Genomic DNA, 72,089 nt, shown 5'->3' on the forward strand with positions numbered 1-72,089 from the left:
TGGTATGAGGCCCTCTATCCATCGGTCTCCATATAGTAAAATATGCTTTTGTTGTTGAGTTCTGTTGTTGTCGACTGACATTTGCTTGGCCTTGTAAACCACCAACTCTAAACAATGCTAGCAATAAATATTTGTGACCTGAAAAGGCAGAGTCTCTTGTTCACAATCCTTTGAGCATTCATGACTTGTCTATGTACTGTTTTAGATTACCTTGAGATCAGCTCTGGCATTAATGCATGATGATAAGTGTATTGCTGCTCTTTGAAAAAAGGGTTATCTCCTATTTTACAAAGTTAAAATCAAGCTTGAAAGTTAGAGGACTTAAGTGACCTTTGAATCATTTTTTTTTTTTTTTAAATAGCAGGGTTTGCCCAGCCAGTGTGGCTCAGTGGTTGAGCAGTGACCTATGAACCAGGAGGTCAGGGTTCCTTTCCCCTTCAGAGCACATGCCTGAGTTTCCAATCTTGATTTAGCCCATCTGTCTCATCAGTGTTTCTATCTTTCCCTCTTTCTCCTTTCCTCTCTTTCTAAAAATCAATAAAAACATATTTAAAAAATAAAATAGTGGAGTTGTTTAAAAGAAATTGTTTTAAACACTTTGACCCATGCCACCTAAAGCTGCTGGGACCCTCTGCCTCACTGCCTGCTCACACAGCCTCGCTTGCCATGCCGTGGGAGGCCTTCATCCCCGCACCTTCCAACAAAGAGTAAAATATGTCTGGCTTATCCTAGAGCAGCATCCAACCAAACTCCCAGGGATAACAGAATGATACAAGAGTGGGAAGCAGCCCTACCCAGCTTGGCTCAGTGAATAGAGCATCAGTCGGCCTGCAGACTCAAGGGTCCTGGGTTCGATTCTGGTCAAGGGTATATGCCGGGGTTGCAGGCTTGGTCCTCTGTGCAGAAGGCAGCCAGTCAATGACTCCCTCTCATCATTGATGTGTCTATCTCTCTCTTCCTTTCCCTTTCTCTCTAAAATCAATAAAAATAATTTAAAAAAAGAAAAAAAGACTGGGAAGCAGCTTCCTGTCCTGGATGAAGCCAAGTGTCTTGTGCCGATCATGTCAACATGAGTGACCTCATTAAGATAATTAGAAGTTACTCACAACTCAATGCTAATCAAGCCTTCTTCCTGTTAGTGAATGGGCACAGCATGGTGAGTGTGTCCACAGCAATTTCGGAAATGTATGAAAGTGAGAAGGATAAAGATGGATTCCTGTATATGGTATAGGCCTCTCAGGAGACATCTGGCCTGATCGCCCCTAACTGCCTTTGCCTGCCGGCCTGATTGCCCCTTAATTGCCTTCCCCTGCAGGCCTGATCACCCCTAATTGCCTCCCCTGCCAACCTTATTGCCCCTAACTGCCCCCCCACTGGTCTGATCACCCCCGAACTGCCCCCCTCCCTGCCAGCCTGACCATCCCCCAACTGCCCCCCCCCCCCCCCCCCCCCCGCCTGCCTGATCACCCCTAACTGCCTCTGCCTTGGCTTTGTTGGGAAGGATGTCTGGAAGATGTCTGGTCTAATTAGCATATTACCAGATATCTAGTCTAATTAGCATATTACCCTTTTATTGGTATAGATTATTGTATTATTTTCCATACAAACTATTATAAACCTGCTTTTGCCTCACCTTATATTTGCCTCATCTCAAATGCCTTTAGCTCAAAATTATCCTTATATCAAAGTGGCATATTTTGGTGTAGCATATTCTGCTACTCTTCAGAGGCCACGTTGAAAGAGGGAGAAGAGGATGGATGGAGGGAGGGATGGGAGAGAGAAAGAGAGAGAGAGAGAGAGAGAGAGAGAGAGAGAGAGAGAGAGAGAGAGAGAAACCTATTTCTTGCAGGCATTCCAAATGAGCCATCAACTATGTGAGTAAAAAAACACTATTGGGCATCCAGTTGAGATTAGTTGCTGTCTGGTTGCAACCTCATGAGAGACCCAAGCAGGAACCACCTAGCTGAGCCCATTCAACCACAGAACCACACAAATATATTGTTGTTTTAAGCCACTAACTTTTGCAGTAGTCTGTTATGCAGCAATTGGTAAGTAAAATACAGAGTAATTTTGTTTTTTCATTTTTATGGAAGGCTTATCAAATCAATTAGTGTAAGATTTTATAAGACATTTAGGACAAAGTCACTGATATATATCAGGATGTATTTTATTTAATTTGCTGCCTCTTGACAAAGACATTGCCCTAGAAAGTACATTTCATGGGCACTGGGAAGAAAATGTCTAGTGAATTAATGCTAGAAAAAAAGAAAGAGGGGGAAAATTTTACTTTCAGGCTACATTTTTGTTGCTCTCATAAATGATTGCTTTGGACAATTGCATAAGTTATGGTTTTTCTAAAAACAGACTTATTATTTTTATTTATTTATTTATTTTTCAATATTTTTATTGATTTCAGAGAGAGAGGGAGAGAGAACGAATAACATCAAGGGTTAGAATCATTGATCAGCTGCTTCCTGCATGTTGCCTACTGGGGATCATGCCCACAGCCTGGGCATGTGCCCTGAAATCAAACTGTGACCTTCTGGTTCATAGGTTGATGCTCAACCACTGAGACACAGCGGGGCCAGATTTATTATTTTTTAAATATATTGTTCTTTTATGGTTTGATTTATGACCGATCAAAATTACTCTAATGATTATATTTTTACTTAAAGTCAGGTTTGTTGAGATATCATTTATATACAGTAAAATTTATACTTTTCAGGTGTACAAGTCTGAGAGTTTTGATAATCATGAAAGATCATACCCCCTCCAGAATTAAGATATAGAGTATTTCAATAAGCCCCAAAAGTTTCCTTGTACTCCTTCAAACTCAGTCACCTCCTTTCATCCCCAACCGATGGGAACCACTGATCTATAGCTTTGTCTTCTTTACATTGTCATATAAGTGGCATCACATAGTCTCTTGTATCTGGCTCCTTTCACTTAACATAATGCCTTTGAGATTCATCCAAAATAATATTCTGTTCCTGCACCAATTATTTCACTTTTCCTTTATGTTATTCTAAGAGTATGCAAAGCTATGAATAGCTATATAAGTCATAGAGTCATTGCAATCTTTCAGAAAGTTTTGTCTGTGGATCACCTACATTGGAATCACGTTGGGTACTTGTTAGACTCTCAGTGTCTGAGCAACGTGTGAACAACCATCCTCATGTGACTTTTATACATGACCAAAGGCAGAAACCCTCAGTATTCCAGTGGACAAGAATGTCAGAGTTAGATGGTTCTGAGTTTTAATCTAGTATTGCCATTTACTATGGACAATTGCATAAGTTATGATTTTTCTAAGAACATACTTATTATTTATTTATAAATATTCTTATTGATTTCAGAGAGGAAGAACTCCACTTCTGTATGAACTTGGGCAAATTATTTAAACTGCACCTATTTTTTATTTTGTGCTTGGAAATAATTTATTTATCAAATATTTTTGAGCATCTATTTTAAGATAGGAACCAGGGTCACAGCAGTGAATAAGATAAAATCCAATCCTTTGTGGAACAGCACAGGATAAGTGTTTAAGCACATAAATATATGAGAAAATTTCAGATAGTGATACTCTGTAGAAAAATGAAATAGTTTTGACAGAGAAGATACCCTAGTTAAGATACTGTAAGTTAGGGAAGACATCCCTCAGTACACTGTGTTTAGCATTGTCACAAAGGTTCTGTCTGGACTTATACGTCCCGTTGCGTTTTAAAAAAAATTCCCGATTTTCCTTTCCGCGGGATGGGACAAATTGTTAAAAATCGGGACTGTCCCGCCAAAAGCGGGACGTCTGGTCACCTTAATCTAAAGCCAGTTCTGGAACATAAAAATATATCTCATCTTTTCACTCTAGCTCAAGAATAGAGATTGAAAGGAAATACTAATTTATGGGGCAGCATGCCCTATTGGTAATTTTATTTTTAACCTCCTTGGTGGCCATGGATCATTTTGAGACTTTTAATGAACACTGTGGATCTTCTCCCCTAAACCCTGCACAGCAGGGCCAGCTCTCCGCCTCATCTTGCTCGCCAGCAGCGTTTGCACAGTAGATGGCTCCCTCCACTCTCCGGGCTCTCCGGTCGGGGTCCCGCCTCGGTCCTCGGGAACCTCCGGGAACTCCAATGTCCACTCGCCGCTGCGACTAGAATCGTGGGGAGGCGGGAGCCAAGGGCGGGCCCGGAACGCAGTTACCCGACCCCGTGCTCCGCCGGAACGCTGAGGGCGGGGAACGCGCCCGGCTGAAGAACGGAAGAGAGAGCGGGGGACGTGCTTGGCGGTGGCACGCTCTTCCGGCTCGCGGTTCAGTTGATTTTCTGGGCCATGTTTCCAAGAGTCACAGCGGCGCTACCTCTTCGCCCCCTTTCCCGCCTCCCCTTGTGTCCCGGCGGCCCGGAGGCGGCGGCGGCGGCTGTGCGGCGCGGCGCTCCGCGCGGACCCGGCAGGTACCTCATTGCAGCGCGGTGGGCCCCGCGGGTCTTCCGGCCAAACCCCAGCCCCGCATCACGTTCCGTTCTCTTTCTCCCGCTTCCTGAGGTCTGTAGCCCGCGGGACCTTAGAAGCCTGTGCTGTAAATGTGAGGAGTCTTATGTTTGCTTTCAATTTGAGGAAAGGGAGTCCCAGAAAGATAAACGGCTTGCCCAAGGTCACCGTGTCCGCGGGGAACGGCACAGCTGCGCTCCGGGTCTGCCGCCCTGCGCTTTCTGCGACACCGCGCCTCTCCCTTCTCGCCGCTTGCCCGCCCGTTTTATCCAGGCTCCGGAAGCAACATTTATGTTTTGCCTCCCAAGACTGTGATGGTCTCGTTCCTGGCCTTATTGATTCTTTACTTTATTATTGAAAGTGCTTACGGTGTGCCAGCACTAACGTGAAGCCCGAATAAGCCGGTCCTGCCATCACGGAGCTTACAGTTAGTTACAGCAAGGAGGAAATCCAAGTACAGAAATAGCTGAGATAGCATCGGTAGCACAGAATGCTCTATTAATGTAATAAATAATTGCTGGGTGAGCGAATAGGGACACCTAACCATTGTTGGAGAATTTTAAAGTATCCTTTCTGGAAAAGAAATCTGAAATAATCTGAAGGCGGATTTAGGTTGGAATTAGCCAGACAAGAAAAGGAGTTAAGCATACTTGGTGTTGGTATTTCTTCTCTGGGAGCTCTCATGATTATGGAAACTTACTTATACTGCATATATTCCATGCAGCACGGGTTGGGGCCGCGGTGGTAAGGACAGCGCTAATGCCTGTGGGTAGCAGTGGGCAGGGGAAGAAGCTGGACGGAGGAGGACAATTGCATAGGAAGGATTGATAGGATGTGACATGATAAGGGTAGGATAGTCAGAGCAAAGATTTCAGCTGGTTGCCTTGAAGGATTAGGGTGCCTTATGTTAACAGAAAAACGAGGAGCAGCTTTGAGAAAGTTTTTAAAATATGTCATAGTTTTTGGAAAACAAAAATATCTACTTATGGTAAGAGGTCCATTCAATACAGAAATGTGAAACATGGATGTCAGTCTCGGGAGTTCTTGAGTGTGGTTCTGGATGTGCTGCATTTGAAGTGCTGATGAGATGCTCTCAGTGGAGACATACTCAGGTGTGAGGTTAGAGCTAGAGTTTTATTATTTTAGAGTTATGGAATCTCTACCTAGACTTGATTTTCCTGGTATAAATATACTTTCCATAGTACTATAGCATGGAAATATTGGAGGGAAACATTGATATACAGGTTATATGTGAGATTCATTCTCTTGATCACCACTTTTCTGTTATACCTTTAATTTAACTTTCATGTGAAAAATAATAATTAGAGCATTTTCCTAAGTTGAGTAATATGAGGATGGCAATTATGTAATAGGTGTTTCATTTTAATTAAGTTTCTGATGTATTAACCTCTGACATTTATTTTTATAAGCAGCTCAAATAGTTTGTTTTAGCATTTTTAAAAATTCCCATTTTATTTTTCATTAAAGCATCCCTAATCTGGCACTACCATTTGCTGGCTTCGAGAACTTGATATGGTATTTAACTCAGAGTCTGATATAAGGTCTTTAGAATCAATTGCATCAGAATCACCTGGGGTCTTGGTTAAGTGCATATCCTTGGACCCCATTCCAAATTTACCAACTAAGAATCTCAGGAATCTAAGTTTTAAATGAGCTCTCTAGGTGATTCATATGACCAATAAAGGTTAAGAATCATTAACTTAACCTCTTTAAGCAGCAGTTTCTTCTGTAAAGCAGGAATAATAAAATTGTTTGGATTTTAAGGATTAAAATAACATACATGACACAGCTACTCAAATGGGCCCTCTGATGCCACATCAGCATCACTTGGGAACTTGTTAGGAAGCAAACTCTCAAATCCTTTCCCAAGGCTATTAAATCACAATTCTTTAGGCTGAGTCTCCCGTCAAGCCCTGAATGGCAGGGACATAGCCTCAGGTCCCCTGGCCTGGCACTGGGGTAGGGGGCGTGTCCTTAGGTCCCCTGCCTCAGCTCAGTGCCAGCCTCCTTAAGACTCCTTACGGGCCGAAACTGCTTTGGCTCAGCGGTAGAGCATCTGTCTGCGGACTAAAAGGTCCCACGTTCGATTCCGGTCAGGGGCATGTACATTGGTTGCAGGCACATCCTGGGTAGGGGGTGTGCAGGAGGCAGCTGGTTGATGTTTCTCTCATCAATGTTTCTAGCTCTCTATCCCTCTTCCTTCCTCTCTGTGGAAAATCAATAAAATAAAAAAATTTAAAAAAAGACTCCTTACGGGAACTTGGCCTCCACTGTGGGTGCAGCCATCTTATCTTAACAGTGTGACAGTCAATTTGCATATTCCATCTTTATTAGATAGGATTGAATCATTATGTTGTACACCTGAAACTAGTATGATATTATATGTCAAAAAAATAAAATTATACCTCAAAAAAATAAGGAAAAGGGAAGGGCTTTAAAAATTTAAAAACACACAGAAACAGTTTTTTGAGTTTTTGCTTGATTATTTTGCATCGTATTTCTCTTTTCTTTTTTTCTTTAATCTTCCCAGGATAAAAAATTATATCCAGAGGTCTTTTGGCACTAACAGTGTGAACTGTAGCAAAGAAGATGGGAAGTCCATTCCAACCCAGGAGATTTCCAAGCAGACAGAGAGCCAAAGCAGTGTAAAGGAGAATTCGAAAAAAGACTTGTTAAATATCATTAAGGACATGAAAGTTGAAATAAGCACCGTAAATGTACAGACCACAAAGCCACCCAATAGAAGACCACTTAAAAATTTGGAGGCTACAACTGGCAGACTTAAAAAAGCTACAAAAGATGCCCCAAAAAAGAGGTAAATGATTTACAGTTTGAATGTTCTTTGAAAGTAATTAATTTTTGAAACTCCAGTACAATTTTTCTTCTAGAAATCTTTAGCCCATCTTCAAATTAGAGTGCTTCCTCTCCCCTAAATACTTCTTCCTCTGTACTTTTGTTTGGGACTGATAAATATATTCTCTTTTTTGCCTGTCAACATGTGTCTGCCTTCTACACTCAGCAATGGCTCTGCGAAGCTTTCCCAACCCTCCTGTCCCTGATCCTGTTTCTCCTTTCTGAGTCTCTGTATATTGAGAATCATTTGAATACTAGTCTGTTAAAACTTTGATCTCTCTGCTTTTTTTCCTATTGTTACTAACACTTTTTTAAAAAGAACTTTTTTACTTAATTCTCCACTTGTTTGATTTATCTTCCCTGTTGGGCAGACACCTCTTTAGAGCAGGATCCCATGTGCCTTGTTGTTTTTCTTCCAAGATTTAGCACAGCATCTAAAAGGAATAGATAATGCTTATTGATCTACTTTTACCAGTGTTTCCAGGAACAAAAGATTCATAGATTTGCATTTATGTAAAATACTCTTAATCTGTGACATAGAGACATGTAAATTGTTTTAGAAAAACTGCAAACTAAATATCTGCACACAGATTATCCTAAGTGCATTTAGAATCTGGGTGTGTGAAATCTGCCTTTTGTAAAGTGAAGCTTTTCAAAATAAAACAATCATTATTATAGGTAATTATATACAATTTACATAATTTAATCACTTCAGTAATCTGCTTTATCTATGTGGATTTTGTCCCTTGTTCTTTTGATGAATTTTCCGAAGTCTAGACAAACTTGAAGCAAACTTGTGGACTCTTAGAGACTTTTGACAGTGCAGGTGATGGGAAGTGGAAGGGTTAGTGCAGTGGTCAGCAAACTCATTAGTCAACAGAACCAAATATCAACAGTACAACGAATGGAATTTCTTTTGAGAGCCAAATTTTCTAAACTTAAGCTTCTAGTGCCACTTCTTCAAAATAAACTCGCCCAGGCCGTGGTATTTTGTGGAAGAGCCACCACACTCAAGGGGCCAAAGAACTGCATGTGGCTCACAAGCCGCAGTTTGCCAACCACAGGGTTAGTGGAAGATGGTCAATGATAAATCTGACCCACACTTGAATTGTAGCTCTTCACATCCAGGCAGAATTTTTACATTTAAAAACTTTTTAAAATTTAAATTAGAGTAGGTGGGAGCAGTGAATTAATGGAGGCCAAATATCAGTTTATAAACAGAGAAATAATAATTACTTGAGAAATGCTGTTATTGTCCTCTATTTAAATAAGAAGGGAATATCTGTATACAGTCTAGACAGAGGAAGGGAGAGGTAATTTAATTGAGAATTTCACACATTTTCTTACATATGTCTCTATTAACTGCCATATAATTGTCTCTTGAAGTTGTTACTTAACAAATCATTTACATCCTGATTTGAAAGTAGCTTCTTGTCTCTGAAGGTCTTGTTTATTTGAAATTTCCATTTTAAAAATTCTACATAGCATGGAATTTTAGTATGTTTTTTATAACTTTTATATGACTTCTTTTGATTAGTAATTTCCAGTGCTCCGAGCTTATGTGGTATCTTCAAAATACTGCAATTACTTATGCTTGTCAAGAGTATTATATTTCACTAATTATAAGTGCAGTAATATTTTAGCATTTGTGATATAGTTAAAATGGCAATATTTTATTGTAGTGATAATGTCTTACATGAATGACGTCATTGATTTACATAATAAGGTATGTGACTTTAAGATCCCCATCACTGATTTCTCTTAAATAGGTAAGGTAGATTCCTATTTCCCAGAATGCTTTAATTTTTCATTATTTTCAGAACTTTTGTGGAATCTCTTATTTTCTACATTAAATTAAAAATGTCTCTGGAAAGTATAATTGCATGGAAGAGAGTAAGCTGATTTAGTGAGTGACCATATTAGGTATGAAGGAATACACGAGGCCAAAAGTGGTAGCATTATAAATTTATTAGGTGATGTGGAGAACTGAGCCCCCAAATGGTGCTAGCACCCAGGAATGGGGAGTCAGAGATTTTAAAGGATTCGATGTGGGCTTTTTCTGGGTGGGGAATTCCCTGGTTGGTCCTGGGACGGTCGGAGGGGAAAGATAATGTTCTCAGCCAACGGGATGAGGCCTAAGCGAAAGGGAATGTCTCTTGTGAAGTGCTCTAACGGTCAGTTCCCAGGGGAGGGGCTGTCGATCCAATGATTTTTTTTTTTAATTTTTTTTTTACATATTTTATTGATTTTTTTTTATTGCCCCCCTCCCTCCCTTCCACACATCCCCTCCCTCCCCATAGTTTTATGTCCATTGGTTGTACTTATATGCATTTATACAAGTCCTTCGGTTGATCTATTATCTCCCCCAGATCTCCCTACCCTCCCCACTGTAATTTGACAGTCTGCCTGTTGCTTTACTTTCTCTATATCTGTCTCTTGGTTCATCAGTTTATAATGATCTTTATCATCCACCAATGTGTGAGGTCATGTGGTGTTTCTCTTTCATTGATTGGCTTATTTCACTCAGCATGATGTTCTCCAATTCCATCCAGGTTGCTGCAAATGATGAGAATTCCTTCTTTTTTATGGCAGCATAGTATTCCATTGTGTAGATGTACCATAGTTTTTGGATCCAATCATCTGCAAAAGAAGACAGAAGGAAGGCCAAAAGGCACATGAAAACATGCTCAAAGTCACTAATTGTCCGAGAGGTGCAAATCAAAACAACAATGCGGTACCATCTCACACCTGTCAGAATGGCCAACATCAACAAATCAACAAACGACAAGTGTTGGCGAGGTTGCGGAGAAAAAGGAACCCTCGTGCACTGCTGGTGGGAATGCAGACTGGTGCAACCACTGTGGAGAACAGTGTGGAGTTTCCTCAAAAAACTGAAAATGGAACTCCCATTTGACCCAGTAATCCCACTTCTAGGAATATATCCCAAGAAACTAGAAACACCAATCAGAAAGGATATTTGCACCCCTATGTTCATAGCAGCACAATCTATAATAGCCAGAATTTGGAAACAGCGATTCAATGATTTGATCAGACCTAACAGGGCCCTCCTCCTCCTCCTCTTAGAAACAAAATAAATATATATGTATATAAAATAGATAAAGCACACACAAATCTATAATAATAAAAGCATAAAATGCTAATTAGACCAGACGTCCTTTCAGAGAACCTTCTGGACAAAGTTAGGGCTGTGAGGGATTTTTAGAGAGAGTGGAGGGAAGGAGAAGATAGAAAAATTGATGTGAAAGAGACACATCAATTGATTGCCTCCTGCTCGGGCCACCTAGGTACGTGCCCTTGACCAGAATTGAACCTGAGATCCTTTCCACTGAGCCAAACTGGCTAGGGCCATGGCCTGCTTTTAAAAGTTTCTTTATTTGTATCATATATTGAACACCATTGGCATAGTTACTATTATATAATAATTACCGAAGAATTTAGTGGCATAAAAAATCATTTTTTATGCGTATAGATTCTGTGGGTCAGCAGTTTGAACAATGCAAAGGGTAAATCTCTGCTGCATGATGTCTAGGGCCTCCGTTGGAAGATTTGGAAGTCCAGGAGCTGGAATCATCTGAAATTAACTGACTCATAGGTCTGGCAGTTGATGCTAGCTATCAGCTGAGACCTTGACTGGGATTGTTAGCGGAAACACCTACAAGTGGCCTCTCTATGTGGCTTGGACTTTATTACTGCATGGTAACTGGCTTCCCATGGCATGCCCAAGAGAAAGGGAGACAGGAGAAATTTATATTGTTTTTATTACCTAGCCTTAGAATCAGATTGGGTAACTCAGTTGGTTAGAGCATCATCCCAATACACCAAGGTTGCGGGCTTGATCCCTGGTCAGGGTACATACAAAAATCAACCAATGAATGCATAAATAAATGGAATAACAAAATTGATTTTTCTCTGCCTCCCCCCTTCCTCTCTCTCTAAAACAAATAAAAATTAAAAAGAAAAATATTGGATACCATACTCATTTCCTATGCTGCATTGATTTTTTAAGAGTACTTGCTTTTTATCATAGCAATTGCCAGAAAACCAAATGGAGTAGTGTAACATTAAAAGTGTGTACTGCCTTGAGTTAGTATTCACAAGGTCAATGGCAGAGGCTGTATTTCCCTGTTGTGCTCCAAGATGCCTTAGGGCACAGTTTGGGAACTAAGGTCCTCTTCTACCTGAGCTCCTTAAAGGCTGTGGACCACACCCTTAAGTTTCTTATAATAGAAGTCCTGTTGCTTGTTTGAAAGGCTCTTTGAGGTACTAATTTAAATCTTTCTAAGATCTTAACAAAGGGTTTATAGCCATGGCCATCTTTACACCGTGTCTTCTTGACACTGCCCTGGTTTTGATCTCTGTTCAGAAGCCATTTCTAAATTTTAGCATTGTTCTGTCTGGAGGGAATTAGAATGAGAAACATCTCCGAATTTATAGCTGAGAGATGGTTTGCCTTTCAGGCAGAGCAGATGTAATTTCTCAGGTCTTGAGTTTGGAGTGTACAGTTATCCCTCAAATCCCATATATGTTTTCTGTAGATAAATATTCCCAGAAGTGGAATTGCCAGGTCAAAACATTTATATATTTTTTTAGGTTTATGATATATCTCACTAAATTGCCTGAAAAAAGTTATGACAATTTATGTGTCCACTAAATAGTATTGTTCACTTCCTCAGGGTTCCTTTTCTGAAATTATCACACAGTGCATTTTAAAGAAGTTCAGAAAAAAGAAGGGTATAAAGTGAAAAAGTATGTATTCGTGAACTAGTGTGAATTATAGGATAGAATAGATCGTTAAAAGATATTTTTTAAAAGTTCTCATCACTGCTCAGCTGGTGTGGCTCTGTTGAGCATAGCTCCATGCACCAAGAAGTCAAAGGTTTGATTCCCTGTCAGGGCACATGCCCAGGTTTTGGGCTCAATTCCCAGTAGAAGGTGTATGCAGAAGGCACCCTATCTATGCTTCTCTCTCATTGGTGTTTTTATTTATCCCTCTCCCTTCATCTCTGTCTAAAAATTCAATAAAAAATTTAAGTTTATATAAAACTGATACCTAATATTTAAGAATTCTTGATTTTGTCAGAAACTGAATGATACTTTTATATGTCTTTATTGATTTTAGAGAGAGGAAGGGAGAGGGGGAGAGAGAGAACGAGACATCAGTGTGAGAGAGAAACGTTGATCACTTGCCTCCCGTACATGACCAGGGACCAAACCTCAACCTAGGCATATGCCCTAACTGGGAATTAAACCAGCAATCTTTTGACAGATGAGCCACACCGGCTAGGACTGAATGATTCTTTTTTGAACAACAAAACACAAAAAACATTTTCTCTTAAAAAGTCATTTTACTTTCCACTAAACTAGTGGCATGATAAATTATGCCTCTTTTTTTTCTTTTTCATTTGTTTTTCATTTTCTTTTTCAGAAGTGAGGCACTGAGTCCTGAGTTGGTGGCTGCCGCATCTGCTGTTGCAGATTCTCTCCCTTTTGACAAGCAGAAAACCAAGTCAGATCTGCTCAGGCAGCTCCAGCAGCATGAGGAAGACTCAAGGGCACAGAAAAATGGAGAAAGACGTAAAATTAGGTTAGTGAATCAAATAGCATGTCAAATAGTAATACTGGTATCTCAAAATCCGCTATTTTCATTTAACTAATGAGTAATATACATAATATATTCATTTATATGTAATATATGCCTCATAACGGAATAGTTGTTTTAAAAAACAACTGATGTCTTAAGTAAAATTAGTTTTTAAAAGAACAATTAAGTGATTAAACTTTTATTTTCAGAAGTTACACAATTTCTTGTCCCTTGAAAAGAAATGATAAATTCAGCGATGTTACTAAAAATAGATAAAGAATAAGGCGGTTTCTCTGAGATTAATTTTTTCCCATTAAATAATTTTCTGGTGTTATGAACAATATGATCATCTTCAGACCCATTCTCTTTTTCCCTCTTATGAAGTTTTAGCTGACATCTTTCCACTTCTCTCATTTCTCATTACTTTATACCAACTTATACCACTTGCTGATGAAATGTAGTCAGGAGTAGCACTGCTTTGTTTTGGAGAGCAATCTAAATCAGTAGTTCTCAATAGGCATGTTGTAAGATTTCTCTCAGGAAGTTAAAAAAAAATACAGATGACTGGACTGTCAGATCACTCATTTATTTGTATTTGAACAAATACAAGGCAATAAATATGGCTAAATTTTAATAACTGCTCTAGATGCTTAATAATTTTACATAGATGACACTTTTATTTTTTTATTTTTAAAATATATTTTTATTGATTTCAGAGAGGAAGGGAGAGGGAGAGGAAGATAGAAACATCGATGATGAGAATCATTGATCAGCTCCCTCCTGCACGCCATACACCAGGGATCAAGCCTGCAACCCAGGCATGTGCCCTGACTGGGAATCAAACCGTGACCTCCTGGTTCATAGGTCGATGCTCAACCACTGAGCCAAGGCAGCCAGGCAATAAGTGACACTTTTAATTTAAATTTTAAATGAACACATCTGAAGAGTATCATCTTTTTTCTTTTTTTCTTTTTTATTGTCTACACTATTACAGATGTCTCCATTTCCTCCCACTTTGACATCTTTAAAACACAGAAGGAAACAAATCTTAGTGGTTTGTGGATTGTGAATGTTAATATGTAACATAATCTTTTATTTAAATGTAAATTATGTTGTATTACTGCATAGGAGTGAAATAAAATTAAATGCTATGAGTCATGTTTTCTGTTACTCAATAGATCAAATTTGTAATACACTTGATTTTTCTTATTTCAGTTTCAGTAATATTATATCAGACATGAAAGTTGTCAAATCTGCTACAGCTAGAGCTAGTACAAGGCCAGTTCATCAGATTCAGTTTGATGAAGGATCTGACAATTATGTTGGCCAGGAGAAGACTGTCGATCTTATCAAAAGGTATTGAAACTTTGCAGTCTATCTGGTTTTGTTTGTTTCTCTGTAGTTTTACTTTATTGCTGTGCATATTATTGTTAATAGAATCTGAACATTATGAATGTATTTATGTCTGTCTCCTTACACTCCATGTACCATTTCCTAGAGAGGGAAAGTTAAAAACAAAAAACAAAAAACACCCTTTTTAAAATTCATTGATTGATTTTATAGAGAGAGAAACATTGATTTGTTGTTTCATTTATTTATGCTTCATTGGTTGATTCCTTTATGTGCCCTGACTGAGGGATTACACCTGCAGTCTTGTCTACCCAGCCAGGGTAAGGGAAAAATCTTTTGAGTTTAACATGCCTAAACTTTTCTTTACCATAAATTAAAATAGGCTCTGCCTTACACCTGGGGAATAGAGAGGTCTCCTGATTTAGAATAACTAGAGCTGACTATATTATGAACAAATAAACATTCTGAGAGAAACATTTTTTATTCTGACATATGTCTAATAATGTACGTTCATATACCCCTTTTATCTCTATATAATAATCTTTTTTCATACCTTAGAGAATTAACTTACCATCAAAGAAAGGATGATCCTATACCTTAAAATGGTAGGTTACTTGTGGTAATTTGAATTTAGCAATTTGTAGTTCTTAGAGATGCTAAGCCTTGCCTTACATATTTTGTTACAGAAGGCTATCTGTATTTACATAAAGTTTCTGTTTTCTTTCTCTCACAAGCCCATAAAGTGATAGTTGGGGAAGGAGAATACATATATTTATCATGATCTGACAAAAACTAACTCAACTTTATAGCAGATGGGCTCACAAATGGAATGTTTTTGATACATATTTTATGGATTTTAAGTACAATCTCTGCAACTTGAGTTAGTTCCTTCCAAGTGTTACTAGTAAATTACTAATTTGGAAGATTGGAAAAGATAGTCAGCAGTTAACAAAATAAGTTCAAGAGGTTACAGTGACTTTGGAAGATTATTTGAATTACTAATTTAGAGTGATTTTATAGCTATGATATATTATTGAATAAAGTAGGATGTGTATTAGAGTTTTACTTAAGATTCCTTAAGAATATTTAAATTGAATCTTTTTTGAATCAGTCTTTGAGATAATTCCATGCAACTACATCAGAATGCTATACTATTGTTTGATTTTTAATGATATTAGCTACCATTAAAAATTAGAAGGCAACAAGAGAGAAGCTAAAAAAAAGTAGGAAAGGGATTTATGTGCATATAATGACTGTTTAAAAAAAGAATTCTAGAAAAAGAGAAGCAGTGGTGGGATACCAAGGTGTTCACCCCGCTCTGACTTGGGACAGACTGAGAGAGTCAGGCTGTTCTGGTTTTCTCAGTTAGAGACAGGGCGGTGTGAGCCACAGAGCACTGGCTTTAGAGTCGCACTAACCCGCCTCAGTGCCACTGACTGATTCTGTGACTGGGGAAATCGGTCTGTTTCCCCATCTATAAAACGCTGAAAGTGAAGCGTTTCTTGAATAATAGGAAAGAAACGTTTCTTTCCTATTATTCTTTCTTGAATAATAGGAAAGAAACATGTATAAACCATATTTAGTAGTTGCACAGCAAATTGTCTGTTCCCTTCCTCTTTAGTACATTGTGCTTTTAAAATTCCATACTTTGCTGAATCATTCCCTCTTTACTGTGAGTTACTTTAATCCATCATCCTGTTCACCTGACTTGAGGTTGAGCCAGGTACTCCAGAAATGCTCATTGTGTGGGTTGCGTTTACCTTCTTGTTGTGGTTAAGTCTTGATTGCTATTGCTACATCAGTGAGTGGGTGGGATTGACTTCAGACTGACTGGTTGTAAGGACTGGCCATGAATACAGCAGACGAGCTGTTGTTTGGGGGCTGACACCACAGAGTGGGATTTGCTGTAGCAGGGCTCTGGTGCCTGGCTTGTCATTTATGGAACTGATTGGGTGGTGCCCTGGTGTGGTCTGAAGCTGGCTTATTGGTATGTTAGTTCTGGGGTCTCGTGGGAGGGGAGGGGATATCAGTACAGGCCTAAGTCAGCTGCTACTTGTGCCCAACCCTGAAGCCACTTGGTAGGACCTACAAAGTGAGTTAGTGGTAACTGCCTCTGCTGAATTTGGTGGTGCCTGAGAGAGGCTAGGCTGCAAGTCAGTGCAAGAAACCAGCTGCCACTAGTGCTGGTTGGTAGCGATCAGTATTAACAGTTTCACTTACCAAGAGGTATAGGGCACGCTGAGGCTGGCCACTTCTTGTTTGAGGTTATTTGGAACCTTTCAGAGATTTTAGGGAAGTCTACATAGAGGCTGAGGCCAGCCACTTGTGAATACCCACTGAAAGGTTCTGCCACGTGCACAAGTTATGTGGGGTGGGTTCTCAGGGAATTTCCAAGGTGAACAAGTTTGATGCAGACTCAGATTTTGCACTAGCAGGCTGGGTAGGGGGTCGGGGGGACAATGGCACCTGCCAGCACTTTTAGTAGTGGAGAGAACTGCTTCTCCAACCTACACCCTGAAGTCAGACAATTCAGTTCTTCCCTGTTTGTCCCTGGTGCTTTGAGCTACTACCCCAGTGTTGGAGTTCAAAGTCAGTGAGTCCCTTAGTGAATAAGCCCTTTAAGAGGAAAGTGTGGAACTCCAGCAGACCTCCCTCTCACCCAGGCAGAATCCAAGCTAATTTTCACAGCCAGATGTTGTGGGGACTCCTGTTCCTGCCACTGATGGTCTAGGCTGGGTGTTCGGTATTGGGCTGGGACTCCTCACCCGCAGGGGGACCTCTACATCAGAGCTATCCTCCCGATTCATAACCAACACATGTGAGTTTGGAACCAGTCCTTTCAAATCTCTACTCCTTCTGCCAGTATCATGGAGGCTATTCCTTTTTCTTCTTAGTGATGGGAGTTCTGTTTTGTTAGTCTTCTGATGTTTCTTAGTTGTACATTTTTTTCTTAGTTGTAATTTTGATATGGACTTAGGAGGAAGTGAACACAGAGTTAACCTACTTTGACATCTTGACCAGAAGTTCTAGATTCAGTTATAACAACTTCTAATTTTGCATATTTTGGTAGTTTCCCACAGCATTGAGTTTTTTAAAACATTAATATGAAATGGACCGAATAAAAATTATGGCAAATTAGGTTAATCTTTCCAGTTAGGTATTTTGGAAATTAGGCTTTTAACTGTTTTGTTGTATTATGATGTAAAAATTCAAGTTCATCGGTTCCTGTTTTTAGTTACCAGTCTTAAAGATATGGCAATTTACCGTAGTTAAAATGTCTGGTGTCATCAGTGGAATTATTTTTATATCTATATTGAATACTTTATATAAAATTTTTCTCTCATAAACAGTTTTCATTGGCAGTGTATAAAAGTACTCATTGAATAAATTATTTTTTCTTCTTTAATTTTAGGAAAAGTATATTTAAGGGAAAGAGACTTAATATTTTTGCTGTTAAGGCAGCTACTGAAGAGGCACCTGAAACAGGTTTGTTAAGAAAAGAATAACACTATTTTTCATGTATAGAAAAATTCCAACTTTTATTAACGTCCTTAATGCGTGATTGCATAATATATCAGGTATTTAAATATTCCATCCTGTCATTGGGATGGATCCTGCTTATGAATGTACTTGTTGACATTGCTAGCCTTGGTCATATTTTTCTCTTGAAATGTTTCATTCTGTGAGGCAGTGGGAGGTAAGGACTGACTACCAACCAGAAAGATACACTGGTTGATATTGCAGAAAGATACACTGGTTTTGCTATAAGGCATTTCACTGTCTAGAAGAGGAGACAGCATTGAGAGACCTAACTTACTGATTTAGTGATTTAGTGGTTGCATAGGAGATGGGATGAAGAGCATTCAAGGAATATATTTAGCAGACTTGTTGTGTGTTTTTTATTAGTGTAGAGTCTGTTCTCTATTTTTTTTCCTTTTGTCTTTGGGCAAGAAGTCAAATCCTTCAAATTTGCCACTTTAAGTCTAATTAAAGAGAAATAAGAGTATCTTCTTGCGTGGCATTAAGTTTTGCTTACTGATCAAATAAATTAAGAAATTCAATACAGATGATCTCCAGCTTACAAGTGACTTCAATTCTAAAGATTGTAAGCTTGTTGGACTTTGATAGACATAATTTTATATTTAATATTTAAGTTCCTAGGCCCTCCCCCTCCAGTAACTCATTTAAACTTTCTACCGTTTACTGATTTTCCTACTGTTCAATAAGCTCATGATATTAGGGGTTAGGTCTCAGTGATCTTTATATAGTAGCACCTAGCCAAGTATTTTATAAAATAATGAAACTTTAATAAGGAAAATAATACACAAATTTATGTCAGTTTACTCTAAGGAAGGTATTGTTTTAATAAGCCATATTGCATTTGAATGTCATTTCCCCCCAATTAAGTACAAGAATAGCAATAATGTGCAAACCTAAATTTATTTATTCACTGTTGTTTCCCTACCACCTAAAATAATGCCTGACTTATAGTTGGCATTCAGTAATTATTTACTGAACAAATGAATGAGTTCTTCTATTCCATGATTGCCACATTTTGCTTCCTACTAAATTCTTACCAGTGCTTCAAAGAATATAGTTCTAGACCCTGATGCTTATCCTGGAGAGATTTGGTTTGGGTATCTAGATTATTCAACTTCAGATTCTGCCATACTAACCTCCCTGAGTTTCACGTCAATCACCTATAAAATGGGGCTAATCTCAAGGATTAAATAAAATAATATAATTAAAGTGTCAAAGGTACGTACACATATATCTTAATAAATTTAAAAAAATAAAAATTGGGGAAAAAAGAAAATAAATAAATAGATAGATAAATAAATAGATAAATAAATAAATACAGTGTCAGGCATACTGCCTGGATCTAGTGCACATTCAATAAATAATCACAGCTGTTAACATCTATCTTCTATATATATAAAAGGCTAATATTAAAATTGTCCCCTTTGGAATTCGACTGGGAGACCAGGAGTTCAATTGCTCGATATGATGTGTGCTAACCACCGTGAAAGAAATTATCAGCCACAAATAATATGCCCTGCAAAATTATTCTTTATACTAGAAGCCCAGTACATAAAATTCATGCAATGAGGGGAGGGGTGGAGGGGGAGAGATGGTGCTCAGACCGGCCTGCACCCTCTCCAATCAGGGATCCATCTTGCTATCCAGAATCACTGGCTCCTAACCGCTCACCTGCCTGATCCCCCTAACTGCTCTCCCCTCCTGGCCTGATCACCCTAATTGCCTATGTGCTCTCCCCTCCTGACTTGATTGCCCTAACTGCCTATCTGCTCTCCCCTTCTGGCCTAATCCCCCTAACAAACTAACTGCCACCTTATCCCTTCTGCCTTCTCCTGCGACACCAGCCTTCTCACCTTCTCCCTCTGCCTTCGTGTGCACAGCCTTCTCACCTCCCTTCTGCCTTCTCCCATGACGTTGGCCTTATCACCTCTCCCTCTGCCTTCTCCCTTTTTCTTCTCCCGCAATCAGTTGGTTGTTACAGTGATGGCATCCTGAATAATTTGCATATTACCCTATTATAAATATAGATATGAAGGAGAAATAAAGATGTCCCCAGACATACAGAATCTGAAGGATTTTAACATCAGAAAACCTCCACTGCAGGAAATACTCAAGGGGGTTATTCTACCTGAAACAAAGAACATAAGGTCACAACACTAAGAATAAGATCACCAAAAACTTACAGTATAAACAGAGATAATTTGTGATGACATAAAAGGTATGAACTGGTATAGGAAGATGAAGATGATATGTACACAAAAGGGAAAAGAAAACTACACTATATATGCAACTTCATTTTTTATAATTTTCAACAAAGTAGCCAGAAATACACATGGAATAAAAATAGTTTCTTTAATAATTGGTGTTGGGAAAACTAGAAAGCCACATGCAAATGAATGAAACTAGAATATAGTTTGTCCCCATGTATAAAAATTAATTCAAAATTGATCAAAGACCTATATATAAGACCTGAACAATAAGTTACATAGAAGAAACTATAGGTACCAAATTTATGGACCTTGGTTGTAGAGAACATTTTATGAACTTGACTCCAAAGGCAAGGGAAGTAAATGCAAAAATAAATGAATGGGACTATATCAAACTAAAAAGCTTTTGCATAGCAAAAGAAACTGAAAACAAAATAAAGAAGCAATTAACCAGATAAAGATATTTGCAAACAGTTGCTCCAACAAAAGTTTAATTTCCAAAATATATAAAGAACTCATACAAATCAACACCAAACAAACAACTCAATCAAAAAAGAGGGCTGATGTACACCTCTCCCAAGAAGACACAGTCAATAAATATATGAAAAGATGTTCAACCTCACTTGCAATTAGAGAAATGCAAATCAAAACTACAATGAGATACCACCTCACACCTGTTAGAATGGTTATTATCAACAAGACAAGTAATAGCAAGTGTTGCAGAAGTTGTGGAAAAAAGGGAACCCTCATTCACTACTGGTGGGAATGTAGTCTGGTACAACCACTATGGAAAGCAGTCTGGTGATTGATCAGAAAAGTAAGAATAGAGCTACTATATGACCCAGCAATCCCTCTCCTGGGTATGTAAAAAAACAAAAACAAAAAACACACACATAAAAAAAAAACCACAACACACACACACACACACACCCTGAAAAACATGTATTCACAAAGATATATGTACCCCTATATTCATTGCAGCATTATTCATAGTGGCCAAAACATGTAAGCAACCAAAGTGTCCTGTGATAGAAGGCTGGATAAAGAAGATGTACATATACAAAATACAGTACTACTTAGCCATAAGAAAGGATGAAATAGCACCATTTGCAACAACGTGGATAGACCTTAAGAACATGCTAAGTGAAATAAGTCAGAAAAAGCTAAGAAGCATATAATTTTACTCATATAGGGGATATAAAACAAACTCATGAACACAAATAGCAGTGTGTTGGTTGCCGGAGGGAAGGGGGTGGTGGGAGAAAGGGGTCCTAATATATGGTGAAAAGAGAAGATTTGACTTTGGGTGCTGGGCACACTGCAATATGTAGATCTTATAACAAACCCACACCTGAAACCTACATGTTCATGTTGATCAATGTGACCCCAAGAAATTTAATTTTAAAAAAACAAATAAATGATGATGATCATCATGCAAAGACATAGGTTGATCAGTGTCCACTGAATGAATTTTAAAAGTGTGACCATAATTTATTTTACTGTTGTTATTAAAGGTTAATATGCCTGATTACTATATAAAAAGATTAATATGTCTCATTACTATGATATTTTCTCTGTATCAGCTGTTCTGGGCCTATATATTTAATATCCAGCATTAAATGCTAGATGTTAGGCATAGTCATACATGAAATTTACTGTTTAAATCTTTATGGACATATGTTTTCTTTTGGGTAAATGTTTAGGAGTAAAATGGTTGCTTGCTAAGTGTATTCTCAACTTTTAAAGAAACTGAAAGACAGCCGAAACGTGTTTGACTCAGTGGTAGAATGTCGGTCTACAGACTGAAAGGTCCCAGGTTCGATTCCGGTCAAGGGCATGTACGTTTGTTGCGGGCATATCCCCGGTAGGGGGTGTGTAAGAGGCAGCTGGTCAATGTTTCTCTCTCATCGACGTTTCTAGCTCTCTATCTCTCTTCCTTTCTCTCTGTAAAAAATCAATAAAAATACTTTAAAAAAAACAAAACAAAAAACTGCAAAACTATTTTCCAAAGTGACTGTACCGTTTTACATTCTCACCAAGAGACTCCTGGGAATATGACTCATTCTTGAAAGATACCTTAAATTTTCAAAACAAGTGATTGAGATATTACATGATGGTATTTATAAGCTAATATTATACTACCTTACCATTAAGAGTTGGTTGTGAGGATTAAATGAACTAATATGCAAAAAGCATTTAGTAAAGAGTAAGTTCTCAGTGTCCATTAGTAGTAGTATCACTGTCATTATAATCATGTTAAATTTTTTTTGGTCTTTATTTGTAGTATATTACTGACTTATCTGAATAGACTAAAAATAAAGATAAACAGGCTGGACTTTAAAGATCAAAGTCCCATGTTATATTAAAATATTCATCTTTATAAAAACATCTTTAAACAAAATATACATTTCTTTTTTCCTTTCCAGTAGCGGGGCCATTGAGACTTGAGTGGTTGATAACCTAACATTGTAGTAAAAGTTAAGGCTTGAATTATTGTACTTGTAGTCTTTATGTATCATTTCTGTTTCAGTTTTAGTTCTCAGAGAGTGAACTTCACTGTATAGTGTATAATTATGAGCTTCAAGGTATGAAAATATATTACCAACTCAGAGTTGATTATAACATTTTTATTTTATTTTTATTTTTTTAATATATTTTATTGATTTTTTACAGAGAGGAAGGGAGAGAGAGAGCTAGAAACGTCGATGACATCGACCAGCTGCCTCTTGCACACCCCCTACCGGGGATGTGCCTGCAACCAATGTACATGCCCTTGGCTGGAGTCGAACCTGGGACCTTTCAGTCCGCAGGCCGACACTCTATCACTGAGCCAAACCGGTTTCGGCTGATTATAACATTTTTAAAAAGAGAGATATTGACATTGACTTGTGCTTATTTGAAATGTTTTTATTATACAGAAACAGCACCTTCACTTTGGGATGTGGAATTTGCTAAGCAGTTGGCTGCAGTAAATGAACAGTCCTTTCAGAATGGTTTTGAAGAGATAATCCAGTGGACAAAAGAGGGAAAACTGTGGGAGTTTCCAATTAACAATGAAGCAGGTAAATTTAACTCCAGAGTTTATAAAATTCACTGTTGGAGCCCGGCCAGCATGACTCAGTGATTGAACGTCAGTCTATGAACCAGGAGGTCATGGTTCAATTCCCAGTCAAGGCACATCCCTGCGTTGTAGGCTTGATCTCCAGTGGGAGTGTGCAGGAAGCAGCTGGTCAGTGATTCTCATCATTGATGTTCCTATCTCTCCCTCTCTCTGAAATCAATAAAAATGTATTTTAAAAAATAAAAAGATTAGCTAAAAGTTGCAAATACCTCATTAATTCTTGGGAAAATGTAATCTGTATTTTAACTTTGTAGTTTTCTGCTGTTACTGTGATATTTTGATTCTTTATAACCTTTCATTTGTTCGGATTAATAAGTAGAATGGAAGCTTAAATATCAGGAATAGTCAGTCTTAAATTTTCATAAAGTATTACTTTTTATAAGAAAACTTTAGAGTTACAAATCCTTTAGCAAATTCTTATATTTTGTATATGTGTATGGTATATATAGTAATATAGCATATGGGGTTTAATGTATTACACAACTTGTATATTTATGAAAGTTTTATGGTTTCTATACTCTAAGGTATCAAAAGTATAGTAAAAGCACACACACAAAAAACAAAGTAAAAGAAAAAAAACACAGGGACTTTTTAGTTGTGCAAAATCTGAGTACAGAGCCCAAACTCTTGTCAATTATTAGCCATTTGCCTTTAAGGAAGTTACTTATTTTGAGCCTTAGTTTTGTCATCTATAAAATTAAGGCTACCCCATTGGAAGACTGTAAGAATTAAGATAAAGTTATTGAGTTTCTCAGCACAGTTTTTGGCATATAATGCTTATGAATAAATGTTAGTTTCTTACCCCTCTGTATGATCATAGAATTTTATTTTATTTTTTAATAAATCTTTATTGTTCAGATTATTACAGGTATTCCTCTTCCCCGACCCATAACTCCCCTTCACCTGATTCCCCACTCCACCCCATGCCCTTACCCCCATCCACTGTCTTCATCCAGAGGTGTAAGATTTTTGTCTAATCTCTTCCCGCACCCCTCACACCCTCTTCCTCTGAGAATTGTCATTTTACTACCTTTATAAATCCCTGATTCTATTATATTCATCAGTCTATTCTGTTCATCAGATTTTTTATTCACTTGGTTTTTAGATTCACTTGTTAGTAGATATGTATTTGTTGTCATTTTGTTCATAATTTTTATTTTTACCTTTTTCTTCTTCCTCTTAAAGAATACCCTTTTGCATTTCATATAATACTGGTTTGGTGGTGATGAACTCCTTTAGTTTTTTGTTTATCTGACCTTCAATTCTGAATAATAGCTTTGCTGGATAGAGTAGTCTTGGTTGTAGGTTCTTGCTGTTCATCACTTTGAATATTTCTTGCCACTCACTTCTGGCCTGCATAGTTTTTGTTGAGAAATCAGCTGACAGTCGTATGGGTACTCCCTTGAAGGTAACTAACTTTTTTTCTTGCTGCTTTCAAGATTCTCTCTTTGTCTTTTGCTCTTGGCATTTTAATTATGATATGTCTTGGTGTGGTCTTCTTTGGATTCCTCTTGTTTGGGGTTCTGTGCGCTTCCTGGACTTGTAAGTTTATTTCACCAGGTAGGGAAAGTTTTCTGTCATTATTTCTTCTAATAGGTCTTCAATATTTTGCTCTCTTCTTCTGGCACCCAAAAATTCGGATGTTGGTATGCTTAAAGTTGTCCCAGAGGCTCCTTACACTATCTTCATATTTTTGGATTCTCCCCCCCTCCCCCCCAGTTGGGTGTTTTTTGTTTCCTCATATTTCAGACCTTTGGTTTGATTCTTGGGGCCCTTTGATTTACAGTTGAATTTCTGTATATTCTTTATTTCAGACAATGTATGCTTAATTTCTGACTGGTCCTTTTCCATTTTTTTGGCATTCTCATTAAGGTCCTTGAAGGTCTCACTAAGCTCCTTGGAGATCTCATCAAGTTTCTTGGTGGTTTTTAGAAGATTCTTGAGTAACCTTATAAATGTGGTTTTGAACTCTGTCCAATTGTTTGCTTCCCTCCATTTCTTTTCATTTGTGACATGTTTCTTTGTCTCCACATTTTGCTGCTTCCCTGTGTTGATGGAGTGGTTTTCTGTGATAGGTGACCAGTGGTTCAGCCTATCATTCAGGTGGACACTCTTGGTGCACCCCTTTGTGGGCTGAGTGCAAAGTCTTGGTGTAGTTAAGCCTTGATTGCTGTTGGTACACTGGAAGGAATTGACCTCCAGGCCAATTGGCTGTGAGGACCTGCTGTGTCTATAATGGAAGAATTGCTGTGCTGGAGACATGGTTATGGGACAGGACTTGCTTCAGTGGGGCTTTGGTGCTCACTGAGTCTGCCTCCTGAATGTGTCACTTATGGATATGAGTAGTTGAAATCTGGTGTAGTCTCACACTGACCACTAGGTACATTAGCTTCTGGATCTCCACTGGGGTACAGGTCAGCTACTGTCTAAGGCCACCCAGCAGGAGCAAAAGTGAGAACTACAGTTTTCTCCTCTTTGCTTGGGGTTTGGAGGTTTTGGAACTGTCTGACCAGGGCTTCAGTTTGTTAGGTTAAGCTGCAATAGGGCTGGCCATATATATGCAAAAGCTGCTTCGGTGGGTTTATAGATTGAGTGGGGTGGGGTCTCAGGGTGTCACTAGGCTAGTGCGTGGCAAACAACGATGGCTGCCAGTCAGTCATCTCTGCATCTCAGTGTTTCCAAGTCCCTGCACTCCAGCACAGTAAACAATGGTGGCTGTGCGCACCTCTGCAAGGAAGCCACCCTCACTTTCTGACCAGATGGCAGATAGTCCAGTTTCTCCCCGTAGGATTTTGGATCCCCAGCGTCTCCCCAGAAACTGGAGTTGAGAGTAATCAGGAGCTTGTCTCCCTTCGGGTTGAAAATACCAGGGCACCCAGTCACCCGCCGCCAGTCCGATTTGCACACCTCCGTACCTCAGCTTTTCAGCACTTGTGCACGTCTCATTGCTCTTTTTCCTTTCCTTCTAGTTGTAGAACTTCCACTCAGCCAGCTTTCCCGTGGTTCTAGGTGATAGACATTTTGTCTTTTAGTTGTAGTTTTGAAATTGTTGTGCAAGGGAGCAGTTTAGGTGTTTATGCCGCCATCTTGGTTTCTCCTCTGATCATAGAATTTTAAATGGAGTGAAAAACTAGCAAAATACAAGGTGTAATATTAACACATTAAGTGCCCTGTCAGTCACTGGTGACTGACATTATACTACCTGCCTGGAAGACAAAATAGGCTGGGCACTTAACGTGTTAAGGGAAGATTTCATTACTAATGACACTTGAGTTTTCTAAGTCTTCATGATTAAGCACACAGTTCCAAAATCCGGTATTGAGTCCTGGTTGGGAGCTCAGTTAATTAGAGCATCCCTGGCATACACCAAGGTTCGATCTTCATTCAGAGCACATACAAGAATCAACCAGTGAATGCATAAATAAGTGGAACAAAAAGTCAATGTTCCCCTCTCTCTCTCTCTCTCTCTCTTTCCTTAATTCTCTCTATTCCTCTCTAAAATCAATAAAAAATGTTAAAATGTTGAACTGAGTATTGAGGTAGAATAACTTATGACTTTATTTAGATGAGACAGTGAAGTATAGTGATTGGTAGTTCAAGCTCCTAAGTGAGTTATAAACAATGTCTCCAAGCCTTGTCTCCCTCATCTATAAAGTGATGGGAATAATAACTGCTCTCCCCTACTGGCCTGATCCCCTAACTGCTTTCCCCTGCTGGCTTAATCACCCCTAACCACCTCTGCCTCGGCCCCACCACCATGCCTTTGTCTGGTCTAATTAGCATATTACCCTTTTATTTGTATAGATGGAATTTCCTTCCTGTGTTTAACTTTTCATTCTCTCTTATTTTCTCTTTACTATATTATGTTTTGTTTAACTTATTAAAAAGATATTTTAAATTTCATAAATATATGAAAGTTTACTTGCATCAAAGTCAAATAATTAAAAGGAATGGGGATTTTACTTTACCTTATTTCTCTTTCCTTTTCCTGAAACAAATATTGTTAACAATTTGATATGTGTCCTCTCAGTCCACTTTAAATGGCCCTTACATATTTATCTTCTGTTTTGTTTTGACCTATATGGGATCATAGATTGTCCTGAAGCATTTTTTTTCTTACTGATATGTGTTGAAAACATTTCCTTGTCAGTACATAGTATGCCATTGTATGAATGTACTGTAAAGATCTTATATTCCTGTTGATGGATAGAGCTGAGTTCTGAATCCTTTTATATATGTTCTTCTGTACATGTTTGAGTACTTGTAATTCTTAAAAGAGTCAAATAATAGATATATTTTAAATTATAATAAATATTGATACATTGTCTTATAAAAAGAGCCAATTGATACTCTAACCAAGTATTTGAGAATCCTGTTCCTTCACTCTACCTAACACTGATTATTTATTACTCTTTCAAATGTTCAGGGCAAAAAATTATATCATTTTTATTTGCATTTCCCTGATTATTAATCAGATTGTGCCTCTTTTTGTATGATTTGGCTATTTTATATTCTGTGACTTACTGCTATATATCTTTTGACTTTTTCTTTTGGATTTTATCAGTTTGTAGGAGCTTGATACATTATAGATTTTAATCCTTATAGATTTTAATCTTTCATCTGTTACATAGTTGGAAATATTATCTCCCAATCTGTCTCTTTTTTTAAAAAAATTTTTTTATTAATATATTTTATTGATTTTTTAATTAAATTATTATCTGTATACATATTTTAACATTGGCCCCCCTCCTATACATACCCTCCCTCCCCAGAGTTTTGTGTCCATTGGTTGTACTTATATGCATGTATACAAGTCCTTCGGTTGATCTCTTATCTCCCCCAGATCTCTCTACCCTCCCGGCTGTAATTTGACAGTCTGCTTGTTGCTTTACTGTCTTTATATATGACTTTTGGTTCATCAGTTTATAATGTTCTTTAATATCCATAAATGAGAGGTCATGTGGTATTTCTCTTTCATTGACTGGCTTATTTAACTCAGCATGATGTTCTCTAGTTCTATCCAGGTTGCTGAAAATGATGAGAATTCTTTATTTTTTTATGGCAGCATAGTATTCCATTGTGTAGATATACCATAGTTTTTTGACCCAAGCATCTGCTGACGGGAATCTAGGCTGTTTCCAGATTCTAGCTATTGTAGATTGTGCTGCTATGAACATAGGGGTGCATATATCCTTTCTGATTGGTGTTTCTAGTTTCTTGGGATATATTCCTAGGAGTGGGATTACTGGGTCAAATGGGAGTTCCATTTTCAGTTGAGGAAACTCCACACTGTTATCCACAGTGGTTACACCAGTCTGCATTCCCACCAGCAGTGCATGAGGGTTCCTTTTTCTCCGCAACCTTGCCAACACTTGTTGTTTGTTGATTTATTGATGTTGGCCATTCTGACAGGTGTGAGATGGTACTGCATTGTTGTTTTGATTTGCATCTCTCAGATAATTAGTGACTTTGAACATGTTTTCATGTGCCTTTTGGCCTGCCTTCTGTCTTCTTTTGAAAATATTCTATTTAGGTCCATTGCCCATTTTTTAATTGGATCATTCATCTTCCTTTTATTTAGTTGTATAAGCTGTTTGTAGATGTTGGAGATTAAACCTTTATCCGTGGTAACATTTGCAAATATGTTCTCCCATATAGTGGGTTTTCTTGTTGTTTTGTTGATGGTTTCTTTTGCTATAAAAAAGCTTTTTATTTTGATGTAGTCCCATTTGTTTATTTTCTCTTTAGCTTCCATTGCCTTAGGGGCAGTATCAGTGAAGAAGTTCTTTTGGCATATGTCCGAGATTTTGCTGCCTGTGGATGCTTCTAGTATTTTTATGGTTTCCCTTCTGATGTTTAAGTCCTGTATCCATTTTGAGTTTATTTTTGTGTATGGTGTAAGTTGGTGATCTAGTTTCATTTTTTTGCATGTATCTGTCCAATTTTCCCAACACCATTTGTTGAAAAAACTGTCTTGGCTCCATTGTATGTTCATGACTCCTTTGTCAAATATTAATTGAGCATAGTGATTTGGGTTGATGTCTGGGTTCTCGATTTGATTCCATTGATCTATATGTGTGTTCTTGTGCCAGTACTAGGCTGTTTTGAGAACAGTGGCTTTGTAATACAGCTTGAAGTCTGGTATTGAGATCCCTCCTACTTTACTTTTCTTTCTCAGGATTGCTATGGCTATTTGGGGTCTTTTATTGTTCCAAATGAACTTTTGGAGAGTTCTTTCTGGGTCAGTGAAATATGCTGTTGGTATTTTAATGGGGAGTGCATTGAACCTTAGATTGCTTTAGGAAGTATGGACATTTTGATGATGTTGATTCTACCAATCCATGAACATGGTATGTCCTTCCATCTTTTTACATCTTCCTCTTTTTACAGTGTCGTGTAGTTTTCCACATATAGGTCCTTTACTTCCTTAGTCAAGTTTATTCCTAGGTATGTTAAATTTTTTTGGTGTGATGATAAATGGAATTGCTTTTTTAGTCTGTTTCTATAAGTTCGCTGTTGGTGTATAGGAATGCCATAGATTTCTTGGCTTTAATTTTGTATCCTGCTACATTGCCAAATTCATTTATTAAGTCAACTAGTTTTTTAATGGAGTCTTTTGGGTTTTTTATGTACAATATCTATCATGTCATCTGCAAATAAGGATATCTTTACTTCTTCTTTTCCAATTTGGATGCCTTTTATTTCCTTTTCTTGTCTAATTGCAATGCTAGTACTTTCAGTACTATGTCAAAGAGGAGTGGCGATAGTGGGCAACCCTGTCTTGTTCCTGTTCTTAGAGGGAATGGTTTCAGTTTTTGCCCATTGAGTATGATGTTGGCTGTGGGTTTATCATATATAGCTGATATTATGTTGAGATATGATCCTTGTACTCCCACCTTGTTGAGAGTTTTTATCAGGAAAGGGTGTTGGATTTTATCAAATGCTTTTCTGCATCAATTGATATGACTATATGATTTTTATCTTTCAATTTGTTTGTGATGTATCACGTTTATTGATTTGTGGATATTGTACCATCCTTGCATTCCTGGAATAAATCCTACTTGGTCATGGTGTATGATCTTTGTGATGCTCTGCTGGAGCCGATTTGCTAGAATTTTGTTGAGGATTTTGGCATCTATGTTCATGAGGGATATTGGCCTGTAATTCTCTTTCATTGAATTGTCTTTATCTGGTTTTGGTATTAGGGTGATGCTGGCTTCAGAGAAGGAGTTTGGAAGTGTTCCTTCCTCTTGAATTTTTTGGAATAGTCTGAGGAAGATAGGTTTTAGTTCTTCCTTGAATGTTTGGTAAAACTCTCCTTGAAGCCATCTGGCCCTGGGCTTTTGTTTGCTGGAAGCTTTTTGATGAGTGTTTCAATTTCTTCCCAAGTCACTGTTCTATTGAGATTTTTAGATTCTTCCTGATTGAGTTTTGGAAGGTTGTATTTTTCTAGGAATATGTCCATTTCCTCCAGGTTGTTCAGTTTGTTGGAATAGAGTTGTTCATAGTATTTTGTAACAATCCTTTGTATTTCGGCGGGGTCTGTTGTTATTTCACCTCTTTCATTTCTGATTTTGTTTATTTGAGTCCTCTCTCTTTGTTTCTTGGTTAGCCTGGCTAGAGGTTCATCTATCTTGTTTATCCTTTCAAAGAACCAGCTCTTAGTTTTGTTGATCTTATGTATTGTTTCTTTGGTCTCTATGTCATTTATCTGTGCTCTGATTTTTGTTATTTCCTTCCTTCTGCTTACACTGGGCTTTTCTTGTTGCTCTTTTTCTAACTCTTTGAGTTGTAGAGTTAGATCATTTGTTACCATTTTTTCTTGTTTTTTGCAATAGGCTTGTAGGGATATGAACTTCCCTCTGAAAACTGCTTTTGCTGTGTCCCATAGATTTTTGGATTGTTGTGTTTTCATTGTCATTTGTTTCCAGGATGTTTTTAATTTCTTCCTTGATTTCTCTGCTAACCCAGTCCTTGTTTAATAGCATGCTGTTTAGTCTCCATGTGTTTGATTATTTTTGGATTATTTTTATTGTAGTTAATATCCAGTTTTATGCCACTATGATCTGAGAAGATGCTTGGTATGATTTCTCTCTTCTTGAATTTGAAGTGTCTCTTTTCTTTTGTTTAAATTAATATAATTTTTAAAATACTATAGTCATTTTATAGTTTAATATAGAGCTTATAATATAAAGTACTTTTTGTCACTTATTTTCAGAACCAACCTCTTTTAATCTCTTGGCTCTATTTTATTTTTTGCTTTTCTAAATTATAAACTTAATTTTGGTATCTATTTTAGATATTATTTAATAGTATGTGTGTGTTTTCATCCTCTGACTATAGAAATATTAAAACTTTTGTTAGGTCTGTATTTATTTTTTAGGTTAATATAACTGTAATATTAATAATTTTCAACATGATCCTTCGTAAGGGATTTTATTTGTTTAAAATCGTGTGTCTCAGCACCATGGTCCCTCAACCTGAGAACTTTGTTTTCCAATTCAGGAAAATTTTTCAGTTTTCTTTTATTATTTGATAATTTAGGTCTTTCAAGCTCTCTTTTCTCTCTTTTTGTTCTGTGCTCTAGGAACATTGCTCAACGTTATCTTACTACCTTTCTCTTGGGTTTTTGTTTCTGCTATCATATTTTTAACTTCTAAACTTCCTTTTTAAAAATTGTTATTCTTGGTATTAGAATTTTTTTCCTGTTACCCACATTCTTTTAGTTTTCTCAAAAAAAAATTTTTTTTTAGTTTGTATTAGGTTAATACTAGTTGCTGTTTGATTTATATACCATATGTGGAATGATGCAACAGGATAGAAATGTATTTGATATAATAGTTCAAGTTCCAGAACAGTATAGCCATGCTGCATAGTATTATCCAAGGATCAAATTTTTTCCATTTTATTTATTTTTCCTCTCATAGGATATTTTCCTCATGTGTGTGATTAAGGATGATTAACAGGAGCATTGTGTTCAGGCTTACAAGAAGGTAGAAGAGGATGTAGTGTAAGCAATTTCACTATCTTAAAAGCTTTACCTGATCATGTCACATGTTATTTCTGTTTATATTCCACAGTGAAAATTTAATCACATGTAATCCAAAGGTGTCTGTAAAATGTAATGTTGCTGAATAGATAGACATGTAAGCTTTTTCATTTTTCTACTATGATGAAAAGGTCAAATGGATTTTGATACGTGAGTGTCAGTTTCTGCCAAGAAGTTTGTCACTTACATATTAGAGGCATCCTTAAAATGTCTGCTATTCTTTGGATGTTTGCTCATACTTCAGAGTAAGACATAAAAAGCTATTTGATTTGTGTGCAGGGGTGGGACTTGTCAACTGGTTGACTTCATTTCAGAGGAATTTAGAATGCCTATGTGATGAGATAAAGTGAGGTGAGAGTTTTTCTCAAAATGAGTATTGGATCATGTGATTTTTCTTTAACCTTTCTATGTGGTGGATCATATTGATTTTCAAAAATCAAACTAGCCTTGCATGCCTGAAATAAATCCCACACTTGATCTTGCTATATGTGGGGGATTTGTTTGCTAATTTATATATATATATATTAAAAAAAAAAAAAGGTTGGCCTTTAAATTCATGAGAGATATTGGTTCAAATTGTTTTCTGTCCCTCTTTCTTCCCCCCCCCCCCCCCCTAGTCATATCTTTGTTTTTCATAACAAGGTAATACTGGCTTCATAAAATGAACTAGGAAGTGTCTTTTTTTTTTCTACTTTGTGGAAGAGATTGTGTAAAATTGGTGTTTATTTTCCTTTAAACATTTTATAAAATTATCAAATGAAGTGATCTGGGCTTATGGATTGCTTTTTTTGAGAGCTTTTAAGTTACACATTCCTATACTGGTTATAAGACTATTATGTTGTTGTGTTTTTTTGTGTTTTTTTTGGAGAGTTGTGTTTTGGTAGTTCAGATTGTTGAATTTTTTAGTATAAAATTGTTTATAATGTCCCTTTACTATTCCTTTAATGAGTTTGGGGTTTATAATAAGCCCCATTTTATTCTTAATATTGGTGGTTGGTGACTTCTCTGCTATATTCTTCATAGAACTTAATAGAGAGATTTATAAATTTTACTGATTTTTTTTTTAAGAACAAGGCATTGGTATATATTTTTAAATTTTTATTGTTGAGAATATTACAAATATCCTTACCCCTCTCCCCCTTTTTATCCCCCTCCACCAGTTCCCACCTCACCCCAGGCCTTCACCACCCTACAGTCTGTGTCCATAGGTAAAATCTTTGATTAATCTCTTCCCACCTCTTAACCCCTTCCCTCTGAGATTCATCAGTCTGTTTCATGCTTCTGATCTGTTTTCTTCACCAGCTTATTTTCTTCATTAGATTTCTTGTTTGTGTATTTTGTTTTTTTAGGTTCAATTATTGATATATATTTATTGCTATTTTATTGTTCATATTTTTTAGCTGCCTTCTCCTCCTTCTCTTCTTTTTCCTCCTCCTCTCCTTTTTTCTCCTCCTCCTCCTCCTCCTCCTCCTCCTCCTCTTAAAGAACACCCTTCAACATTTCATGTAATACTGGCTTGGTGGTAATGAACTCTTTGACCTTTTTCTTGATTGTGAAACTCTTTATTTAACTCAATTCTAAATGAGAGCTTTGCTGGGTAGTGTAATCTTGGCTGTAGGGTCTTGCTACTCATCCCTTTGAGTATTTCTTGTCCTTCCTTTTGGCCTGCAAAGTTTCTGTTGAGAAATCAGCTGATGATATTATAGGTGCTCCCTTGTAGGTAACTTTTGCTTTTCTCTTGTTGCTTTAAAGATCTCTCTTTATCTTTAACCCTTGGCATTTTAATTATTGTATAATGTGTTGGTCTCTTTGGGTTCCTCTTATTTGGGACTCTTAGTGCTTCCTGGACTTGTGAGTCCATTTCTTTCACCAGATAGGGGAAGTGTTCTGTCATTATTTCTTCAAATTGTTTTTCAATATCTCTTCTCCTTTTGGCACCCCCAAAATGTAATTGGTACACTTGAAGTTGTCCCAGAGGCTCCTTACATACCTTCATTTTTTTTTCTTCTTTTTTTTCTCTTCTGATTGGGTTTTTTTTTTGCTTCCTCATATTTCAAATCCTTTACTTGATTCTCGGAATCCTCCACTCTACTGTTGATTCCTGCAAATTATTCTTTTGTTTTGTTTTGCTTTCCTTTTTATTCTTTTGTTTTGTTTTGTTTGCATTTTATTTTATTATTTTTTTAAAATCTTTATTGTTTAAAGTATTACATGTGTCCCCTTTTGTCCCCCATCAACCCACCCCGACCCTCTGCCCCAGGCCATTACCACTTCACTGTCTTTGGGTTATGCATATATGCATACAAGGTCCTTAGTTGATTACCTCCCACCCTTCTACTCTCCCTGCCTTCCCTCTGAGATTCTACACTCTGTCCCATGCTTCCATGTTTCTGGATCCACTCCATTCCTCAGTTTATTTTGTTAAGTGGATTCCATATATGAGTGAGATCATTTGATAGTTGTCTTTCTCTGACTGATTTACATTTATGGTATAAATGTACCACAGCTTTTTTAACCACTCGTCTACTGACAGACATGTAAGCTATATCCAGATCTTAGCTATTGTAAATTGTGCTGTTATGAAAATAGGGGTGCAAACATTATTTCTGATTGGGTTTTGGATCTCTTATGATATATTCCTAGAGGTGGGATCACTGAGTCAAATGGCAGTTCCATATTTAATTTTTTGAGGAAACTCCATACTGTTTTCCATAGTGGCTGCCACAGTTTGCATTCCCACCAGCAGTGTACGAGGGTTTCCTTTTCTACACATCCTTGCCAGCACTTGTCATTTGTTGATGGTAGCCATTCTGGTAGGTGTGAGGTGATACCTCATTTATTCTTGTGTATGGTGTAAGTTGGTGGTCTAGTTTTATTTTTTTGCATGTATCTGTCCAATTTTCCCAACACCATTTACTGAAGAGACTATCTTGACTCCATTATAAGCTCTTGCCTCTTTTGTCAAATATTAATTGCGTGTAATGGCTTGGTTCAATTTCTGGGGTCTCTTTTCTGTTTCCTTGATCTATATACTTGTCCTTATGCCAATATCAGGCTATTTTGATTATGGTGGCTTTGTAGTATAACTTGATTTATGGTATTGTGATTCTTCCAACTCTGTTCTTTCTCAAGATTGCTGCAGCTAATCAGGGTCTTTTTTTGTTCCATACAAATTTTTGGAGTGTTTGTTCTAGATCTGTCAAATATACTGTTGGTATTTTAATAGGGATTGCATTGAATCTTTGGGTAGTATGGACATTTTAATGATGTTGATTCTACCAATCCATGAGCACAGTATACTCTTACACTTCTTTATATATTCTTCTATCTCTTTTTTCAAAATCGTGTAATTTTTCAGTACAAATATTTTACCTCCTTGGATAAATATACCTAAGTATCTTAATTTTTTTTTTTTGTTGCAAGGGTAAATAGAATTGTTTTTTCTTTTTAGTTTCTTTTTCTGTAAGTGCACTATTGGTATATAACAAAGCCATCAATTTTTGGGTGTTGATTTTGTATCCTACTACATTGCTAAATTTATTTATTAAACCTAATAGGTTTTTTTGCTGGAGTCTCCAGTGTTTTCTATGTATAATATTTATGTCATCTGCGAATAATGAGTGTTACTTTGTCCTTCCCAATTTAGGTGCCTTTCATTTCTTCTTGTCTGATCCCTCTGGTGAGGACTTCCAGTACTATTTTGAATAAGAGTGGTGAAAGCAAACATCCCTGTCCTATTCCTCTTCTTAGAGGAAATGGTTTTAGTTTTTGCCCATTGAGTGTGATGTTTGCTATAGATTTGTCAAATCGGGCCTTTATCGTGTTGAGATATGCTCCCTTTATCTCCACTTTGCTGAGAGTTTTTATCAAAAAAGGGTGTTGGACTTTGTCAAATGCTTTTTCTGCATCTGTTGATATAATCATGTGGTTTTGTCTTTCAGTTTGATTATGTGATTATTACATTTATTGATTTGCAGATATTGTACCAGCTTTGCATCCCTGAAATAAATCCCAGTTGGTCATAGTGTCTGATCTTTTTAATGTATTGCTGGATGCGATTTGCTAATATTTTGTAGAGGGTTTTAGCATCTACATATATCAGGGGTATTGGCCTATACTTCTCTTTCTTTGTGGTGTGTTTGTCTAGTTTTGGGATTACAGTAATGCTGGCTTTATAAGAAGCCAGCTTGGAAGTGTTCCTTCCTCTTAAATCTTTTGGAGCAGTCTGAAGAGGATCAGTGTTAGTTCTTTGAATGTTTGTTACAAGTCACCTGTGAAGTTTTTTTGATTACCACTTCAATTTCTTCAGTTGTTATCGGTCTATTCAGGTTTTCTGATTCTTCCTGGTTCACTTTGGAAGATTGTATTTTTCTAGGAATTTTTCCATTCCATCCATGTTGTCCAGCTTTTTATCATATAGTTGCTCATAGTATTTCCTTACAATCCCTTGTATTTTTGTGGTGTCTGTTAGTGGTTACTTCTCCCCTTTCATTTCTCATTTGACTTATTTGGGTCCTCTCTCTTTATTTCTTGACTAGTGGCCTGTTGAACAAAATTTGTGCACGGAAAGGAGGGGTTGCCTCAGCTCAGACTGTAAACTCTCCAATTGGGACCCCTTTGGGGATGTCCAACTGCCAGCACTCAGACACCCCGCTCACAATCTGGGAATGCTGACTCCTAACTGTTCACCTGCCTGCCTGCCTGATCACCCTAACTGCCTCTGCCTGCCTGCCTGATCGCCCCTAAATGCTCTCCTCTGCAGGCCTGATCTCACCCCCACTTGCCCTTCCCTGCCAACCTGATCTGCCCCCAATAACCCTCCTCTGCTGGCCTGATCTTAACCCTAACTACCCTCCCCTGCCGACCTGATCTCACCCCCAACAGTCCTCCCCTGCCAGCCTGATCTCGTCCCCAACTGCCCTCTCCTACCAGCTTGATCTTGTCCCCAACGGCCCTCCTCTGCCAGCCTGATCTTGCCCCAAATGGCCCTCCCCTGCTGGTCTGATCTTGTCCCTAAGTTGTTACCTCTTCTTGCCAGCCTGGTTGCCCCCAATTGCCCTACCTACTGGCCTGATCTCGCTTCCAATGGCCCTCCCTTGCTGCTCTGATCTTGCCCCCAATTACCCTCCCCTATTAGCCTGATCTCACCCCAATGGCCCTCCCCTGTCGACCTGATCTTGCCCCCAAATGCCCTCTTTTGCAAGCCTGATCTCACCCCCAACTGCTTTCCTCTGACAACCAATTTGGCTCTGATTGGTCAGTTTCTATGCCAGTTAGCGTCAAAAGCTCCGCCTCCTAGGCAGCCATTGGTTCTTCACAGCACCCACATTTGGTTCTGATTGGTTGGTTCCTATGCCAGTAGTGTCAAAAGCTCTGCCTCCAAGGTAGCCATTGGCTCCTCACACTTCACGCAGATTTGATTCTAATTGGTCAGTTTCTATGCCAGTCAGTGTCTCTGGGTCTATCAACGGGGCTTGATCAGAAAGGTGGGGCTGGTCAGCAGCTCCCTGGAGGCTTGGAGAGAAATGGAAGTGTGGCTGCTGGCCAGACTGGGAGAGAAAGAGAAAGGCAAGTGCTGATCAAAAGCTGCCACAGAGGCAACCAGTCAGTCCCTGCTTCTTTCTTCAGGCCGCTCTCTGATTTGCAGCCCCCTCAGCAGTCAGTGCTGGGACACTGTGCCCACAGCAGAAGCAGTCAGTGCTGGATTTTCACGGCAACCCAGCGATGACTGCAGGACTGACTGCCTGTTGGTCAAGCCTTGGTCGTTACTGGTCCTCATGACCCAGGGTTTTGATATATTAGGATGAGTCTGGCTAATGTTTCCTCAATCTTGTTTATCCTTTCAAAGAACCAGCTCTTGGTTACATTGATTTTTGTGTTGTTTTTTTAGTCTCTATAATGTTTATTTTGCTCTAATCTTTATTTCCTTCCTTCTAGTTAAACTTTGGGTTTTTCTTACTGTGCTTTTTCTAGAACTTTTAAGGGTTACATAGTTTATTAATTTTTTTTGTTTTTTGAGGTAGGTCTCTAGTGCTATGAACTTCCCTCTCAGAACTGCTTTTGCTGTGTCCCATAGCATTGGGATTGTTGTGTGTTCATTTTTATTTGTTTCCAGAAAGTTTTTTTATTTCTTTCTTGATCTCGTTGGTGACCCATTCTTTGTTTAATACCATGCTATTTAGCCTCTAAGTGTTTGAATGTTTTTGGGTGGTTTTACTGTAGTTGGTTTCTAATTTCATTCCACTGTGTTCTGAGAAAATGCTTGATATGATTTCAATCTTCTTGAACTGGTAGACACTAGCTTTGTGTCCTAATATGGTCTGTCTTTCTGAATGATCCATATGCACTTGAGAAGAATGTATATTCTGCATCTTTGGGGTGAAATGTTCTAGAAATGTCAATTAAATACATCTGATCCAGTGTGTCCTAGAGTCAGTGTTTCCTTGACCAGTAGTCATATGTAACCTTTTGATATATTGGATGATGCTCCAATTAACTGGGCCACCTGGCTAGGGCAGAAGGTAATGTTTTAATCCTCATTTTATGCCTGAGGAAACATTTTCAGAGACGTTAATTAATTTGCCCAGTCACAGTTACTAAATTGGTGGGCAAACCTAGCTCTGACTTCAAAGTTCATGCCTTTAAATGTAATACTATATTACATTCATATTAATCTTATGATATAGGTTTTACATTCAAAATTGTAATGTATTTTGTCTCTCATTATTTAGGTTTTGATGATGATGGCTCAGAATTTCATGAACATATATTTCTGGATAAATATCTCGAAGATTTTCCAAAGCAAGGACCAATTCGCCACTTCATGGAGCTAGTAACCTGTGGCCTTTCCAAAAACCCGTATCTGAGTGTTAAACAGAAAGTGGAACACATTGAGTGGTTTAAAAATTATTTTAATGAAAAAAAGGACATTCTAAAAGAAAGTGACATACAGTTCAATTGAAGACCATGGAAATTTGTATTTCAAACTCTTGGAGATTGATATTATAACTAAATAAAAGAATTTTACTAGAAGTTTACCTATATTATAGTAATTATTGCATCTATTTTGAAGTTACTTAGAAATATACAGTGGTAACTGAAAAATATTCTTGCATGAAAAGAAATACCAGCATTCATAGATTTGACGAGTAAATTTTTTAAAAAAGAATAGCTTAGATTTACTAATAAGTTTAAAACAGTTTTCTCTAATTTTTCTTTTCATTCAGTGATCAGACTTCTTTGAAATACAATTATTAGCGATATATATGATGACATGAGAGGGCTATAACAGTTGAGATGATTTACAGACAGTTTGATATGCATACTAGAGGCCTGGTGCACAAAATTTGTGCACAGAGAGGGTATTCCCTCAGCCCAGCCTGCACCCTCTCCAATTGGGACCCTTTTTTGGATGTCCATCTGTCGATTTAGGCCCGATCCTGTGGGGCCTAAACCGACAGTAGACATCCCTCTTGTAATCTGGGACTGCTGGCTCCTAACTTCACCTCTCTGTCTTCCTAATTGCCCTAACTGCCCTCCCCTCCCAGCCTGGTTGCCCCCAATGGCCCTCCCCTGCCAATCCAATCTCTCCCCCAACTGCCCTCCTCTGCCGGCCAATTTGGTTCTGATTGGTCAGTTCCTATTCCAGTGTCAAAAGCTCCACCTCCTAGGCAGCCATTGGTGCCCCACAGCACCCACATTTGGTTCTGATTGGTCAGTTCCTATGCAGTATCAAAAGCTCCACCTCCTAGTCAGCCATTGGTTCTTCACAGCACCCACATTATTTAAAATTAACTTACATACATACCACTTTCTTTGCTGTTTCTTCTTGCATTTCAAACCTTAAAAAGGACATTTCAAAATGAGAGAAATGGAAGAAAATAAACTACTGGATACGGAGTTCAAAACCACAGTTATAAGGTTTCTTTTTGCTCTTCTGATTGTGTTTTTTTTCTTCTTTATATTTCAAACTATATGATTCTGGGAATCCTTTAATCTACTGTTAAATTCCTGTATATTGTTTGTGTCAGTCAGTGTATGCTTAATTTCTGACTGAACCTTTTCCATGTGTTTGGCATTCTCACTAAGATCCTTGAAAGTCTTACTAAGTTCCATGAAGATTCTTGAGTAACCTTATAACTGCGGTTTTGAACTCTGTATCCAGTAGTTTGTTTTCTCCCATTTGTCTCATTTTGAGATGTTTCTTTTTCTCCACATTTTGGCTACTTTCCTGTGTTTGTTTCTATGTCTTGGGTAGAGCTGCTGTAGCTCCTGGAATTGGTAGAGTAGTATGCAGAATCAAATCAATGATTTGGAAGATGAGGAAGCAAAAAAATAAAAACAAAAACACAAAACACCCAATCAGAAGAAAAAGAATCCAAAAATATGAAAATAATGTAAGGAGCTTCAGGAACAATTGCAAACATATCAACATTTGCATTATGTGGGTGTCAGAAGGAGAAGAGAGAAAGATATTGAAAACTATTTGAAGAAATAATGACAGAAAATTTCCCCCTACCTGGTAAAAGAAATAGACTTATAAGTCCAGGAAGCAGAGTCCTAACAAGTGAAACCCAAAGAGCCCAGACCAAGACACATAATTAAAATGCAAAGGGTTAAAGACAAAGAATCTTTTTTTTTTTTTTTTTAATATATTTAATTGATTTTTTACAGTTAGGAAGAGAGAGAGATAGAGAGTTAGAATCATCGATCAGCTGCCTCTTGCACAACTCTACTGGGGATGTGCCCACAACCAAGGTATATGCCCTTGACCGGAATCGAACCCGGAACTGTTCAGTCCACAGGCCAACACTCTATCCACTGAGCCAAACTGGTTTCGTCAATGAGAGAATCTTAAAAGCAAGAGAAAAGCAGTTAGTTACCCATTCAGCTGTAGGGGTATATATTATCTATGGACATAACAGTAGGGTGGTGAAGACCTGGGGCAGGATGGAAACTGGGTAGAGGAGAGCAATAGAGTAAAAGAGAGGGACAACTGTAATATTCTCAACAGTAAAGATTTTAAAAAATAATAAAAAACATCACAAATGGGTGTCAGACCATCCTATTCCACACCTTTGCCCCTCCTACCAGTCACAATGTGCTTTCTTCTTCATTTCTCTAGTTGTAGGACTTCCTTCCAACCAGCTCAATTTCAGGTGGTTCTGAATGATGGTTTTTCCTGTATTTTATTTGTAATTTTGATGTAATTGTGGGAGGTGGTGAGTATAGGTATTAACCTACGCTGCCATCTTGGTTCTTCAAAAAGACATTTTTAGATAATTTTACCCAAGTAGTTTTTAAAAATATTTTTTCCATTTATAAACATTTATCACAAAGGTGGCCAAGAAGCATAAATCTGAACAAATTTTAACTTCCTGATTACACTGCAATAAAGTTAAAGACTAATAACGGAAAGCTAACTAGAAAGACCTGATATGTTCAGAAATAAGACATACTTCCTACTCATAAAAAACTCAAAACTGGACACTATGAACCAAAACATATGATACAACTAAAGCAGTAATTAGGAAAATAATGTTAAGAAAGAAGAAAGGTTGATATTTAATTAGGTAAGCTAACTATCTTTTACTAATATCTTAGTAAAAGAATGAGAATAAGTCTAAGGAAATAAAATGAAAAAAATAAGCTAAAAGCTAAAATTAATCACATTAATAAAAATAAAACAGTACAGAGGATCCACAAAGTTAAATACTGGTTCTCTAAATGACTAATAAATTCAAATAACTGTTTTTTTAAGTGGAGGAAAAAAACTTAGTAATAAAGATGGTGATAAGTGTAGATAGCACAAAGACTAAAAATGTTTTTAAAGAGGCTATTATGAACAACTTCATGCCTACAAATTTGAAACTTTATGAAATGAGCAAATTCTTCAAAACTATGTTATTGAAATCATTGAAAAATAAAAGAAAGAATAATTTAATAGTTGTTGAAGTGAATTTCTATTTTAATAATCTTCTCAGAAAGAAAACAACAAGCCCAGACCATTTCTCAGAAGAGTTCTAAACATTCAGAAAGCAAATGATAGTTGTAATCTTATAGAAATGCTAGAGGCCTGGTGTACAGGATTCGGGCACTGGTGGTGGTGGGGGGGGGGCTGTGGGGATCAGCCCCTGTGGGAGCGCCACTCATCCCAGCAGCTGACCAGCTGTGGATCTGCCCTTTGAGTGGCTGCTCCCTGGTCCGGCACCTTCCATGGATCCAGAGCACTTGCCTCTCCAGGGGAACCAGTCAGGGCCAAGGTCAGGGATAACAGCACTAAGAGGTGGTGGAGTAGGCCTCAGTCCCGCAGCACCTATGAACCCTCCTCCCAGCCTCTGGGGTCAGCTTGGGGAGCCCAGCAACAGAGCTGCATGGCCTGAGGGCGTCTGAAGGAGGAGGGAGGGAATGAGGAGGAGGAGCCTGGAGCGAGGAGATGACAGTCGCAGCCTGGGTTCCTACCTATTGGCCCTGGGTTTGTAATGGGAGCAGCTGCTCACCCCATTCAGCCAAGTGGCGCTTCCACTGTGGTAGCACACTGACCACCAGGGGGCAGCTCCTGCTTTGAGCATCTGCCTCTGGTGGTCAGTGCACATCATAGTAACTGGTTGTTCTGGTTGTTCCACTGTTCGGTCACTGGGCTTTTATTATATATCATTTCCAAAGCATAAAAAAATGAGAACAAATTCCAACTCAATTAAAAAAGACTAGAATAACAAAGCTTAATTTCAATCAGGAGGACACATTTGAAAAACCCAAAACAAAATAGCAAGCTAAATCCAGCCATAAAGAGGAAAGAAAACACATAATTGAGTTTATTTCAGGAGTGTAAGGGTAGTGTAACAACAGAGAGGGGAAATACCACCTCAAAGGATGATAAAATTCAAGTCATTTTTAATTAAAAAAATACTAGAAAACTTGGAATAGAACGTATTTAACCTAATAAATGGCATTTACAAAAAACTACAGCAAACATTTATGGTGAATTATTAACCCATTTTTTTTTTAAATGATAAGACTATTTATTTTCAACATTATACTGTGAGCCTACCCTGTGCAGTATAGCAAGAAAAATAAGGGAAAAAGCTATTGGAATTGAAATTTTACTCTAGATAATCTCCAATGGATCACACTCTTTGTTTGAGTGTGAGCAGAGCCTGAGGCTTGATTCTAGCAAATAGAATATGGCAATGATGGGTTATAGTCACTCGCTTAGTGGGTTTGGTTCTGGACAAAAGTGATAGAATTACTCAGTCTTGTGACTATACTAGAGGGTCCCTCATCTCAACCTACACCCTCTTCAATCTGGGGGATCAGACCTAAATCAGAAATTAGACATCCCTTTCAGAATCTGGGACTGCTGGCTCCTAACCGCCTTTGCCTGCTGACCTGATCACCCCCTAACTGCTTCCTTGCCAACCTGATTTACCCCAATTGCTCCCCTGCCATCCCGATAACACCTAACTGCCCTCCCCTGCTGGCCTAATTGCCCCCTAACTGCCCTCCCTGGCCAGCCTGATCGCCCCTAACCACCTCTGCCTTGGCCCCTGCCACCACCGCTTTTTCCAGAAGTATGTCCAGAAGATGTCCAGTTTAATTAGCTTATTACCCTTTTATTAGTATAGATTGTGTTATGTAGTGTATATGAGTATTCTGGCTTTGAAGAAGCAAACTGCCATGTTGTGAAAAGGCTTGTGAATGCGCCACATGTCAAGGAACTATGGGGGCTACTAGGAACTCAGAGCAACCGCCAGCTGACAGAAACAAATGAACCCAGTTCTGCCTCAAATTAGTGACTTCTACTAACAACCACGTGACCTTGGAAGAGGACATTAAGCTCTAAAAAGGACTGCAACATAGCTGACACCTTGATTATATTAATAGATAACTAATACAGAAGAAACTGTTGTTATTCAAGAATCTATATATTTCAAAAATTAATAGAAGAATTTATCACATTTGTAATTGCATTTCTATTTACTGGCAACAAAGAGATATAACATAATTTATAGGATACCATTCATAGGAGCATCAAAACTATAAATGAATAAAATCTTGATATCAGATGTGTAAAATTTTTAGGAAGAAAACATTTTAGAATTGAATGAAACGGAACATAATAAAAATATTGAAGTAAGTAGAAGAATAAGAAGTTCATGGATAAGAAAGATGAGGGGAGGTATTAATGGTGATGGGAGGAGACTTGACCTTGGGTGATGACCACACAATATAATATACAGGTGATATATTATAGAATTATACACTTGAAATCTGTAAAATTATATTAACCAACATCACCCTAATAAATTCAATAATTTTTTAAAAAAGAATATAGAGCCTTTACCAGTGTTGCTCAGTCATAGTTAAGCATTATCCAATGAACCAGAAGTCAAAGTTTTGATTCCCACTTGAGTCACATGTCTAGGTTGTATGTTCAATTCCCAGCAGGAGGCAGCAGATTGATGTTACTCTCTCATATCAATATTTCTCTCTCTCCCTCTCCCTTCCTCTATAAAATCAATAAAAACATAGTAAAAAATAAATAAAACAAAAATATGAAAAAAAAGTCAATGGATAAGAAGATTAAATATCATAAAGATATTATTTCCAAATTTATCTACAGCTTTAATGCAATTTCATTAAAAAATGCCAGCAGCCGGGACCGGTTTGGCTCAATGGATAGAGCGTCGGCTTGGGGACTGAAGGGCCCCGGGTTCGATTCCGGTCAAGGGCATGTACCTTGGTTGCGGGCATATCCCCAGTAGGGGGTGTGCAAGAGGCAGCTGATCGATGACTCTCTCTCATTGATGTTTCTAGCTCTCTATCTCTCTCCCTTCCTCTCTGTACAAAAATCAATAAAATATATTTTAAAAAAATAATAAGTAAATAAAATAAAAATAAAAATAAAATAAAAAATGCCAGCAGGGTTTTTCATGGAACTTCACAAATTTATACTAAAATCATAAAGGAAAGAAGAAAGAAAAAAAAGGAGAGAAGAAAAGCAAAAATACTCTTGAAAAAGAAAACAAGGTGAGGAAAAGAAGTTGCCTTACCTTGTAAACTAGGGGTGTCGAACTCAATCAGAGAAGGGGCCAAAATCTAAAATCCAGCCTAAATTGCGGGCCGAATGGTTTACTGAACAGTCATAAACTGACAATGTCATAAACTGACAGCGGAGTGCAGTGATGACAGCGCGGTGCGGGCCACATTGCAAGGCCTGGCGGGCTGGATTTGGCCCGCGGGCCTTGTGTTTGACACATGTGTTGTAAACCATCAAGACTTTTTATAAAGCTATAGTAATTAGACAGCAGGAAGAACAACCAAGATGGCAGCAAAGGTAAACACCTGTACTTGCTGTCTCTCACAACCACATCAAAACTCCAACTAAAAGACAAAACAAATATCATCCAGAACCATGGGAAAACTGGTTGAGTGGTAGTTCTACAACTAGAAGGAAAGAAAAAAGTGCATTGAGACTGGCAGGAGGTGCAGAAGTGTAGAGGTACAAAGGCTGCATGAAATGGGTTGGCAACTGGGTGCACTGTTGTTTTTTTCATTTGGGAGGGAGATATAAGCTCCCGATTGCTCTCAACTTCAGTTCCAGGTGAGACTCTGGGGACCCAGACTTATACAGGGAGAAACTGGACTGTCTGGCATTGGGCCAGAGTGTGGGGGTGGCTTTCTCACAAAGGTGCTTTCAGGATCGTCGTCCCTGCACGGTGGTGTGGGACACAGACCCGGGGACCTCTCTGAGTCAGGGCGGACTGGCAGCCATTGCTGTTTGCTCCGCCATGATGATTCCCTGAGACCCCGCCCAATTACAACCCCACCCAAGCTGGGAGCAGAGGTTTTTGCATATGAATGGCCTGTCCTTTTGCAACCTAAAACCTAACAGACTGCAGCTGGGTCAGAGAGCTCCAAAACTTCCAAAAGAAGGCCTAGGTTTTGAACTCTATATCCAGTCTTTTGTTCTCCTCCATTTTTTTTTTTGTTTGAGATCTCTTTTCTTGTCTTGGCATTTCGCTGCTTCCCTGAGTTGGTAGGGTGGCTTTGTGTGCTTGGTGTCCTATATGGTCCAATGGGTCAGCCTCCCACTTACCTGAGGTAGACACTCTTGGTGCTCCCCTTTGTGGACTGCGTGTACAGCCTTGTTGTAGTTAATTCTTGATTGATGTTGGTATCACTGGGAGGAATTGACCTCCAGGGCTATTGGATGTGCGTATCAGCTGTGTCTACACCAGGATACCTTCTGTATTGGAGACAGTCTTATAGGATCAGACTTGCAAAACCGCAATAGCCTCTGAGCTCAGCTTGGATGGGGTGGAGTCTCAAGGCTGAGCCACCAGTCTTGGCTTCCCATCAGTCTTGCCCTTGTGCACACACCTCAGACCTCAGCCTTCCACGGATCCCCTGAGTTTCTGCCTGACAGTACAGATTCCCCTTGTAAGAGCGTGGGTGCCCCAGGGGCTCACCCTGAACTGGGTTTCAGTGCTCAGTGCAGTCGGAACTGGGGATTCAATGCAGTCTGGAGCTTCCGACGCCTTCCGCTGTGGAGAGGCCTCAGCAACCTCCATGGTCAGACCTCTCTGCTTGCACTCACTTGTGTGCTGTGGCTCCCAGCTCCCCGAGTCTCCCAGTCTCTGAGTCTCCGGGTGCCTTTCTCTACAGTCCAGACTTCACCCGTATGAGCCTGGGCCCACGGGGTTGTGGCTGGGCTGGGGTTCAGTGCAGTTGGAACTGGAGTTCAATGCAGTTGGGGGCTTCCTTTCCCCTCCCACCAGCCAGGCACTCAGCCGCCCTTCCTCTCTGTGCGAGTGTCTCCCTACCTCAGCGCTTTGCGGCTCCCCTGATCTGTGAGCCTCTCTCCTTCTCTCTAGTTGTAGATTTCCTGCTCAGCTAGCTTTCCTATGGTTTTGGATGATGTCCGTTCTGTATTTTAGTTGTTATTTTGAAATTGTTGTGTGAGGCAACAGTTTAGGCTCTTACCTAGGCCACCATCTTGGTTCTGTCATCTCTTCTGTCTTCTTCTCTGCTTTGGAATCAGAAACGTCTATTTAAATCTCCATGTCACTAAGAACTGTGCTTGTGAGAACAGGAGTTAATCTCTTAGCCTGTTTCCTGCTATGTAAATGATAATTACAATTCCCATTTCACAGGATGTATATGTCGGTGTTAGAATTGAATGAAACAATGTGTATTATAGTGGCTGACACATATTATATTCTGCAAAAATAATGTTAGTTTCCTTTCCAGCCCCAATGTCAGGAAAGACACACAAATTTTTTCATCATTCAACATTTATTTTGGAATGACAGCTGGCTTCTTTTACAGTTTCAGATCTAATTATCATTATCTTGAAACAGAATAATTAATTTTTATTTTTATTTATATATTTTTTTGTAATTCTCGCCTTTTATTCCAGCATCTCCCAGAGCTCCAATATGTACAGACTTTATTTATACACAGATAATATACATCATTCACACACCAGCCCTCATGCTCTCATACACGCACATGCACATGTCCTTCAAGGAGGGGCATGTGGCCACCTCCGAGCCCTGCTGGGCCGGACAAGAGGCGCTGGTCTTGCCAGGCAGTTGTGAGGTTTTGTGTTTTGTTTTTTTTAAAAAGGCCATTTCCTCCAGAGGAGTATTCCCCCTCCCCAAAGCCAAGCCCCTCCCCCAAACTCTAAATTTCATCTTGTTTTAAAAGAAAGAGGTTTTCCTCTGCTCAGCCAAGACAGTTACTAGAGATCAGGTCTGTCCACCTGTGTGGTTACTAGACCCAGCCTGTCCACATGGGTGGTAACTAGAGACCCTAGCCCATCGACTGGGTAATTACTAGAGACCCAGGCCCCTTCACCTGGGTAGTAACTAGAGACCCAGCCTGTCCACCTGGGTAGTTACTAGAGACCCAGGTCCGTCCACCTGTGGTAGTAACTAGAGACCCAGAGAATAATTAATTTTTATGATGCGCTTTCCTCATCTTCTAATATCCAGTCATTTCATCACTATTTTCATCACTCTGTAGTGGACTCTTGATTTTGCAGGAGAAATGGGGACAGGGAGGTGTTGGGACAGGAAGGTTTGCCCTCTGATGGCTCTGGGCTTGTCCTATCCCTGACAGCTTAAGCTCACTGTTACAGAGAAGAGCCCAGTTCTGTCCAAATGAACAGATGCCCTTACTGAATGTTTTGCTCTGAGATCTGCCTCTTTTTAAAAATATATTTTATTGATTTATTTTTACAGAGAGGAAGAGAGAAGGATAGAAAGTTAGAAACATCGACGAGGGAGAATCATTGATCAGCTGCCCCTTGCACACCCCCTGAGGATGTGCCCACAACCAATGTACATGCCCTTGACCAGAATCGAACCCGGGACCTTTCAGTCCGCAGGCTGACGCTCTATCCACTGAGCCAAACCGGTTTCGGCATGCCTTGATATCTCTTTGGATGTCCCAAAGAAACAGAATAAAAGTAGATATTCCCACCCAGCTGGCGTGGCTCAGTGGTTGAGCATTGACCTGTGCACCAGGAGTTCTCAGTTTGATTCCTGGTCAAGGGCACATGCTTGGGGTTGTGGGCTCAATCCCCAGTGTGAGGTTTGCAGGAAGCAACCAATCAATGAGTCTCTCATCATTGGTGTTTCTCTCTCTCTCTCTCTCTCCCCCTTCCTTTCTGAAATCAATAAAAAAAAATATTTTTTTTAAAGTAGTTATTTCCATAGCAACAAACTGATACGAGTATAGCATGTAAAGTGTTTTCACATCTATCACTCATTCATTCATTTGTTAAGCATTTCCTGAGCTTTACCATGTGCTAGGTCTCAACTAGACACCAGAGTGTAAACGCACTGGGGAGGCATTCCCTGGTTAGGCATTGGTCTTGAGATGTCATCTTAAATGTCACTTCTCCAGAAAAGCCTTCACTCCATGATTTGTTAAGTAGTTCCTCCCATCTTATTGTCTAAAAGCATTGTTTCCTTTATGATATTTCTTTACCCTTATGTCCTTTGGGGTAAGGGTTCAGCTTCTATTACCTCTGTAAGACCATGTGCTTGAGACATAGTTCATTGCTGAGCCACAAATTGGTACTCAATAAAACCAGTTGAGTAAGTAGAAGACAGAAAGAATAAAACATGCTCATGGAAAATAGAAAGTTAAAAATTCCATTGCTATGCACTGTGCCAAGTGCCAAGGGAGAGATATGGGTGTGGGTATAAAAGACAGCATTTATTTCATTGGGACACGTCAGCTGAAATTGTTAACTTCCTGCAAAAGAGCTATCTCAAGCCAGTACTGTCTGTGAATACTAGGTAGATCTGCCTAATTCTAGGATGCAGAATTAGGAGAGGCATCTGCCCACAAATAGATATTAGCTCATTCTCCAAATCAGCTTTGTTCATAATAAAAATAATATTTTCGTGGCTATGTGCCACACTTTTTAATGGTCTGTCTCACAAATGGTCCAGAACTTGGTAAGGGAAAAGGCACACCATTTATTGCCTTTTCTCATACCTTTAAAGCTAATCATCCAATTCTTATGTTATACTTTTTTTCTGGTTCCCTTATCATTTATAAAAAAAGATTAAATGGACATGATCATATTTTAGAAAAATACTATTTTTCTCTTTAGGAAAAGGAAACAGAAAAAAGGTAAATGGCTTACATTGCCTACTTATCACAGCACAGAATTAGAAACCTCAGTCTTTGTGGCTGCTAAAAAATGAGTAAATGGCCAAAAATAAATTAAAAATTCTTTCATAATTATTTTCCTTGTATTCAGTATATTAGTATGATGAAACTTAATATATCTGCAAATAAAGGTATAAATTGCTGCAGAATGTAAAAATATGATCAACTCACAATACCCAAAAGGTGGAAACAACCCAAATGTCTATCAATGAATGAATGAATAAACAAAGTGTGTTACATACATCAATGGGATATTAGTAAGCCTTAAGAAGGAAAGAAGTTCTGACACATGCTACATTATAAATGAGCCTTGAGGATATGATGAGTAAAGTAAGCCAGTCATGAAATGACACATTATATGATTCCACTTATATGATATACCTGGGATAGTGAAATTCATAGAAATAGAAAGTTACTGGCTGCCAGGAGCTGAGGGAAGGGGGGATGGGGAGTTAGTATTTAATGTGCACAGAGTTTCAGTTTGGGAAGATGAAAAATATCTGAGGATGAATGGTGGTGATGGCTGCACAGCAATGTCAATGCCACTGAACTGGACACTGAAATAGTTAAATGGTAAATCTTATGTTCTATATATCTTATTACAAAATACATTTTAAAAATAAGATAAAGTGCAGGTCATGTGTATAATAAAGGTACCCCAGCCATTTGAAGGAGGAATGCTCTGCTCTCAAGTGCAAAAGAGGGCCCCATTCCACCCCAGGAAAAAGCAGGTATTAGCCAAGGGCACAGGAGCACTGGAAGGGGTGCAGTTTGGAGGCTGAGGTCAGGAGCTTGGGATGTTCTGTTCGGTCTACAGATAATTAGGGTCATCTTCATCATGGTGGGTCATCATAGCCACTACCAACAGGCGGCTGAGTGCTTTGCATGTGCTTTTGGAACATTCTCTATGGTAGGTATTATTCCCATTTACAGGAATCAAACACATTAACCAAGATTGCAGAGAAGCAATGCAGGCAGCATTTAAACCCTAGGTCAGCAATTACATAACCAAGTTGTGTGTTTTTGTTTTTTTATTTCATTTGTTCAACAGATATTTATTGAGCCCAGGCACTGTTTCAGAGCTGCAGCTCTCAATTAACCAAACAGGCAGAAATCCCTAACACATGCACCTCACATTCTAGTACAGAAATAGAGACAATCGATACCCTAAAAAGTAACTGTAATCCAAACTTTGGACCATGTTGGACAATAGAAATAATAACAGTATCAACAACAGTAAAGTGCTAACTTCGTGCCCAGCACTGTGATATTTCCTTTTCTGTTCTGTTAACAAAAAACATTCAAACCTGTAAAGAATTTTTGTGAGTTTATTTGACAGTTTCCAGGAAGCAGTATCTCAATGGATGGGGATAATGCTCCAGAATGGCAGTTTCTCATCTATTTTTACACATTGCAAACATTGAAATCAAAGGAGGAGATGGAGGTGGGTTACTTGAAATCCATTGGTGATAGGCGAGGAAGGCGGAAGAAACCAAAGCAGGGAAACCTCTGGAATTGGATAAAAAGTAAAATGGTAGACACATACTTAGGTGGGTGCAGGATAATTAACAGTTAACAATTAACATGATAACAATAACAATGAAGGAATTTGTGGTATCTGTCCTGGCGCCCAGGCACATTAGGCACAACAAATTACTTTTTTCCAGAATTCCTCAAGAATAGATTTTAGGATTGCTGGACGGGGTTCCCTGACCAAGCAGCCCGCACTGTGGTGGAGACCTCTCCCGGAGCTATGGGCTCAGAGGGTAAACTACTCCATCTTGAAGGAAAAGTGGATCTTATCTGAGGCCTGAAAAACCCACAACTGTGGAGACCACCAAACAGCTGTAAGGCCCCAATCAGTGCCAACATGCGGATTCAGGGGAGTTCTTCACTCCACCATGGAAAGGAGAGAGAGAACTACTTAACCAGACATCCTGAAAGGAGAGACCATGGGGAGACAAAGAAAGAGCCCGCACATGAAAGAAGAGCAGGCATCACCAGAAAAGGAAGTAAATGAATTAGAGGCAAGCAACCTATCAGAGCAAGAATTCAGAAAAATGATCATAAGATGGCTAAAAAGAATGGAAGACAAATTTGACAATATTAGTAAGAGGAAATGAAGAAGAACCAAGAAGAAATGAAAAATGACATTGTTACTATAAAAAACTCAATAGAAAGCAGCAAAAGTAGACTAGAAGAAGCAGAGGACCACATCAGTGAGCTAGAAGACAAGATGGAAAAAAATACCCAACTAAAGCAGCTTCTAGAAAAAAAAAATTAAAAAGCAGGAGAAGAACCTAAGGGAACTTTGGGACAATACAAAACAAAACAATATTCGCATAATAAGGGTTCCAAAAGAAAAGGAAACTGAGCAAGGAATAAAAAAAGAGTTTGAAGAAATAATGACAGAAAACTTTCCTGATATAGAGAAGAAAAAACCCAAACAAATCCAAAAAACTCACAGAGTCCCAAGCAAAATGAATCCCAAAAGACTGACGCCAAGGCACATTATAATTTTTTTTGAGTTTTTATTTTTTTTAATTTTTATTTGTTTTATTTTTTTATTTTATTATTTTCATTTTTTTTCTATTTTTTTATTAAATCATTATCTATTTTATTTTAGATAATATTTTAACATTGTACATATTTTAACATTGCCTTCCCTTCCATACATACCCTCCCTCCCCCAGAGTTTTGTGTCCATTGGTTGTACTTATATGCATGTCTACAAGTCCTTCGGTTGATCTATTATCTCCCCCAGTTCTCCCTACCCTCCCTGCTGTAATTTGACAGTCTGCTTGTTGCTTTACTGTCTTTATATCTGTTTTTTGGTTCATCAGTTTATAATGTTCTTTAATATCCATAAATGAGTGAGGTCATGTGGTATTTCTCTTTCATTGACTGGCTTATTTCACTCAGCATGATGTTCTCTAATTCTATCCAGGTTGCTGCAAATGATGAGAATTCCTTCTTTTTTATGGCAGCATAGTATTCCATTGTGTAGATGTACCATGGTTATTGGATCCAATCATCTGCTGATGGGCACCTAGGCTGTTTCCAAATTCTAGCTATTGTAGATTGTGCTGCTATGAACATAGGGGTGCATATATCCTTTCTCATTGGTATTTCCAGTTTCTTGGGATATATTCTTAGGAGGGATTACTGGGTCAAATGGGAGTTCCATTTTCAGTTTTTTGAGGAAACTCCATACTGTTCTCCACAGTGATTGCACCAGTCTGCATTCCCACCAGCAGTGCACGAGGGTTCCTTTTTCTCCACAACCTCGCGAACACCTGTCGTTTGTTGATTTGTTGATGTTGGCCGTTCTGACAGGTGTGAGATGGTACCGCATTGTTGTTTTGATTTGCATCTCTCAGATAATTAGTGACTTTGAGCATGTTTTCATGTTCCTCTTGACCTTCCTTCTGTCTTCTTTTGAAAATATTCTATTTAGGTCCATTGCCCATTTTTTAATTGGATCATTCATTTTCCTTTTATTTAGTTGTATAAGCTGTCTATAGATGTTGGAGATTAAACCTTTATCAGTGATAGTATTTGCAAATATGTTCTCCCATACAGTGGGCTTTCTTGTTGTTTTGTTGATGGTTTCTTTTGCTATAAAAAAGCTTTTTATTTTGATGTAGTTCCATTTGTTTATTTTCTCTTTAGTTCCATTTGTTTATTTTCTCTTTAGCTTGCCCTAGGGGAAGTATCAGTGAAGAAGTTCTTTTGGCTTATGTCTGAGATTTTGCTGTCTGTGGATGCCTCTAGTATTGTTATGGTTTTCCATCTTATGTTTAAGTCCTGTATCCATTTTGAGTTTATTTTTGTGTATGGTGTAAGTTGGTGATCTAGTTTCATTTTTTTGCATGTATCTGTCCAATTTTCCCAACACCATTTATTGAAGAGACTGTCTTGACTCCATTGTATATTTGTGCCTCCTTTGTCAAATATTAATTGAGCATAGTGATTTGGGTTGATATCTGGCTTCTCGATTCTATTCCATTGATCTATATGTCTGTTCTTGTGCCAGTACCAGGCTGTTTTGAGAACAGTGGCTTTGTAATACAGCTTGAAGTCTGGTATTGAGATCCCTCCTACTTTACTCTTCTTTCTCAGGATTGCTATGGCTATTTGGGGTCTTTTATTGTTCCAAATGAACTTTTGGAGAGTTCTTTCTATGTCAGTGAAATATGCTGTTGGTATTTTAATGGGGAGTGCATTGAACCTTAGATTGCTTTAGGAAGTATGGACATTTTGATGATGTTGATTCTACCAATCCATGAACATGGTATGTTCTTCCATCTGTTTACAGCTTCCTCTATCTCCTTTTTCAGTGTCGTGTAGTTTTCCATGTATAGGTCCTTTAATTCCTTAGTTAAGTTTATTCCTAGGTATCTTAATTTTTTTGGTGTGATGGCAAATGGAATTGCTTTTTTAGTTTCTGTTTCTATAACTTCACTGTTGGTGTACAGAAATGCCACAGATTTCTTGGCGTTAATTTTGTATCTTGCTACATTGCCAAATTTATTTTTTAAGTCAATTAGTTTTTTAATGGAATCTTTTGGGGTTTTTATGTACAATATCATGTCATCTGCAAGTAAGGATATCTTTACTTCTTCTTTTCCAATTTGGATGCCCTTTATTCCTCTTCTTGTCTAATTGCAATGACTAGTACTTCCAGTACTATGTCAAAGAGGAGTGGCAATAGTGGGCATCCCTGTCTTGTTCTTGTTCTTAGAGGGAATGGTTTTAGTTTTTTCCCATTGAGTATGATGTTGGCTGTGGGTTTATCATACATAGCTTTTATTATGTTGAGGTATGATCCTTGTACTCCCACCTTGTTGAGAGTTTTTATCAGGAAAGGGTGTTGGATTTTATCAAATGCTTTTTCTGCATCAATTGATATGACTATATGATTTTTATCTTTCAATTTGTTTATGTGATGTATCACGTTTATTGATTTGCAGATATTGTACCATCCTTGCATTCCTGGAATAATTCCTACTTGGTCATGGTGTATGACCTTTGTGATGGTCTGCTGAAGCCAATTTGCTAGAATTTTGTTGAGGATTTTGGCATCTATATTCATGAGGGATATTGGCCTGTAATTCTCTTTCATTGAATTGTCTTTATCTGGTTTTGGTATTAGGATGATGCTGGCTTCATAGAAGGAGTTTGGAAGTGTTCCTTCCTCTTGAATTTTTTAGAATAGTCTGAGGAAGATAGGTTTTAGTTCTTCCTTGAATGTTTGTTAAAACTCTCCTGTGAAGCCATATGGCCCTGGGCTTTTGTTTGCTCGAAGCTTTTTGATGACTGTTTCAATTTCTTCCCAAGTTACTGTTCTATTGAGATTTTTAGATTCTTCCTGATTGAGTTTTGGAAGATTTTATTTTTCTAGGAATATGTCCATTTCCTCCAGGTTGTTCAGTTTGTTGGAATAGAGTTGTTCATAGTGTTTTGTAACAATCCTTTGTATTTCGGCGGGGTCTGTTGTTATTTCACTTCTTTCATTTCTGATTTTGTTGATTTGAGTCCTCTCTCTTTGTTTCTTGGTTAGCCTGGCTAGAGGTTCATCTATCTTGTTTATCCTTTCAAAGAACCAGCTCTTAGTTTTGTTGATCTTATGTATTGTTTCTTTGGTCTCTATGTCATTTATCTGTGCTCTGATTTTTGTTATTTCCTTCCTTCTGCTTACACTGGACTTTTCTTGTTGCTCTTTTTCTAACTCTTTGAGTTGTAGAGTTAGACAATTTGTTACCATTTTTTCTTGTTTTTTGCAATAGGCTTGTAGGGATATGAACTTCCCTCTGAAAACTGCTTTTGCTGTGTCCCATAGATTTTGGGATTGTTGTATTTTCATTGTCATTTGTTGCTAGGATGCTTTTAATTTCTTCCTTGATTTCTCTGGTAACCCAGTCCTTGTTTAACAGCATGCTGTTTAGTCTCCATGTGTTTGATTATCTTTGGATTATTTTTATTGTAGTTAATTTCCAGTTTTATGCCACTATGATCTGAGAAGATGCTTGATATGATTTCTATCTTCTTGAATTTGAAGAGACTTTGCCTATGTCCCAGCATGTGGTCTATGTTTGAGAATGTCCCATGTGCATTTGAGGAGAATGTATATTCTGTGGCTTTGGAGTGGAATGTTCTGAAGATGTCGATTAATTCCATCTGGTCTAGTGAGTCATTTAGGATTGATATTTCTTTGCTGATTTTTTGTTTATATGATTTGTTGAAGGGTGACAGTGGGGTATTAAAATCTCCTACTATGATTGTATTGCTATTAATCTCTCCCTTAATATCCTCAAGCAGTTTTTTTTTATTTTTTTATTATTTTTTTAAATGTATTTGGGTGCTCCCGTTTTGGGTGCATATATATTTACCAGGGTTATTTCTTCTTGTTGGATTGCTCCCTTTAGTATTATGAAGTGACCTTCATTATCTCTTGTTATGTCCTTCACTCTGAGATCTAACTTGTCAGATATAAGTATTACTACCCCAGCTTTTTTTCATTTCCATTCGCCTGGAAAACCTTTTTCCATTCTTTCACCCTCAGTCTGTGTGCGTCTTTTTTTCTGAAGTGGGTTTCTTGTAGACAACAGATGTATGGGTCTTGTTTTCTTATCCAATCTGTTACCCTTTGTCTTTTGATTGGAGCATTTAATCCATTTACATTTAAATTTATTAATGATAGGTGCTCATTTGACGCCATTTTTATTCTATATCCCTGTGTTCCTTCTTCGCTTCCTATTTCTTTATTTTTACAGTAGACCCTTTAACATTTCTTGCATTGCTGGTTTGGTGGAGTTAAATTCCTTTAGTTTTTTTTTTTTTTTTTTTTGTCTGTGAAGCTCCTGATTTCCCCTTCAATTTTGATTGATAGCCTTGCTGGGTACAGTATTCTTGGATTCAGACCCTTCCTTTGCATGACTTTGTATATTTCATCCCATTCCCTTCTGGCCTGATAAGTTTCTGTTGAGAAATCAGTTGCTAGTCTGATGGGGGTTTCTTTATATGTAACTTTCTGTCTCTCTGGCTGCTTTTAAGATTCTTACTTTGTCCTCGGTGTTTGCCAATTTAATTATAATGTGCCTTGGCGTCGGTCTTCTGGGATTCATTTTGCTTTGGACTCTGTGAGCATCTTGGATTTGTGTGGTTTTCTTCTCTATCTCAGAAAAGTTTTCTGTCATTATTTCTTAAAATACGTTTTCCATGTCTACCTAAGTTTCCTTTCCTTCTGGAACCCCTATTATTCGAATATTGTTTTGTTTTGTATTGTCCCAAAGCTCCCTTAGGCTCTCCTCCTGCTTTTTAATTTTTTTTTTTTCTAGAAGCTGCTCTAATTTGGTATTTTTTTCCATCTTGCCTTCTAGCTCACTGATGTGATCCTCGGCTTCTTCTAGTCTACTCTTGATGCTTTCTATTGAGTTCTTCATGGTAGTGATGTCATTTTTTCATTTCTTCTTGGTTCATCTTCATTTCCTCTTGGTTCTTCTTAAATTCCTAATGGTTCTTCTTCATTTCTTCTTGGTTATTGTCAAATTTCTCTTCCATTCTTTTTAGCCATTTTATGATCATTACTCTGAATTCCTACTCTGGTAGGTTGCTTGCCTCTAACTCATTTACTTTCTTTTCTGGTGATGACTGCTTTTCTTTCATGTGTGGGCTATTTCTTTGTCTGCCCATGGTCTATCTTTTTAGGATGTCTGGTTATGTGGTTTTCTTTCTCCTGCATTGATTCAAAGGCACAAAATACAACACTACCAGGTACAACACAAAAGGCACTGAACAGGAATGTATTTACGATATTAATAACATCTAATAAAGGTGATCACTAGAGAAAGGCAAATTAGGGGGTAGGGGAGATAAGAAGAAAGGGGGGGAAAAGGAAAAAAGAGAGAGAGAGAGAGAGAGAGAGAGAGAGAGAGAGAGAGAGACAAGAAGCAGACTACAAGAGAAAGGGGAAACAAACTATATATATATATGGAGAAAATTCCCATAGAACAATCACTAATCCCCGCAAATGCCAGCAACAATACTTGGAGATTAATACAAACTACAATATCCACTATTATTAAGCAAGGCTATGATAAACAGAAGTAAAAAAATAAACAAAAACAAAGCAATTAAAAAATACTAAGCAACAATAACAACAAAAGAATAAGCATATCAATTTCAGTAAAAAGCATAAAAATTTAATATAATCAACATTCACACAAACAATAACAAAAAGGATAGAGATGAAAACCAGTTTATTTTCTTTCTTTTGTTAACTAGTTAATATAGGAAAGAGAGTCGTATTTATGCACTTGGAGCAGGGGGTTGAAAATTAGGTCTATAAGTATGGTGAGAATTTTAGCAGGGGGTATACAGAAAGAATAGGGAAAAACTAAAGCCGGAAAGGGATGAGATAAACAGGAGATGAAAAGGGTAAAGGTTAGTAAGAGAATGATGGCATAATGGTCAAGTTGAGATAGGGTTGAATGATGCTATAGTAGAGATTAAAATAGAATGAAGACTAATCCAAATGTAAAATAAAAAGAAATTAAAATGGTAAAAAAAAAAAAAAAAAAGGAAACAAAAAATGCAAAATAGCAGTAGTAATAATGATGATTGAAATTGAAAAATGTAATAATTGCAAAGGTAAAATCCAGTGAGGAAAAAAGAAAAAAATTCGTTTCTTAATTAAAAGATGTAAAAAATGAAAATAAACTAAAAGATGAAAATAAAATAAAAAATAGAAAAATTAGCATAAAAATGTGCAGTAGTGGTCATTCACTTCCTCTGTTATTATATTCGGCATACCTATTTCTTGGTCCAGACAGTATTGCAGTTCCCTGCATTCCACTGCACCTGTATTGTAAGCTAGTCCTTAATTTAAGTAGGCTATTTCTTAGTTCTTTGTGTCCATTTACTTTTGATTAATTAAAAGTAATAAAAAAAGAAAAAAGAAAAAAAAGAAAGTTGAAAAGGGGGGGGAAATCAGTTTGTATTTCAGCCCCTAGGTGACAGTATTTCTGGTTTGACTTTCCAGTCTTTTTGGCTGCTCTAGCCTTCTTTCTCTATGGCTGTATGTTTTGTAAGGAAAGCTGCCTGGGTGCCGGCTCCCAGATTGTCTCTTCTCACTCTGATCCCGTTTCCAGGAAGGCAATTTCCCCCTGCAGTCTCCCAGGATATGCCAAACTGGGCAGTCCTTCCCTAGTACTCAGAAGCAAGGAGGAGAAGGGGATCAGGCGCAGGATGGGTCTGCGCCAAGGTGTCCAGATGTTCCGCTTTTGGCGGGATGGTCCGATTCTTAACAATTTGTCCCGCATCCCTTGGTGTTTTTTTTTTTTTAAAAAAAGACCCGATTTTGGAGAAGATCATGCCAAACCCAGCACTGGGTCTTGCAGCGCGAGATTCTCTCTGCAGCCCTGTCTCTTTTGGCGCAGCTCTGGGCACGGGGCTGCTGGGGTGCAGGGCCCCTGGGGTGCAGGGCTGCTGTGAGTGGCACGGAGCCACTGGAGGCTCGGGGCCTCTGGGCCTCGGAGCCGCTGGGGTGCCCCATGGGTACAGTCACTACCTGCGCCGCAGTGACCCAGAACTCTCACATTTTCCCCGCAAACTCTGACCTTTCCGTGGATGATTGAAGAACTCTCTTGAATCCACGTGTTTGCGCCGATTGGGGCGTCACAGCTCCTCGATGGTCCCCTCCGCTGTGGGTTTTCCAGGCCTCAGAGAAGGTCTTCCTTTCTTGGTAAGATGGTGCAGCCTTCCCTCTGAGCCCGTAGCTCCGGGAGAGGTCTCTGCTACCGCAGCGCTGGCTGCTTGGTCAAGAAATCCTGTCCAGAGGACCCTTACCCTCTTTTAGAGTTCTGCTACCCCTTAGCTTGCCAATCAATACTCCCTGAGCGACTCTCAGACACTGCCTCTATCTGTTCTGGGACTAGGTTCAGAACAAGTCCGTCTAATGTGCCGCCATCTTGTCTCCCAATGGCCAAGGCACATTATAATTAAATTGGCAAACACCAAGGACAAAGTAAGAATCATAAAAGCAGCCAGAGAGAGACAGAAAGTTACATATAAAGGAACCCCCATCAGACTAGTAACTGATTTCTTAATAGAAACTCATCAGGCCAGAAGGGAATGGGATGAAATATACAAAGTCATACAAAGGAAAGGTCTGAATCCAGGAATACTGTACCCAGCAAGGCTATCAATCAAAATTGAGGGTGAAATCAGGAGCTTCACAGACAAAAAAAGGACTAAGGGAGTTTATTATCACTAAACTAGCAATGCAAGAAATGCTAAAGGGTCTGCTGTAAAAAAGAAGAAATGGGAAACAAAGAAGGAACACAGGGGTAAAGAACAAAAATGGCAACAAATAAGTACCTATCAATAGTAACTTTAAGTGTAAATGGATTAAATGACCCAATCAAAAGACATAGGGTAACTGAGTGAATAAGAAAACATGACCCATATATCTGCTGTCTACACGAAACCCATTTCAGAAAAAAAGATGCACACAAACTGAGGGAGAGGGGATGAAAAAAGGTTTTCCAGGTGAATGGAAATGAAAAAAAGCTGGGGTAGTAATACTTATATCTGATAAATTAGATCTCAAAGTGAAGGACATAACAAGAGATAACGAAGGCCACTTCATAAGGGAGCAATCCAACAAGAAGAAATAACCTGGTAAATATATATGCACCCAAAACGGGAGCACCCAAATACATAAAAAAAACTGCTTGAGGACATTAAGGGAGAGATTAATAGCAATACAATCATAGTAGGAGATTTTAATACCCCACTGTCACCCTTCGACAAATCATATAAACAAAAAATCAGCAAAGAAACATCAATCCTAAATGACTCACTAGACCAGATGGAATTAATCGACATCTTCAGAACATTCCACCCTAAAGCCACAGAATGTACATTCTTCTCAAGTGCACATGGGACATTCTCAAAGATAGACCACATGCTGGGACACAGGCAAAGTCTCTCCAAATTCAAAAAGATAGAAATCATATCAAGCATCTTCTCAGATCATAGTGGCATAAAACTGGAAATCAACTACAATAAAAATAATCCAAAGAAATCAAACACATGGAGACTACACAGCATGCTATTAAACAATTACTGGGTGACCAGAGAGATCAAGGAGAAATAAAAAGCATCCTGGCAATAAATGATAATGAAAACACAACAATCCAAAACCGATGGGACGCAGCAAAAGCAGTCTTGAGAGGGAAGCTCATAGCTCTACAAGTCTACTGCAAAAAAACAAGAAAAAATGGTAACAAATTATCTAACTCTACAACTCAAAGACTTAGAAAAAGGACAATAAGAAAAGCCCAGTGTAAGCAGAAGAAAGGAAATAATAAAGATCAGAGCGGAGATAAATGACATAGAGTCCAAAGAAACAATACAAAAGATCAACAAAACTAAGAGCTGGTTCTGTGATAGGATAAACAAGATAGATGAACCTCTAACCAGCCTCACCAAGAAACAAAGAGAGAGAACCCAAGTAAACAAAATCAGAAATGAAAGGATGAAATAACTACAGACCCAGCCGAAATACAAAGGATTGTTACAAAATACTACAAACAACTCTATTCCAACAAACCGAACAACCTGGAGGAAATGGACATATTCCTAGAAAAATATAACCTTCCAAAATTCAATCAGGAAGAATCTAAACAGCTCAATAGGCCAGTAACTATGGAAGAAATTGAAGTAGTCATCAAAAAGCTTCCAGCAAACATGGTCCTGACTGAAATCCGGGCTACACCAAGGAGCCCCATCTTTTCACCTCCCCAAGAATCTTACCCCCCAGGTTGTCTTTCAGCTCCAGACCTAGAAAAGCAGCAAAACCACACAAGTGATGCTGTGGCAGCCTCAGGACCAGCTTTTACCTCCCAAGTGACTCAACAGGATTGCTCTCATCACCGACCAGTCTCTTGGAGAAATCATGCTTCTGCACCCCTCAACCAGCATGGAAAAACACTACCTGCTTTTTGCTCACGTACCCCATGGCTCTTCCCACTATCAGGCCCACTGGTATCTATACTCTTAATCTTGCTCTTTGGCTCGTGTCTCATGCATTGTTTCACTAGTTTCTTGCAGAACAGAATGCAGGCGTTCACCAACCAGAAGGTGGGAGAGATCTATCTGGCACTGAATTCAGAACGGAACACCAGAGTTTTTGAGACCCTGGGTAGACGCCCCTAAAAGACAACGCCCCCTCACAGCTGGAAGTAGCTATGGAAGACTGACCTTCGCCCCCTGACCCTGCCCGGACTCTTAATTAATTAATTAATTAATTAATACTTAATTAATTAATTAATTTATTTATTTTTTGCTTCTTGCACACCCCCTACTGGGGATGTGCCCGCAACCAAGGTACATGCCCTTGACCAGAATTAAACCTGGGACCTTTCAGTCGGCAGACCGACGCTCTATCCACTGAGCCAAACTGGTTTCGGCTCAATTTTTTTTTTTTTAAATATTACCAGAAGCCTGGAATGATAGATCCTCCCTTTATCCAGTTGATGGACAGACATAAATCCCACCTGTGGCCAGACATTCCTGAGCACTGAACCACCAATCAGCACCTGCCAAATACCCTAAGCCCCGCCTCCTATCCTTAAAGGTGTTTGTAAGCCGCTTGCTCTCTTCTACACCTCTCCGTGGAAGCAGCCTGCAGGGGTACCCTTCCCTCCAATAAAGTCTGTGAGTCCTGCCAAAGAAAAAAAAAAAAAAAAGCTTCCAGCAAACAAAAGCTCAGGGCCAGACGGCTTCACAGGAGAGTTTTACCAAACATTCAAGGAAGAACACACAATGAAAGAGAATTATAGGCCAATATTCCTCATGAACATAGATGCCAAAACCCTCAACAAAATTCTAGCAAATTGGCTCCAGCAATACATCAGAAAGATTATACACCATGACCAAGTAGGATTTATCATGGGAATGCAAGGATGGTACAATATCTGCAAATCAATAAATGTGATACATCACACAAATTGATAGATAAAAATCATATAGTCATATCAATTGATGCAGAAAAAGCATTTGATAAAGTCCAACACCCTTTCCTGATAAAAACTCTCAACAAGGTGGGAATAGAAGGATCATACCTCAACATAATAAAAGCTATATATGGCCGAAACCGGTTTGGCTCAGCGGTAGAGCATCGGTCTGCAGACTGAAAGGTCCCAGGTTCGATTCCGGTCAAGGGCATGTACATTGGTTGCGGGTACATTCCCGGTAGGGGGTGTGCAAGAGGCAGCTGGTCGATGTTTCTCTCTCATCGACGTTTCTAGCTCTCCATCTCTCTCCCTTCCTCTCTGTAAGAAAAATCAATAAAATATATTTTAAAAGCTATATATGATAAACCCACAGCCAACATCATACTCAATGGACAAAATCTAAAACCATTTCCCCTAAGAACAGGAACAAGACAGGAATGCCCACTCTCACCATTCCTGTTTGACATAGTACTGGAAATATTAGCCATTGCAATTGGGCAAGAAGAAGAAATAAAAGGCATCCAAATTGGAAAAGAAGAAGTAGAGCTGTCCTTATTTGCAAATGACATGATATTGTACATAAAAAACCCAAAAGACTCCTGATCAAAAAAACTAATAGACTTAAAATGAATTCAGCAATGTAGCAAGATACAAAATTAACTCCAAGAAATCTATGGCGTTTCTGTACACCAATAGTGAACTTACAGAAACAGATTAAAAAAGCAATCCCATTTACCATCGTGCCAAAAAAATTTAAGATACCTAGGAATAAACTTAACCAAGGAGGTAAAAGACCTATATGTGGAAAACTATATGACACTGAAAAAAGAGATAGAGGAAGACGTAAACAGATGGAAGAACATACCATGTTCATGGATTGGTAGAATCAACATCATTAAAATGTCCATACTACCCAAAGCAATCTATATATTCAATGCATTCCCCATTAAAATACCAATGGCATATTTCACAGACCTAGAAAGAACTCTCCCAAAATTCATCTGGAATTTAAAAAAGACCGGAATAGCCACAGCAATGCTGAGAAAGAAGTATAAAGTAGGAGGAATCTCAATACCAGATTTCAAGCTTTATTACAAAGCCACTGTTCTCAAAACAGCCTGGTACTGGCACAAGAACAGACATATAGATCAATGGAATAGAATCGAGAAGCCAGATATCAACCCAAACCCCTATACTCAATTAATATTTGACAATGGAGGCATGAACATACAATGGAGTCAAGACAGTCTCTTCAATAAATGGTGTTGGGGCCGAGACCGGTTTGGCTCAGTGGATAGAGCGTCGGCCTGCGGACTGAAGGGTCCCGGGTTCGATTCCAGTCAAGGGCATGTACCTTGGTTACGGGCACATCCCCTGTGGGGGGTGTGCAAGAGGCGGCTGGTCGATGTTTCTCTCTCATCGACGTTTCTAACTCTCTGTCCCTCTCAATTCCTCTCTGTGTAAAATCAATAAAATATATTAAAAGTAAATAAATAAATAAATAAATAAATAAATGGTGTTGGGAAAATTGGACAGATATATGCAAAAAAATGAAACTAGATCACCAACTTACACCATACACAAAAATAAACTCAAAATGGATACAGGACTTAAACATAAGATGGAAAACCATAACAATACTAGAGGCATCCACAGACAGCAAAATCTCAGACATATGTCAAAAGAACTTCTTCACTGATACTGCCCCTAGGGCAATGGAAGCTAAAGAGAAAATAAACAAATGTGACTACATCAAAAATAAAAAACTTTTTTACAGCAAAAGAAACCATCAACAAAACAACAAGAAAGCCCATTATATGGGAGAACATATTTGCAAATACTATCACTCATAAAGGTTTAATCTCCAACATCTACAGATAGCTTATACAACTTAATAAAATGAAGATAAATGATCAATAAAAAAAATAGGCAATGGATGTAAATAGAATCTTTTCAAAAGAAGACAGAAGGATGGCCAAGAGACACATGAAAACATGCTCAAAGTCACTAATTATCTGAGAGATGCAAATCAAAATAACAATGCGGTACTATCTCACTCCTGTCAGAATGGCTATCATCAACAAATCAACAAACGACAAGTGTTGGCAAGGATGCGGAGAAAAAGAAACCCTCATGCACTGCTGGTGGAAATGCAGACTGGTGCAATCATTGTGGAGAACAGTATGGAGTTTCCTCAAAAACTAAAAATGGAATTCCCATTTGACCCAGTGATCCCACTTCTGGGAATATATCTCAAGAAACTAGAAACACAAATGAGAAAGGATATATGCACCCCTATGTTCATAGCAGCGCAATACACCATATCTAAGATTTGGAAACAGCCTAGGTGCCCGTCAGCAGATGATTGGATCCAATAACCATGGTACATCAGATTCTACACAATGGAATACTATGCTGAAGGAAAAAAGATGGAGTTCTTGCCATTTGCAATACCATGGATAGAACTGGAGAGCATTATGCTAAGTGAAATAAGCCAGTTAGAGAAAGATAAATACCACATGATCTCACTCATTTTTGGATTATAATGAACAACATAAACTGATGAACAAACAGATCCAGAGACAGAAAAGCATCGATCAGACTGCCAAATCTCAGAGGGAAGGTAGGGGAGGGTGGGCGAAAGGAGATCAATCAAAGGACTTGTATGTATGAATATAAGCCTAACCAATAGGCAAGAACACTGGGGGGTAAGGGCATGAGTGAGGGGAGGATTGGGGGGTTAATGGAGGGATGAGGACACATATGTAATACCTTAACCAATAAAGAAAAAAAAATTATAACAAACACCAGAGGCCCATTGCATGGATTTGTGCACTGGTGCAGTCCCTCAGCCTGGCCTGTGCTTTCTTGCAATCAGGAACTCCTCAGGGGATGTTGGACTGCCTGTTTAGTCCGACATCCCCTGAGGGATATAAAAATGTGCAAAACAACAGGTGGCCAAGGAGGAACCTGTGATGGCATGCTGTCTGTGCCGCGCTGCTTGATGGCGGTGCCATGGCAGTGGGAGAGGCTCCCACCACCGCAGCTGTGCTCCCAAGCTGTGAGCCTGGCTTCAGGCTGAGCATGCTCCTGCTGTGGGAGCATGCTGACCACCAGGGGGCAGTTCATGCATTGAGCGTCTGCCGCCTGCTGGTCAGTGTGTGTCATACTGACTAGTTGAGCAGATGTAACAGTCACTTGGGCATACACACACACACACACACACACACACACACACACACACACACACTAGAGGCCTGGTGCATAAAATTCGTGCACAGGGTGGAGTTGTCCCTCAGCCTGCACCCTCTCCACTCTACGACTGCTGGTTCCCATCTGCTCTCCTGCCTGCCTTCCTGATTGCCCCTAAGCACTTTTGCCTGCCAGCTTTATCACCCCCTAACCATCCCCCTGCCAGCCTGTTTTCCCATAACTGCCCTCCTCTGCAGGTCTGGTCCCCCCCAACTGGTCTCCCCTGCAGGCCTGGGTCCCTCCCAACTGCTCTCCTCCGCAGGCCTGGTCGCCCCCAACTTCCCTCCTCTGCTGGCTTGGTCACCCCTACCTGTCCTCCACTGCAGGCTTGATCACCTCCAACTGCTCTCCTTTGCAGGCCTGGTCCCTCCCAACTGCCCTCCCCTGCTGGGCATTCTGTAGCAGCCATCTTGTGTCCACACGGGGACAGCCATCTTGTGTGTTGAAATGAGGCAACCAACCAATCAGTGTTTCACTCTCACATCAATGTATCTCTTTTTTCTTCTCTTTAAAATGAATAAACAAACAAACAAATAAAATAAAAGAGCCAAGAATAGATCACACAATTTCTCCAGAGTGATCATTTTTAAGTGTTGATAATCTCTTTAAAAAAAAGTTTCCCCCTTTCCAAATAAAAGTTTCCCATAACTCTGCATTTGTTAAATGGCAAACTTCACACCTTTGTACATTTCCATATGTTTTTCCCCTTTTTTGGGAGACCACCTCCTTCTTTAATTGGGAAACTTCTTACCATTCCCCTAAAGACACTTAACAGTTGGCTGCTCCCTGTAGAGCTGACCTTGGCCTCCCATTGCTCCCACGGGGCAGTGTGGCACAGTGTCAGTGCAGCACGCAACACTCAGGTCACCGACACGGAAAGCCTGGCTCCCAGACAAGCAGTGCCACTGTGACATAAGTTAGTTAGCACATCTGCACCTTACTTACCTCATCTGGTACGATTGTAAGTTTATTGTTACCCTGTAGACTTTTTCTAATGTATTGTGTGGTATGAATAAAGTTCTTAGACCAGTGACTGGCACATAACAAGCATGAACTAAATGTTACCTCTTATACATTTCTATTCTAGTCTTCAACACTGTGTAAGCAGGCTTCAATGAGTTTCTAATTTTTAAAAATATATATTTTTATTGCTTTCAGAGAGGAAGGGAGAGGGAGAGAGAGATAGAAACATCAATGATGAGAGAGAATCACTGATCAGTTGCCTCCTACATGTTCTGCACTGGGGACTGAGGCTGCAACCCAGACATGTGCCCTGACCAGGAATAGAACTGTGACCTCCTGCTTCATAGGTAGATGCTCAACCACTGAGCCACACCAGCCAGGCATGGCAGTCTATTTTTATTCTTTTATTCTTTTATTTTAGTCAAACTGGAATACAGATGCATGTGAGCTCCTTTGTAATAATGCTTTACACTTTAATAGGTTTAATTATTTTTTTTAATTGTCCCATCCCTTCCTTTCCCCCAGAGTATATGAGCTAAGACATAAAGTTGAGTCAAATTTATAATGTCCTTTTGACCTTATTAAAAATAAATGCTGGAAATAAGCATGGGTCCTCAAGTTTTCTGGTAGATTTGGTTTTAGAAGAACTGCCAATTAAGCAGTCTTTTTCCCAATATGACTAACAATGGCAATTATTAAAAGTGAAGCTAAAATACCTAGAATTAAGATTTTAAGTATTTAAAATACCTAGAATTTAAGAACACACTGACATTCTTATGTGTTGTACATTTTAAGTATATGCCCTGATGAAATGTTCACTTCTCACTTAGATTTTAAAAGCCAACAGTGGAAACAAATGACAGAAATAAAACTTATCTGACAAATATACTTTTTTATTATTTTTTTATTAAGGTAGCATATATGTATATATCTTACCATTGACAAATATACTTTAAATGCTCGTCCTCTAATGGATCTTAAAATTAAAATTAGGATAAGGAAAAAAAAGCCTGAGTTGAAGATCAAGATTGAAAACAGATTAGAAAACCCCTCAGGAACTAACAGAAGAGTATTTCAGGCCGTTTACATTTACTGGAAGGCTTTGCTGTGAGTACTTTGAGAATATTTTTCACTATCAAGGCTAACCTTTCAAATCTGTACAAAATTGTAAGTGAAATGATTTCACTTGGCCCATTTTTTACATGAATCTATCTCTAGTTTCCCTCCAGCTTTACAAGAAAAGGTCCACCCATCACTGACTGAAGCGGAAACCTCTGAATCAGTGAGCTCAGTCTGTCTCCCCACAAGGGCTCGGGAACTGTCAGGCACCAGTTGGCTGTAATATGCTCAATTTTATCTTCTCCCCTTAGTTCTGCTTAAGGGTGGACAGAGCTCTAGGCCACGTGGGATCTTTTGCCCTGGTTGACATACATTCTACCTAGATACAATAGTGCAGAAATGGTCTCTGTGTGTAAACTGATGTTGTAAAATTATTTTACTATCTAAAGGAAAGCTTGCTTTATCAGGGACAAAAATTTTCTCTTTCATATTTAATTAATCATTCTAGTTTCACCTCTTACCCCCATCTAACCACTTTGCCTCAGTTCCTGTCCATGTTAGCATTCCTTTCCTCCACTAGTCTCACATGGGGCACAGAGTATTTGTCTATTATCCTTATAGAGATTTTGGGTTTTATCATTATGGCATTCATCAATCCATTTCTATAATTATCATTGCTTATGAAAATCCAAGGCATAAATTTTCTTTGAATATCCACTCATTCCCTCAATGGATAGATCGTCGGACTCAAATTGAAGGGTCCAGGGTTTGAGTCTGGTCAAGGGTACATGCCTGGATTGCAAGTTCGATCCCCACTAGGGGGTGTGCAGGAGGTGGCGGAACCATGATTTTCTCTCATCAATGATGTTTCTATCTCTCTCCCTCTCCATTCTTCTCTGAAATCAATAAAAAATATATATATTTTTAAAAATCCATCCATTCCCAAAGCCCACTTCCTCCCTTTTTCTCAAGTGAAACAAAGATTCTATTTCTAGATGAGTAAAAGACATTCCAGAGAGGCAATGAAAATCTAAGGAAAATTCTCTTACATATATTTATTCATTAAGTAAAAATTATGCACTTTTTCAAAATGCAACTGGTAGTTTCATTAATGCAAAAGTAAATATTAAATAGAATAAAAGATGTTGAGAAGTCAAGCTATTAAATGTGCATATATAGCCCTAACCAGTTTGGCTCAGTGGATAGAGCATCGGCCTGCGGACTGAAAGGTCCCAGGTTCGATTCCGGTCAAGAGCATGTACCTTGGTTGCGGGCACATCCCCAGTAGGAGGTGGGCAGGAGACAACTGATTGATGTTTCTCTCTTATCAATGTTTCTAACTCTCTCCCTCTACCTTCCTCTCTGTAAAAAAAAAGAAAATCAATAAAATATATATTTTTAAAATGTGCATATAAAATGAACAGTAATGAAAACGGTATCATATTTATATTACTTTTAATATATTATAAAAATTAAACAATTTTTAAAAGGCTTATCAAATATACATATATATATATATATATATATATATATATATATTTTAATTAATTAATTTATTTTTTTTACTTTTCTGAGTTTATTCTCTGTAAGTGAACCTCTTTTGCAAATGACTACTAAATCACGTACCAGTAGGGGGCACTAAAACATTGCTTTTAAATATTAAAAATTATTAAAGTATTTTGAAAGGGACTTTTTGGCAATTTTTCTCTTGCCGCTTAGCATATCGGAAAATGATGAAAGACACTGGCAAGGGAGAGAAACAGTTCAATTAGAAGATCAAAGCTAACAAATTACCATGACTAAGTTTGCAGAGAGAGTAACATTTTCTGTGTGAAAACCAGCTCTGTTTAAGATGTTTAGTATTTGTGAATGTCTCATGGACACAAAACTTCATTCTAGCTCTCTGATACCCCATAATGACTGTGGAAATTATGAATAGGAATCCCCCAAACTAAAATAAATGGCAAAACTCAACTGCAAATAGTTGGCTATCCACCGTGGTCTAGAATATGTAACTTTAAAACCCTAGAACGTACAAAGAGAGAACTCATGGACATGAACAGTAGTGTGGTGATTGTAGGGGGCAGTGGTGGGAGTGGAGGTGGAAGAGGGCATATAGAGAATAAATGGTGATGGGGGAAAAAGAAAGTTTAAAAAATCCTAGAATGGAATAGCTTTCAGAATGATGATAGTTTGGGCATGGACACTTGAAGTGTGGCAAGAATGGTAAGAAATGGCCAGATGACAGTCTTGGCTGTCGGTGCCACATTTACATTGGCAGGCTGGGCAACTTGGGGTCCTGTTCCCTACAACCATCACCATGAGGAAAATGAGCAACTGGTCCTTAAAAAGTGAGTGCTTTATTTCTTGGATTCTTTATTTCCATGAGAATGAGCGGGGAAAACAAGCCCTTGCATTTTCCTTTGGTCATGCTGCACACCCAGAGGATGAGCACTGAGTTTAGCCTGGCCCAGGACATTATGTCATTTGTTTTACAAACCTTAGTAATGTAGAAAGAAACCATAGGCACAGTGGGAAAGATTCCTATGGCTCTGAATATGTAAGACCCAGCCCAGCTAGTGTCTGTTGGCTTGGTGCTCTGTTCCTGCCAAGATGTTGAAAGCTCTCTCTGCGAAGTAATTCAGCTGCACCAGAGGTGAGATGAGCTGGATTTAGATCCAGGCATGGAAGCAGCTGTAGTAATGTGAGCTGCAAGGAATGCAAGTGTATGTGGGGAATGCCGATTTCAAAAGCTGGCTCTCAAAAGAGCATTTCTCCTCCCATTCAGAGGCCTGTGCTAATATCAAGAAAGAAAGAGGTTCTTCCAGACGTCCGACTTTCTTCTGGACAAAGCCATGGTGGTGGAGGCAGAGGCAATTAGGGATGATTAGGCCAGCAGGGAAGCAGTTAGGGGGCTACCAGTCTGGTAGGGGGACAGTTAGGGGATGACCAAGTTGGCAGAGGGGCAGTTAGGGGGTGACCAGGCTGGCAGGGGGGCAGTTGGGGGAAACCAGGCCAGCAGGGGACCAGTTAGAGGCGATCAGGCAGGCAGACAGGCAAGTAAGCAGGACCTTTCACTGAGGGCAATGGGTGATAGACTCGTGAGGGTGGGCATGGTTAAACCTTCGTGTACTACAGATATAAGACCACTGGAAGGGATATAACTAAGGCCATGCTTGATTCCCATTCCTTTCTTTTTAAAAAAAATATATATTTTATTGATTTTTTTTTCAGAGAGGAAGGAAGAAAGAGTTAAAAACATTGATGAGAAAGAAAAACCAATCAGCTGCCTCTTGCACACCTCCTACTGGGGATGTGCCTGCAACCAAGGTACATACCCTTGACCAGAATCGAACCCGGGACACTTCAGTTCCCAGGCTGACACTCTATCCACTGAGCCAAACCAGTTTCAGCTCCCATTCCTGTCTTAAAAAGGAATCTCAGACCCTGTACATATGCCTACAACCCCTGGGGCTAATCCCACCTGCAAAGCATTATTATATCGTTATCTCCTTTGCCCCACAAACTGCAGAAAGGCATTATAATTCTCATTGTTCATATAAGGAAACTGGAGAAATAAAATGCCCTCCTTACCACTTTGCACTGGTGAATGTTGGGGTTGCTGAAAGAGAGGAAGTACGTATCATTACCTACTGACTAAAGAAGCCACATGGATTTCTGATTAAGAGCAAAGACTCTGGACCAGACTCCCTGAGTTGATATCCCAGCTCCCACACTTGCTGGCTAAGTGACTCAACCTCACCTCCCTGCGTCTGCATTTCCTCTTCTGTAGGAGAGCAGCTCCCCCTCGGGTTTTGTGAAGGTGAGATGAGTCTATGTAGTAACAGTGCTTAGACCTACAGCCAAC

The 72,089-nt window shown here is 38.8% G+C and overlaps 1 protein-coding gene across 4 annotated transcripts; it reads left to right on the forward strand.

Moving 5' to 3' along the window:
- The first annotated feature begins 4,253 nt into the window (after positions 1–4,253).
- On the forward strand, positions 4,254–39,271 carry MRPS31 (mitochondrial ribosomal protein S31). 4 transcript variants are annotated; one of them, XM_084879443.1, is made up of 7 exons: positions 4,254–4,454; positions 7,043–7,327; positions 12,812–12,970; positions 14,183–14,323; positions 17,730–17,803; positions 22,983–23,126; positions 38,966–39,271. In XM_084879443.1, the coding sequence occupies exons 1-7, from the start codon at positions 4,333–4,335 to the stop codon at positions 39,193–39,195; spliced, it is 1,155 nt and encodes a 384-aa protein (XP_084735569.1). In that variant the 5' UTR covers positions 4,254–4,332; the 3' UTR covers positions 39,196–39,271. The 4 variants fall into 4 exon arrangements, with proteins under 4 accessions (XP_084735569.1, XP_084735570.1, XP_084735571.1 ...); XM_084879444.1 differs by having other exon boundaries at positions 4,258–4,454; positions 12,815–12,970; XM_084879445.1 differs by lacking the exon at positions 12,812–12,970 and having other exon boundaries at positions 4,258–4,454.
- Positions 39,272–72,089: the final 32,818 nt, after the last annotated feature.

Source organism: Pipistrellus hanaki (assembly GCF_964339955.1).
Source record: "Pipistrellus hanaki genome assembly, chromosome: 3".
Lineage (NCBI taxonomy): Eukaryota > Metazoa > Chordata > Mammalia > Chiroptera > Vespertilionidae > Pipistrellus > Pipistrellus hanaki.

Coding starts and splice junctions, on each gene's coding strand:
- MRPS31 (XM_084879443.1), top strand. CDS start 4,333: ATGTTTCCAAGAGTCACAGCGGCGCTACCTCTTCGCCCCCTTTCCCGC. Junction 7,328..12,811: donor AAAGATGCCCCAAAAAAGAG/GTAAATGATTTA, acceptor TTTCTTTTTCAG/AAGTGAGGCACTGAGTCCTG. Junction 23,127..38,965: donor TCCAATTAACAATGAAGCAG/GTAAATTTAACT, acceptor CTCATTATTTAG/GTTTTGATGATGATGGCTCA.